General features: G+C 35.6%; 2 protein-coding genes and 1 pseudogene across 2 annotated transcripts in view; 2 read left to right on the top strand and 1 right to left on the bottom strand.

Annotated features, from left to right (window-relative positions):
* The window catches only part of LOC120179930 (heterogeneous nuclear ribonucleoprotein Q-like), a 9,580-nt gene extending 2,428 nt beyond the window's left edge, over window positions 1-7,152 (bottom strand). The window contains exons 1-7 of the mRNA XM_039185383.1: window positions 7,133-7,152; window positions 5,231-5,662; window positions 5,036-5,152; window positions 4,805-4,945; window positions 4,507-4,683; window positions 3,649-3,856; window positions 3,394-3,569 (exon numbers count right to left, since the gene is read on the bottom strand). Of these exons, the coding sequence (XP_039041314.1) occupies window positions 3,394-3,569; window positions 3,649-3,856; window positions 4,507-4,683; window positions 4,805-4,945; window positions 5,036-5,152; window positions 5,231-5,626 (1,215 nt within the window). The 5' untranslated portion in view covers window positions 5,627-5,662; window positions 7,133-7,152. The remainder of the gene's footprint in view (window positions 1-3,393; window positions 3,570-3,648; window positions 3,857-4,506; window positions 4,684-4,804; window positions 4,946-5,035; window positions 5,153-5,230; window positions 5,663-7,132) is intronic.
* Window positions 7,153-43,588: 36,436 nt separating this feature from the next.
* LOC120179920 (rho GTPase-activating protein 1-like) lies at window positions 43,589-45,009 on the top strand. The gene is made up of 5 exons (XM_039185374.1): window positions 43,589-43,764; window positions 43,842-43,962; window positions 44,039-44,158; window positions 44,240-44,470; window positions 44,560-45,009. Exons 1-5 carry the CDS (start codon window positions 43,616-43,618, stop codon window positions 44,992-44,994), a joined length of 1,056 nt encoding a protein of 351 aa, XP_039041305.1. The 5' UTR covers window positions 43,589-43,615; the 3' UTR covers window positions 44,995-45,009.
* A 25,760-nt stretch (window positions 45,010-70,769) lies between these two features.
* LOC120180948 lies at window positions 70,770-72,069 on the top strand (annotated as a pseudogene).
* Window positions 72,070-72,089: the final 20 nt, after the last annotated feature.

Raw genomic sequence — 72,089 nt, 5'->3', positions numbered from 1 at the left:
TTTCAAAAATTTCAGTGGAGCAAAGTAATATTCTGGAAAAAGAATTCACGGAGGAAGAAATATGGGAGACTCTACAATCATGTGATAGCAACAAAGCTCCCGGCCCAGATGGTTTTAATATGGGCTTCTTCAAGAAATTTTGGGTTGTTCTTAAGGTTGATATTCTGAAATTCTTTCATAACTTTTATTTAGGGAAAGATTGGGAACATGGAGTAAATCATACTTTCATTACTCTTATCCCCAAGGTGGCCAATATTGGTGGATTAGATGACTATAGACCTATAAGCCTTGTAGGAGGTTTGTACAAGATCCTCTCAAAATGTCTTTCGAGGAGATTAAGGAATTGCATTTCTGATGTAATAAGCCCTATGCAGTTTGCTTTCATTCCAGGTCGTCAAATTCTGGATTGTTCTCTTATAGCCAATGAGGGGATTGATTTTTGGAGGAAAAAGGGACTCAAAGGATGTGTGTTTAAAGTGGATTTTAGAAGGGCATACGACACTGTGGATTGGTCTATTCTTTTTAAAGTTATGGAGAAAATGGGTTTCGGTTCTAAATGGAGAAGTTGGATAAAACAATGTGTTACTACTGCTTCTATTTCAGTTTTGATAAATGGGGTACCTTCTCAGGAATTTCCTATGGCAAGGGGTCTCCGCCAGGGCTGTTCTCTTTCGCCCTTGCTTTTTAACTTAGTTGGGGAACTCCTAAATGTCTTGCTCTTAAAGGCTATCTCTGATGGATTGTTTTCTGGTCTGCATATTGGGAGGAATGAGACTGCTTTCAACTTATCTCATCTGCAATTTGCAGACGACCTAATTATTTTCTGTGGGGCTTCAAAAATGGAGATTTCAAATGTTAAAAGGGTCTTAAGAGTGTTTGAAGTTATGTCTGGTCTGCAGTTGAATCTTAAGAAAAGCAAGTTATTTGGTGTTAATACGGCTACAGAGGAGGTGTAGGAGTAGGCGTCGTCTATTGGCTGTGCAGTGGGGAAATTTCCTTCTGATTATCTAGGTCTGCCGCTTGGTGCAACACGGAATTCAACCTCTCTTTGGGATCCGGTTGTTTCAAAATTTAACAACAAACTAGCAGGTTGGAAAGCTGCCACCCTTTCCTTGGCAGGGAGATTAGTTTTGATTAAATCGGTTCTCTGTTCTCTTCCTACGTACTACTTGTCTATATTCAAAATTCCATCATCCGTAACTTCTAAACTCAACTCAATCATGTCTAAGTTCTTATGGGGAGGTGGAGCGGAGAAAAATAAGATTCATTGGGTTAGTTGGCTTAACGTGTGCAAGCCAAAGGAGGCTGGTGGTTTAGGAGTGTTAAATATTAGCAATATGAACAGAGCACTATTGGGGAAATGGTCTTGGAGATTTGCTAATGACAAGGATGCTGTTTGGAGGAGAATGATCTGTTCAAAATACAATATTGATCCTTTTTCCTTATTGTTCAATAGCAAAATCCCAGCTCAAGCTTCTTGCATTTGGAGCTCGGTGGTGAATTCTTATTTTAAAGAAGACTCTTTTGGTTGCTATTTCCGCAGCATGTTCAGACTAGGAGTTGGGAATGGTCAATTTATTCAGTTTTGGCAGGACAAATGGGCAATGGACTGCCCTCTTAAGGTTTCTTTTCCGAGGCTGTTCGCAATCTCTACAAACCAGTTTGGAAAACTGATTGAATTTGGCGAGTTCAGTTCTTTGGGATGGATTTGGAATATTCAGTTGAGGAGAAGCTTAGCCGATTGGGAATTTGAACAGTGGGCTAACCTGATGGCTATCATTTCTAATTTTTGTCTGTCTAAAGAGGCAATCGATGGTCTGATTTGGAAAGGAAACGGAACTGGTGTCTATTCTGCTAATTCATGTGTGAAGACTTGTTCTTTGGCTCAGAAGGATGATTATGTTTGGAAGAAATTTGTGTGGAAAGGTCTGGTGCCACCAAGAGTCGAGGTATTCATGTGGCAGGTAGTTCTTCAAAAACTGCCAGTGAGGTCTGAACTGGTTAAGAGAGGGGTTACGGGTATAACAGATCTTTCTTGTCCTCTATGTAATTTGGAGGTTGAATCTTCTTCTCATTTATTTTTCTCGTGTTCAGTTGTGTGGTCTCTTTGGAACAAATTTGTGCAGTTTTGGAGTCTTTCTGTGGTTTTTCATACAAATGCGCAGAAGTTTCTTCAAGCTTGGGAAGATCTAAATCCTAGGTCTGCTATTTGGAAGTTCATTCCTGCCGTTGTTATTTGGACTGTTTGGAAAGTAAGAAATGATATTGTTTTTGATAGAGGGAAGTTTGACCATCTTAATCTATTTTTCCTAGCAAGAGTACGACTTGCATCTTGGTTCTCAGCTAAGTTTGCAGATTCTGTTATTTCAATGGATTCTCTAATCGGGGACCCTTCTCTTGGGGATTCATGCTTTCCTCTCAACAAATCGATTGTTACTACAATTCCTTGGTCCCCCCCTCCTAAGGGCTTTGTAAAATTGAATGTGGATGCAGCTACAAATTCTGATTGGAACAGCAGTGGAGTTGCGGGTATTCTAAGAGATGAGGAAGGTCTTATTCTAGGATCTTTTAAGGAGGCCACGGGTCCAGGTCCACCTATTATGATGGAGCTAAGGGCTATTCAGAAGGGCTTAATTTTCTTTGATTCAGTGAAAGGAGGTATTAATGGTCGTTTGTTGTTAGAATCAGACTGCAAATTGGCAGTGGATTGGGTTAAGAATGGAACTTTCTGCCCTCAGATTTTTGTCATTCTTGTAAGGAACATAACAATTAAGCTAAAAGAAGTTGAGGGTGTTATTAGATGGGTTGCTCGGACAGCCAATATTGAGGCTGATGGGTTGGCTAAATCCGCCATTGGCTAATTCCAGTGTGTCTTAGGGGTATTTTATGTTGGGATTTTCAAATTGTTGTAAGGGGCTTATCTTCTTGTTGTAATCTTATGTATTTTCATTAATGAAGTTTAAGGCACTCTTTTCCTTCTTCCTCTGATGAAGGAACTCATTATAAGTTCCTTATTCAAGAAGGGGGTTTTTAATGAAGCCTACAATTCCTATCAAAAAAAAAAAAGCAAAGACAATCTAAACCAAGACCAATACCTACAAAACATAGAACTTCTTAACTATAAAAGCCAAATATAGGACCACATCCAATGTCTTTCAAAAAACCTACCTCACTGAATTCTTAAGATTGGGTTCAGGCAGAAGCATAGCAACAAAACCATCAGTGAAAAGCCGCATCACCAAGATTGAATATTTAACAATGATATCAGCAACATGCACAGGTCAAATGCAAAGATTGAAAATGAAGACTAACAATCATCAGCAGGGTATTGAGAAAAATTATGAAGATATATAGAAGCAGTCAAACATGCATTGGAAAATACAGAGATCTCACCTGTGCAAGGCCTGCAACACCATATCCTGGACCTACAGCACCATAGGATCCCCCAATGAGACCATAGCCAATGTGAGGTGGATAAGGAAGAAAACCTGATGTCTCAGAACTTGACCCTCGGTGAGTACTCTTTATATCTGTAAGAGGCTTTGCAAGAGAACATTCCACCACTTGACCTGAAAAACAAAATAATGACATTCAGAATAAGATATTAGTAAACAAAAAATGCTAGAAGGATAAAGATTCATTAATCACCATCCAATTCATATTTTTCTGAGCTATTCAGAGCTTTCATAGCACTAGTTCTTTCAGCAAAATGAACAAAAGCAATTCGATTTCTCTCTTGTCCAGTTTTTTCTGGAGGTAGAACCACTTTCGTTATCTTTCCATGATGTTCAAATAGCTTCTTTAATTGATCTTGAGTGATATCCTTTGGCAAATTCTTTACGTAAAGTGCCTTTACCTGCATAATACAGGTTAACTTCAAATTCACAATTCCAAAACATGGTTTGCAAGACACCACAAAATAAATTGCAATCAAGGTGATGACCACCAGGAAGGAAAACTGATTCACTTATGAGGAAATATTTGACTTAGGAAAATAGTAGTCCATGTAACAATTCCATGAAGGAAAAAGAATCATGCAATGATATACAACAGTAGTAAGAAATTTAACAGTTTTCAGAGCTATCAAAAATATGTAAACAGCTTAAACTCACTTGAAAAAGGCTGATTCTATTACTTGAACACATCAACTCCAAGGTCAAAATGAAGCGACCTAACCTGTTGGGCCAATGCCCATCCCCTAACAAAAGATACGGATAAAAAAACTACTTTCCCCATGCCTCCCTAACAGAAACATATTTTCTCCTTACACAGAAAGACACAAGCACTGTTACTCGTTAGGGAGAATCAATAGTTAAGGTGATTGCTTCATATGAGATGAATCTAAGTTATCAATGCACATGAAGATCCACATTGAAATGCATGCAATCACCTTAAAAAAGGGGGATATGGAGGAAGAACATCCCCAGTGAGACATGCCTTAACAGATTAACTGCAAAAAGAAAATAGCAGGAAGCCATGAAGCGAAAGATAGCAATTTAATGATACCTGAGAAGCAACAGAAGAATCAGCAGTTTTGGGCTCGGCCCAGCTCACAGTTGGAGTATTATCACCAAACATGAATTTTTTATTCATCATCTTTTGCCTTGAATATTCAGCACACGCATTGTTATAGTAGTCAACAAAGGCAAAGCCCCTGTTGTTATTACTTAAGTTCTTCGTATCCTGCAAGAACATAATGGACACACCAGACTACATTACCACTACACAACCCTTTCGAATCAACAATCAACAGTAGTCCCCAATACTAGAATTACAACAGAAAGCACTAGTTCATTAAACTAACCTTCACCAATTCCAAACCAGTAACTCCATGCCCAACCTCTAACAAAACCTTCCTTAGTTGTTCCTCTGTCCAGCTTCTAGGAATATTACCAATAAATAATTGATTCTTTGATTGGGATGTAGAACATTTAATTTTTCTACCCTGAGGGACAGAGATTTAGCAATCAAAGAAACATATTTGAAAGTATCAAACCTAAGAATGCTGTTGTTAGAAACAAAGAAGAGTCGTCACCTTAAATTCAGCATTATTTAGCTCATCAATGGCTTTCGAGGCCAATTGTACGCTTCTAAAGGTCACAAATGCAAAACCCTTGTTTTCACATGAATCTTTACCTTTCATAATCCGAACCTGTCATCATAGAGTATGATGCAAGTCTATCTCAAGTAGAAAACAAAAATATTCCTCACAAATGACATAAAAGCACACCTCAGTAACTTCTCCAACAGATTCACAAAGGCCTTTCAAGTCCTCCTGAGAAACATCATGTGGAATGCCTCCAATATAAACTTCAGAACCATGAGGAGGACGAGCAAGAAGTTCAGCATTCTTAGTATTTTCATTCCCATCTTCAACTTCAGTCTCAGAAACATCATCTCCATTAGCATTTTCAACATCCTGATCTTCTTCTTCTTCTTCCACCTCCTCTTCTATTTCCTCTTCTTCTTCTACCTCCACTTCTTCATACTCCACCTCTTCTTCCATGGTCTCCTCAGTATCACTGTCCTCATCAAGATCAACCCTCTCGTCAGACTCAACAAGCTGTTCAGGCTCACTCTTTTCTTCAGATTCCACTGATTCAGCAGCAGTACGTGCCTTTGGCATTTTATGAATATATATAAACAGGCTTGCAAGGCAATTCTGAAGAAGGCAATGAGGCCAAAAGAATTCAAGCAACAAAGTACACACATATTGAGGAAAATGATAGCTACAAGGAGTTTCAGATAATGTATTTCAATTGAACTGGTGTCAATAGATAATACCCAAAGATGGTTGCAACTTGCAAGGTTAAAGATTTCCACCTAAGGAATAATTAAGCAGTATATTTAAAAAGAGAGGCAAAAGAAATTTCTGAATGATAATAAAGAGGCTTACAAAGTGGTACAAATTATCAAAGAATTAACTTGCTCAAATCAGAAAAGAGTTGCAACTCGCAAGACTGCTATCCTGAAAAACTGACATATTTATGTCTAATCCCGCTTCATTGAAAATGTAAAGCGAAATGACAAAAGAAAATTAAAACATATAAGCAGGCGCAATTCTTTCAGATATACAAAATAAATATAAAATTAAAATAAAATAGGATCAATATAGAAAGGGAAAATCAAACAACATTAAGGACCAAAAGTAATAAAAGTTCCAGAACAAAATACACCATTCCTCCACCCCAACTGTAACTTAACATAGAAGGACTGAGATTCTTATGGATATCATAGTCTATTCGAAAGGAACAAATTGAACCACCAAAACAAATGAGTTTTATGAGAGTTTACTTACTCTCTAGAATGGAATTGTTTTCATACAACTAAATAAAACTGGTATCATAATGTTGCATTAAACAATTTGTGAGAGGTTTGTTTTTTGATTTCTTCGCTTTCTTTTTCAAATTGGGTGTTAGAAGACTATAAAAATGTTTTTTGCAACATTATGATACCAGTTTTATTTAGTTGTATGAAAACAATTCCATTCTAGAGAGTAAGTAAACACCAATTCATAAGTCAACCATAATAGAGAGAGCGCCGCATCCAACAAACAAGAGAAACAACAGGTTTTTTTCTCTCCCACTTTTCGTCCTCAATATTACCAGGAAATAGATTAATGGGGCAGGTAACTAGTGCCTATAGGCAATGGTTAAGGATTTTTTTTATTATTTTAGGATTTTTGTTCATTAAAATACTTGATTTTCTGAAGACAATGGAAGAGGTAAAAAAAGAAGAAGAAAACAGCCATTTCTTTCCGGACAACTCGTCATATTTTTCAACAAATCTTTACAGAAAAGAATGTAAACAGATACACAGCCTCAACTAGCAAACATTTTCGCTACTAAAATACCCAGTTCCTTTTTACAACATAACATGCAGATTTCCTCATTTTGAGAGGCTTTTCTACCAACCGAAACATTAAATTAATCCAGTACAAAACTCTATATCCCACTAAATGTTCAAACATACAGTTTAAAATGTTAACAACACCAATGGAGCTCAACAATGTAATCAGCTATGAATTAAACGAAAAAGATCAGCCCACGATGAAAATAGGTATATATATTATTTCTCTCGAGAAGCAAGCAAAAATAGGAAAATTTCAATAAATGGGTTTGGGGGAAATTACCAGCGTTGTAGATGGAGGGAAAAATATCTAAGAAAGAAAACTTAGATAATTGAAAGAGCAGGGGCCTAAGCTTTAGGGTGTAGATTGCGAAGTTTGGAGGCAAGTGAAAAAACGAAAAGGCTTGTTTAACTTCATGAAAAATCAACTGGGCCGATTATTAGAACCGCTGGGTTTTGCATAACCCGTTTCGATAGGATTGAGTTCGAATCGACAAGTCTTTGGATCAGATTGAAGGATCATCTGGCATCTCACACCCATCTTATATATGATAAGTAGTTGGACTGAGAGTTTCAAGTGCAGATGTGGTACGATCCTTACAAGTTTCAACCTGTATAGGTTATTGATTTTACAAGATCAGAATGTAACAATAACAAAATTACATGATTTGATTTATATAAATATGGATACACTGGATTACCCAAAAAAAAAATATGGATACACAGCAATATAAGAAGTGAAAAAATAAAACAATAAAGGTTATCTCATGTACAAACAGATATAACTATAAATTCTATTATTTAAAAGTATTCATTTTAAATTTGTCGTGTGATTTCATTGTTTAAAAAAATATTATTTTTTTTATAGAAATTTCAAATTTAAACAGTTATGTTCGTAGAATATGTACATTATTAATATATAAGAAAAATTCTGAACTACGTTCCTATTAAAAAAACCATTCACGTCCCCTAAATATCCCATTCAGCAAATCAAAACATGCTGCATGTTTTATGAAAGGCAACGGCTGAGGGTACAAGCGAAGGAAACAAGAATTTAAGAACACATACTGTTTAATAGAAAGAGAAGCAAAGGTCAATTTCAACAATCATGGGGAGTGCATCATTGATAACGGAAGGTTCGCTACACGATCTATCGGCAACTTTGGCCAACTTGTCTGCCGCCACGTCGGCTTATCGGAAGACGAGCTTAATCAAAGGCAATTGGTTGAAAAAGCAATTTGGTGATGAGTTGTTTGAGAGATACGTGCGGCTTCATCATCGTCTAGAAGGCCTAAGTTATATGTAGAAAGCGTTGGTAGTTAAGTTATACTACCTAATTAAATATTCATAATGATTTCCTTTTCCCTTTTATGGATCGAATTTATATAATGAAAGAACAAAATATCACCAGTGGATATATAATGATATATTTATTTCAATATATATATATATATATATATATTACCTGGTCAGTGACGATGTCATTGTACAGTCGGCTGGAAATTTGGAGAGCTTTTGAAAATTTGTTGTTATTGTTTAACATCCATTCATATGCATTTGGGCCGGCTTCTTCAACTCCTAACATTATCCGAGACATAGCTAAAAGGGCTGGACCCGAGTATGCACCATTCTCTATACACTCATCAGATGTGGGGACACACCTTCATGTCTCCATCGGCATTCCATTTACTCCACTTTCACGTATTTCTTCCACTGATGGATCACCAAAATTAACCGAAAATTTTATATTTGGAGGAATATTATGATCTCAATTAATTACAACTCATCTTTAATGTAAGTGATGCCGTGGGATCTTCCTTCCTTTATAACCAGATTATCTGCTTCCTCAGTAGCATTTAGGAGATTCTCGTACACAATTCTTTTGTTATCAGCAGGTAGCTCATTCATGGCACTAACATCAAATCTGTATACCATACCCTAACTTTGAAATATTTATATTTCAATTTAGAATTAAAAAGGAGGGGGGGGGGCGCTCGTAGTTTAACCCGCATGCATGGCTCTTGCAATCTATCTTACAAAATAATTATACCTTTTCCGTTTGAAAAAGAAAGCGAAGAAATCAAAAAACAAACCTTTCGATGGCATCTGTGAGATATTGAAGTTGTTCATATAATTCATATGCCTCGTAGGTATCATCTACGGAACCTATCAAACATGTTTGTTTCACTAACATGAAGCGCCCAACTGCATAACGTGGTTCAAATTACATGCCAATAGCATAGAGCAATGCCTCCACTCTGTGTCTTGCATAAGGAAGCTTTGATTTCAGGTCTTGTTCTTTGTACCACCTACAATATTAAGTCAAATATTCTTTAAATGCTGACGTGATAAGGACACGCCAGTTCACTTAGTAATAATTAATTAAGCCACGTTAATTAGCGTTTTAGGTAATGGCATCAAGCATATCACCTCGAGAGGACGGCTAGCTCCTGTTGATACATCAGCTGTAGTCTATTGAATTCATATTTGGCGAAGTTGAGTAATGTATCTTTCCTGGGTTCCTCTTTCTCGTAGAAAGAGATGTAGAGCATTGCTTCGTATCTCTGCATGCTATGGTGGTATGGCCTAAACAAGACATTCTCAATGTACACTCTGAGATGGGGATCATCATTTCAGTCTCGAATCAATGGACAGAATTTGATGATAGAGTAATTAATTACCGAGTTATTGAACTGAAGAGATAAAAAATGATCACCCCATATGTCTTGGGGATAGTTGTCCAAGGGGCGCTTGGCTTCTTCGGTGTGTGCCATTGCAACAACAATAATGTAATCCTTGAGTGTTATTCTCTCAAGAGGTCCCAAACTTAACTGTGTGTATATATTGTAAATGACTAGAAAGATTATTAACATATACTTCCTTAATCACCTTGTACTATAAAAAACAAATAGTTAGATTAAGATAAATTTCAATGTCATCTTATTAATAAATAAAATATAATTTATTGAGCATAAATAATCTTAAATTTATTATATATATATTTACAATTTTTCGATATAGAAAAAAAATATAATCTTGCATATAAGGAAATTTATTGTTTTGCAATCCATCATAACATCAACAATAATAGTATCATGATGACAACTCAAAGTATCTCATAGAATCTAATAAAGTGTACCAAAGAATTGATCCCTTATATTAGTACTATATGAACGTAATGGTTTGTGCTCTACTCGATCTCCATTAGCCATTTCTTTATCATTCTTAAAGCGTAAGCTTAATTTATATTAAATTTCACGAGGAATAAGGTTTATATTAATATTTACAATTTGTTAGTAAATCTTTTTTATAATAATATTTCAAAAAAGAAATACACTTCTGCATGTAGGGATGGGAACGAGCAGGTTAGGGTCTGGTTTTTGGTCAACTCGACTCGATCTGAAAATATGCACCCTCCACTCGAACCTGATTTAATCCGAAAATTTTATATCTTATATCCGACCTGATCCAACCCAAAAAATATATATCCTCCACCCGATTCCGCCTCGACCTGACTCGGTATAAATTAATGATTTAATTAAAAAAATAATATTTTTTAAAGAAAATTACATTATTATCCTCTTGTCGGGTTGGGTCGGAGTTTTTTCACCCTCCACCTGAATTCGATCTCGATCCGACTTTATCCATTAAATATTTGATCCGACCTGACTCGAATTCGAATTTTTTAAAAGAAATCCGAGTTGATCGGTAGCCGTAGGATGCAGGTGAAATTGTCCCTAGATGCATGCATCGCAAAGCCAACACATGTTGAAGATGCTTGATTTTCAAGGGCAAAGACCATAACTTTCTTAGGTTTGGATTTACTTTGGATAAAGCAATAATGGGTAAGCAGGCTATCACGAAATTGTGTTTTTTCCCCATACCTTAGGCTATTTTGGGCCACATTTGTCTTGGAGGTTTAATAGAATAGTGTAGATTACTCTAGAACCTTCAAGGCTTGTACATATGTAGAGTATTCTAGAACATACTTGTACATATTGGAGCATGTAGGAGTATTCTAGAGATTATCTAGAGTATTCCATTGTAGGTAGAGAATTGTGGAGAATTCTAAAGAATCTCTCCCAACCATAAGATCAAGTCAATCACCACCGTCCATTGAGGAGGTAGGATAGTATAAATAGTGTAGGTTCCTCATTTGCAAATCATCCAAGAACTTTGTAAGCTTTCAAGCATAAACAAGTTTTCCCACAAAGTGTCTTTACTTGTCTTCTTCATTTCATTGCGAATCCTTTCACTCACTAACACGAGTTTGAGTGAGGCTGACTTAGCTATCGCGAGGGGCGAAAAGGAGCTAAGGCCGCACGAGGCCTATTGAGAGATTAAGTCCGTGACAGGTGGTATCCGAACCAGTTAAGGCATCAATATCGTGCACGTGTCTTGTAGGTATGACCGGGAACCCGAACGAGTCAACTGTTACTGAGGAACGTGGGAGAGAAGTTGCACCCAATAACACAAGGAAGAAGAGGGACCAGAGTAAGCCCCGCGAGGGAGCTTTCTTAGAACCAGTGGTGGCGGAGTTCGGCGAAAGGCTGGAGAGGGTCCGGCACGACTTCAAGACGCTGGAGGCCCATGATTTGGAGTAGGTTGACATGCTAATTGGGAGTGCCGAAGAGACCAGCAATGAGGTGGAAACTCGGTTCATACGACTAGAGGAGATGATCCAAGCCTTACGTGAAAGCATCGAGGGGATGCGGGAGGACGTGGCACTCTGTAAGAGGGTCGCCGTTAGCGAGGGCGCTAACATCACCGTCTCCACCCCGAGGGTCGAGTGCCCCAAGCCGCAAGGGTTCAACGGAGCAAGGGACGCCAAGGAAGTTGAAAACTACCTATGGCGGATGGAGCAATACTTTGAGGGAATCGACCTTAACGACGAGGCCACCAAGGTAAAAACCGCTGCTTTATATCTTTCAGATACTGCTATGTTATGGTGGCATAGGAAACATACCGACATAGAGCGACGGGCTTGTCGGTTAGATACGTGGGATGAGTTCAAGAAATAACTCAAGAAACACTTCTATCCCGAGAATGTGGTATACGAGGCTCGTAAGAAATTACGGGAGTTGAAGCAGAAGGGTACTATGCGGGACTATGTAAAAGAATTCACAACCCTTATGCTTCAAATCCCTAATATGTCCGAAGACGATCTCTTATTCTATTTCATTGACGAACTACAAGGATGGGCCAAACAGGAGATACATCATCGGGACGTTAGAACGGTCGATGAGGCCATTGCCATCGTCGAGTCAATCGTTGATTTCTAACCCTATTCCCACACCAATGCGTTGAAGAATAAGAATAAGTACCCAGCCAAAGGTGGGGGAGAACGGCGGGAGAATAACCAAGGCAACCGAGACTGAGATCACCGAAAGCCACATGCTAAGGAGGGAGATCGAGATCGACGTCCGGGCCGAAGGGACTACGAAGAGAAGAAAAAGGCCTTCATTCCTAAAGGAGGATACTTCTTGTGTAAAGGGTCGCACCCGATGAGTAGCTGTCCCAAACTTGGCTCATTGTTCGCCATCGTCGATCGTCAAGAAACTGAGTCTCAAGCAGATGAAGAACATGGCGCGATGGGGTCACTCCAAATTCTAAACGCCTTGAAGGCCAAGTCATTGAAACCAACACCGAGTAATGGGCTCATGTATGTGGAAGCGGTAATCAACGAAAAGATGACAAGAGCTATGGTGGACACGGGGGCTACCTATAACTTTATGTTTAAAGACGAAGCCAACAGTTTGGGTCTAAAGTACACTATGAGTACAAGATGGCTCAAGACAGTAAATGCATGAGCGATACCACTTTACGGCGTGACACGAGGGGTCGAGCTACGCTTAGGCACTTGGAAGGGCCAAGTGAACTTCTCAGTAGTTCCCATAGATGACTTTAAGGTCATTTTGGGGTTGGACTTTCTACGACAGGTAACCGCTATCCCTATGCCTTCTTTTAGTTCATTTTGCATCCTAAAGAAAGGGTCTCCCTACATGATCCCCACGGTCGAGGCACCGAAAGAGCAAGGTCGAGACACCAAACAACTCTCGGCCATGCAACTTGGTAAAGGCATCAAGAAAGGGGAAATGACTTATTTGGCTATGCTAAAGGAAGATGACGAGATCGAGAAAACGGATAACCTACCATCGATCATCCGTGAAGTCTTAGAGGAGAACAAGGATGTGATACCGCCCGAGTTACCAAATAAACTTCCACCAAGGCGCGAGGGGGATCACAAGATCGAGTTGGAACCAGGTGCCAAGCTGCCTGCCCTGACACCCTATCGAATGACCCCACCCGAACTTGAGGAACTTCGAAGGCAACTCAAGGAGATAATTGATACGGGAAAGATTCGACCTTCGAAGGCACCGTATGGCGCACCAGTACTCTTCTAGAAGAAACACGATGGGTCGTTGCGTATGTGTGTCGACTACTGGGCACTTAACAAGGTAACAATTAAGAACCGCTACCCGATCCCTTTGATTGTCGATTTATTTGATAGACTTGGAAGAGCCAAAGTGTACACAAAAATGGACTTGCAAAAAGGCTACTACCAAGTTTGAATTGCCGAAAGTGACAAGCCAAAGACCGCATGCATTACCCGATATGAATCGTACGAGTGGTTGGTCATGCCCTTCGGTCTAACCAATGCACTGACGATGTTTTGCACACTCATGAACAAGCTCTTCCAACCGTACTTGGACCGTTTCATGGTAGTGTACCTGGACGATATCGTGGTATACAGTAACTCCATTGAGAAGCATGTAGATCACTTGAGGATTGTGTTCAAGATACTTTGAGAGAACAAGTTGTACATAAAGAAGGAAAAGTGCACGTTTGCCACTGAGGAAGTACACTTCCTTGGACATGTAATCGACCACGGGAAGCTACTAATGAACGAGAGCAAAATCAAGGCTATAATCGAGTGGGAGCCGCCGACCAATGTGAGTGAGCTGAGGTTCTTCCTTGGTCTAGTAAATTATTATTGTCGATTTATACAGGGATACTCGACATGAGCATCACCGTTGACGGATCTACTCAAGAAGGGGAAGAGGTGGGAGTGGTCCGAACAATTTCAGAAGGCCTTTGAGGACCTGAAGGCAGCAGTTAGCCAAGAACCTGTCTTGGCCCTACCTGACTTTACCAAACCGTTCGAGGTACATATCGATGCATCTGACTTCGCTATTGGGGGAGTACTAATGTAAGAGGGATATCCGATAGCATTTGAGAGCCATAAGCTGAACGACACTGAGAGGCAGTATATAGTGCAAGAGAAGGAGATGATGGTTATCATACATTGCTTGTGGGTATGGAGACATTACTTACTCGGCACACACTTTACCATCAAGACCGACAACGTGGCAACGAGTTACTTTTAGACTCAGAAGAAGCTGTCACCGAAACAAGCCAGGTGGCAGGACTTCCTAGCCGAGTTCGACTACACGTTGGAATACAAGCCAAACAAAGCCAACGTCGTAGCCGATACCTTAAGTTGAAAGACAGAGCTCGCTGTGATCTCTCTAGCCGAGGGAACCGTGTTGGAGCGCATCAAGGAGGGCCTTGAACAAGATCCAATGACAAGAGAATTTATAAAGTTGGCTAGAGAAGGTAAAACCCAACGGTTTTGGGTAGAGGACGGTCTACTCTACACCAAGGGACGACGAATCTATGTCCCAAAATGGGACAACTTAAGGCGAGATCTTATTAAAGAGTGCCACCACACCAAGTGGGCCAGCCATCCGGGCCAAAAGCGCACTATGGCATTGCTAGAAACAACATACTTTTGGCCTCAGATGAAGGTTAGTGTGGAGCTTTACGTGAAGACTTGTCTTGTGTACCAACAAGACAAAGTGGAAAATCGACAGCCGTTGGGATTACTCGAACCTTTACCAGTTCCCAAAAGACCTTGGGATTCGATCACATTGGATTTCATTAGTGCATTACCCAAGTCTGAGGGATACGGGTCGATCATGGTAGTCGTGGACCGGTTTACTAAGTATGGGACCTTCATACCATGCCCCAAGGATTGCACTACTGAGGAGGCCGTGCGAGTGTTCTTCAATGTCGTAAAGCATTGGGGCTTACCTAGGAGCATCATCAGTGATCGAGATCCTCGATTCACTGGACGCCTATAGACATAATTGTTCAAGCTCCTTGGCACCGAGTTAAATTTCTCCACAAGCTTTCACTCTCAAACTGATGGGCAGACCGAACGGGTGAACGCCTTGTTGGAGTGTTATTTGCGGAACTTTGTGAGTGACAACCATCGAGATTGGGCAAAGTTGCTAGACATCGCCCAATTCTCATATAACCTGCAGCGGAGTGAAGCCACAGGCTGGAGTCCAATCGAGCTTGTGACCGGACAACAATTACTCATGCCACACACATTGATAACACCACTTGACGGGGGCAAAAGTCACGGAGCCGCCAAGATGGCTAAGTCATGGGAGGAGAATGCCGACATCGCCCGCGCATGTTTGGAGAAAGCTAGGAAAAAGATGAGGAAGTGGGCGGACGAAAAGAGGCGACATCGAGAGTTACCGTTGGAGACTTAGTCCTTGTGAAGCTTTTGCCACAACAGTTTAAAGCTCTCCGAAGCGTTCACAAAGGACTAATACAAAGATACGAGGGACCGTTCCAGGTACTTGCCAAGGTAGGTAAATTGTCTTATCGTTTGGACTTACCAAGTACACTCAAGATTTATCTGGTCTTCCATGTAAGTATGCTCAAGCCATATCACGCCGACACGGAAGACCCAAGCTGAGGGTATTCACATCGAGCACCTCCCGTAGTAACCAAGTCATACGATAAAGAGGTTGAAACGGTGCTCACAAGCAGGATGGTCTACAAGAGAGGAGTCTCGCCGCGTACCGAGTATTTAATCAAGTGGAAATGACTACTGGAGTCCGAGGCAACATGGGAACCATCCGAATACTTATGGCAGTTCGAAGAACATCTCAGAGTGTACGAGGCGACGAGGACGATGCCGAAATAGGTGGGGGAGGTTGTCACGAAATTAGGCTTTTTCCCCACACCTTGGGCTATTTTGGGCCACATTTGTCTTGGAGGTTTACTAGAATAGTGTAGATTACTCTAGAACCTTCAAGGCTTGTACATATGTAGAGTATTCTAGAACATACTTTTACATATTGGAGCATGTAGGAGTATTCTAGAGATTATCTAGAGTATTCCATTGTAGGTAGAGAATTGTGGAGAATTCTAGAGAATCTCTCCCAACAGTAGGATCAAGTCAATCACCACCGTCCATTGAGGAGGTGGGATAGTATAAATAGGTGTAGGTTCCTCATTTACAAATCATCCAAGAACTTTGTAAGCCTTCAAGCATAAACAAGTTTTCCCACAAAGTGTCTTTACTTGTCTTCTTCATTTCCTTGTAAATCCTTTCACTCACTAACACGAGTTTGAGTGATGTTGACTTAGCTATTGCGAGGGGCGAAAAGGAGCTAAGGCCACACGAGGCTTATTGAGAGATTAAGTCTGTGACAAGGCGCCTCCAACTAGATAACAATATCGCCAAACAATGTATGTAATGCACATATATATTTTTATTTTGAATAGGTGTGATTCAATTAATTAACATTCGGTCAAACCCAATATAAATATATGGGTAAAGTATATAAATGGTTCATCAATTATAGACTATTACTTTGTTGAATTTCATGACTATTAAAAGTGATTTAATTAATTATCATTTGGTTGCCATATAGTTTTATAAGAATATGATAGTCGTTTAAGATTCTATGATCATATTTTATCATATCAAAGTCATCAGATTAACATCAAGCTCATATTGTCATCAATTTTTAATAGAAAAGTATTGAGTTAATCGATCGACGAAATAGCCAAGAGGGAGGGTGAATTGGCAATAAATATTTTGGTGGAAGCTTTTGCAGAAAATAGAAAATATTTGCACAGCGATTTAGAGTGGTTCGAATTTCTCAATCAAAGTATACGTCCACTACCTTAGCTATCCACACTAAGGATTTTCCATAAATTCAATAATTTGTCTTTCTTTTAAGGATAAAGAGTAACCTTTCAACTCCCTCAAGAATTATACCCCAAATTCTTGAGAACACTCTCTCCCAAAGAGAAAATTACAAATTTGCAAACTTAACAGAAAAACCTCACAAGGTAGATTGTTTTCACAATTCTAGAACAAAGAAAGAACACTCAAGAATGAATACAATTGAGCACAAAGGGTGTTCTTGAAAGCAAAATGAATATTGAAAGGAATTTGGCTTGAAAATGCTCAAATAATAAGTTTAAGGCTTTCTCTTTGATTCTCTAGTTTCTCTTCTTAAATGTTTTTGATCAATGTCTCCTCAGCTTTATTAAATACACCTTGGATTGATTCTGAGCATTGGGGATCATTGGTGAAGTCAATAGAGTCGTTATGGTGTAATTATCATTTAAAAAATCTGTTGGGAGCGTAGGTGTATCGGTACACTCTCAAGGGTGTATCGGTACACTGTGTGTAAAATTCAAATATTTTGACCGTTATTTGACCTAGTGTATCGGTACACACCAGGTGTATCGGTACACTAATTACATTCGATGTTTCAACAGAGCCAAAACTGTATCGGTACATCAGGAGTATATCGGTTCCCAAATTATACTCGAAGTAGGGGGTGTATCGGTACAAACCAGAGTGTATCGGTACATCACTTTGTAAAAATAATTTTTGGCTCAATTAAGGTTAGAAATACTTTGTAAAAATTGTTTCAAAAATATTTTAAGATTAAAAAACAATTTTACACTTAAGTAAGGATTAAGATTGACCTTTGAAAAACTTGGAGTAATATTTTTTATATTCAAATAATTTAATCGAATATATAATTTTAAATAAAATAAAATCTTAAAATTTAATAGTGCTTTATTTGTTATATCGAAACATCAAAATGTTTTCAACAATCTCCCCCTTTTTGATATAACAAAACATTTGAGTAATTTTAAGATTTTCTTTGAAAATCATTTTTGAAATCAATTTTGAAAATTTCTTCCCCTTACTATATTCTCCCATTTTTGTTAAATCAAAAAGACTCTATAAAACATTTAAACAAGATTTTTAAGAAAATAGTGTTGAAAACATTTTGATATTTTGATATAACAAATTAAGTTAAATGAATTTTAAGATTTTCCATAATGACTTTCTAAAGTATGTTCGATAAATTTATTCGAATATAAAAACATTTCTCCAAATATTTCAAAAATCATTTTTAATCCTTACTTAAGTGTAAAATTAAGTTTTAATCTTAAAACAATTTCAAAATAATCTTTCAAAGTATTTCGAACCATTTCAAACCCAAAATTTCCAGATTGCTCAGAGGGAACCGATTCCCTCCCATAGGGGGTACCGATTCCCCCCTGAATGGTTTGACTCCGAGATTTCCAGAATGCTCGGAGAGAACCGATTCCCCTATAGGGGGTACCGATTCCCCCCTGTTCAACGGTCGAAATATTTGAATTTTACACTTAGGGAACCGATTCCCTATAAGGAGGAACCGATTCCCCCCACGCTCCAAGCTGTTTTATTAATTGTTTTCACACTAAAACGGCTATATTATCTTCATTAATTATCCCCAACGTTCAGAAGTGATTCAATGTGTATTTAAACATGTTCTGAAGCCCTTGATCAGTAAGAAATCATAGAGAAACAAGAGAGAAAGCATCAAACACAAAGTTTGTGCAATTCAAGCCAATTTTCATTCAATATTCATTTTGCTTTCAAAGAACACTTATTGTGCTCATTTGTAATTTTCTTTGAGTGTTCTTTTCTTGTTCTAGAATTGTGCAAACATCTTACCTTGTGAGGTTTTCTTGTAAGTTTGCAAATTTGTAATCTTCTCTTTGGGAAAAAGAGTGTTCTCAAGAGTTGGGGTATACTCTTGAGGGAATTGTAAGGTTATCTCTTTGGCCTCAAAAGAAAGAACAAATTAGTGAATTTGTTGGAAAATCCTTAGTGTGGATAGCTAAGGTAGTGGACGTAGACTTTATTTGAGAAAGTCGAACCACTGTAAATCGCTGTGCAATTACTTTCAATTTTCTGCAAAAGCTTCCACAAAAATTTTAATTGCCAATTCACCCCCTCTTGGCTGATTCTGTCAATCGATTAACTCAACAATTGGCATCAGAGCCTAACTCATTTGAAGGTTTTATCGCCTCTTGAGTCGATTCGGGAAGAGTTATATCGATTATTAAAGTCATCAATGGCCTCCGCTTCAAACTTCGACTCCGGTCTCGATTCGATGCCCGTCAACAAGCCTCCTTTCTTCAATGGAGCAAACTATGCCAATTGGAAGAATAGAATTATGTACTTCATTCAAGCAAGTGAAATGGGAGCATGGAATGCTGTAGAAGAAGGATACATCAAACCTCTCACTCATCCAAGGTTGTGGAGTGAAGGAGAGACAAGAATGTTCCAGCTCAACTCCAAAGCCATCCATATTATTTTTTGTGCTCTTGGACCAGATGAATACAGAAGAGTTTCATCGTGTACAACCGCCAAAGAAATATGGGACAAACTTCAAGTCGCACATGAAGGTACAGATGAGGTAAAGAAATCAAAAATTAGTATTCTAACGCATAGCTATGAAAATTTCAGGATGAAACCAAATGAAGACTTCAAAGCTATGACAGATAGATTTTCAACAATTGTCAATGGTCTCAAATCATATGGAGAGATCATCTCAAATGAAAAGCTTGTGAGGAAGTTAGTCTACTCCCTCCCAAAATCATGGCAATCAAAGAATACGGCAATCATCGAGTCTAAGGACCTATCGTCCTTAACTCTTGAAGAACTTATCGGTTCACTCCTCACTCATGAGATGATGCTCGAAGATGAGGTGGACCTTGATAAAGTTGAAGAGACACCAAAGGAAAAGGAGAAGAAGAAAAATATTGGAGTTGCTCTCAAATCCACAAAAGATGAGAGTGATTCTAATAATGATGATGATGACGAGGAAATGGCATTGTTTGCCAAACGGTTCAGAAAAATGATGAGACCTTACCAAGGAAGAAAATTCAAACGAAACGAAGGCCTCAAAAATGAACCAAAAGAGAAGGACCCAATCATTTGCTATGAATGCAAAAAGCCGGGGCATGTCAAATATGATTGCCCATAATTGAAGAAAAAGGGTCAATCAAAGAATAAGCACAAGGCTCATGTGGCTACATGGAGCGATGAAGAAAGTTCCGATGAAGAGGAACAAGAAGTAGCAAACTTGTGCTTGATGGCATTCGGGGAAGATTCTAAGGTAACCTCTAACTCATCCGATTTTGATGATTTATCTTATGATGAGTTATTTGAGGAGTACAATGGGTTGGCTTCGAATTATGAGAAATTGTTTTTAAAATATAAAAATGATGTTTCAAAATTGAAAAATGAAAACAAACTCATATCCAAAACCAACAACGATCTTGAAAGTAAAATCAAAGATTTGCAAATCAAACTAGAAGAGTTTGAAAAGAAAAATTTAGATTTGCAAAATTTACTTTCAAAGATCAATGATGATCATCAAAAGAAAATTGATGATCTTAAAACTTCTTTTGATAAAGTTGGAACAAAACATTTTGAAAGAGGTGGAAATTCAAAATCCAACTTTGTTAGAAAAAGTTTTAGAAACTACAATCATAGAGGTCCCCAAAGAACCTCTAATGGAAAAATCATTAGAAGTATGTGGGTTCCTAAAGAACTCATTACTACTAAAGATAAAAATATCCTACACAAATGGATACCTAAGGGGACTAGGATTTTGGAAACTAATGAATATGGACCCAAAAGAATTTGGGTACCAAAAATCAAAAATTAATATATGTTTGTAGGGAAAGGAGCATTGCTACAAGGCACGGGAAACAAATTCAAACTCATGGTACCTTGATAGTGGATGCTCAAGACATATGACCGGAGACAAAAGCCGGTTCATTGAGCTTAACGCCAAAAATGGAGGAGAAGTGACTTTTGGAGACAATTCAAAAGGTCACATTGAAGGTATTGGTACAATAGGTAATACCTCTTCCATACAAATTAAGAATGTTTTATATGTGAATGGATTAAAGCATAATCTTTTGAGTATTAGTCAATTATGCGATAAAGGATTCAATGTCTTATTTGAAATTAATGGTTGTAAAGTTATTGACATTGCATCTAATCGGATTATGCTTATTGGTCATAGAATAGGAAACATTTACATGGTGCATTTAGATTCTATTGATATGACTAATTTATGCCTAGTTGCTAAGGATGAGCATGATAGTTGGTTATGGCATAGGAGACTAGGTCATGCTAGTATGAGTGTTTTGCAACGGTTAATTCAAGGAGACTTAGTAAGAGGGTTGCCTAAGCTTAAATTTGATAATGATAAAATCTGTGATGCTTGTGCTAAAGGAAAACAAAAACGAGTTTCTTTTAAATCTATTAATGATGTATCAACTAGTAGAGTATTACAATTGATCCATTTAGATCTTTTTGGGCCAACTAGAACTACTAGCTTGGGAGGAAAACAATATGCTTTTGTCTTGGTAGATGACTATTCTAGATACACTTGGGTTCTATTCTTAAGTACTAAAGATGAAGCATTAGAAAATTTCATCACATTTTCAAAAATAATCCAAAATGAAAAAGGTTACTCTATCACTAGTGTTAGAAGTGATCATGGAACTGAATTTGAAAATCTTGGATTCATTGAGTTTTGTAATTCTAATGGTATTAGCCATAATTTTTCAGCACCTAGAACCCCTCAACAAAATGGAGTTTTTGAGAGGAAAAATCGAACTTTAGAAGAAATGGCTAGAACCATGCTTTGTGAAAATAATTTGCCAAAATATTTTTGGGCGGAAGCCACAAATACCGCTTGTTATGTTGTAAATCGAGTAATGATTAGGCCAATTTTAAAGAAAACTCCATATGAAATTCTCAAAAATAAAAAGCCTAACATTAGCTATTTTCATCCTTTTGGATGTAAATGTTTTGTTTTAAACAACGGTAAAGAAAATCTTGGCAAATTTGATGCTAAAAGTGATGAAGGAATTTTTCTGGGTTATTCCTTAAATTCTAAAGCTTATCGTGTATTTAATAAAAGAACTTTAGTTGTAGAAGAGTCTATACATGTTGTTTTCGATGATAATCCCCTTCCGAGGAAGGATTCTTCTGTTAATGATGATGTAGGTATTGTACAAGCAAATGACGTTAGACATGACGTTGGAGAATCATCATCAAAGGAAGAAACAAAAGATGAGGAAACTCGTGATCCCCTCGAGAATCCAACCATTGAAGAAAGGGAAGTATCTTTTCCAAGAGAGTACAACTATGTCAAGGATGGTGAAATTATAGGTGATCCATCAAAAGGGGTAACTACTCGATCTTCTCTTAGAAATATCTGTAATTATGTTACATTTATTTCATGCATAGAGCCTAAGAACATCAAAGAAGCATTAAAAGATGAACATTGGATTATGGCTATGCAAGAAGAATTAAATCAATTTGAGAGAAGTAAAGTATGGACATTAGTTGAAAGGCCTAGTAATAAATCTACTGTAGGTACTAGATGGGTTTTTAGAAATAAACTTGATGAAAGTGGTATTATAGTGAGGAACAAGGCTAGACTTGTTGCTCAAGGCTATACTCAAGAAGAAGGCATAGACTATGATGAAACATACGCTCCCGTAGCTAGGATGGAAGCAATTAGAATGTTATTAGCATTTGCATATTTCAATGAATTTAAATTATATCAAATGGATGTTAAAAGTGCATTTTTAAATGGTTTTATAAAAGAAGAAGTGTACGTGGAACAACCTCCAGGTTTTGAAGATTCAAATTTTCCGGATCATGTTTTAAAATTGACAAAAGCTCTTTATGGTTTAAAACAAGCTCCTAGAGCTTGGTATGAAAGATTGTCAAATTTTTTAATTGAAAAAGGTTTTTTAAAAGGAAAGGTTGACACTACATTGTTTTTAAAGAGAAAAGGTAAAGATTTATTAGTAGTTCAAATTTATGTTGATGATATAATATTTGGTTCTACTAATGATGTTCTTTGCCAAGAATTTTCTAAGCTAATGCAAAGTGAGTTTGAGATGAGCATGATGGGGGAGCTCTCATTTTTCTTGGGACTCCAAATCAAGCAAAGAAAAGATGGCATCTTCATTAATCAAGCTAAGTATGTCAAAGATATGCTCAAGAAGTTTGGACTGGAAAATGGGAAACCTCATAACACTCCAATGAGCTCTTCAACAAAGCTTAACTTAGATGAAGGAGGTAAATGTGTGGATGTTAAATTATATAGATCCATGATTGGCTCATTGCTTTATCTAACCGCAAGTAGACCGGATATTATGTTTAGTGTTTGCTTGTGTGCTAGGTTTCAATCATGTCCTAAAGAATCACATTTACTAGCTGTTAAGAGAATCTTTAGATACCTTAAGGACACTCCTAGTTTAGGACTTTGGTATCCTAGAGACTCTAGCTTTAGCTTGCATGCCTTTTCTGATGCGGATTATGGAGGATGCAAATTAGATAGGAAAAGCACCTCCGGTACTTGCCAATTCCTTGGAAATATTCTAATTTCTTGGTTTTCAAAGAAACAAAATTGTGTTGCATTATCTACCACTGAAGCGGAATACATTTCAGCCGGTAGTTGTTGTGCACAAGTTTTTTTGGATGAAACAACAACTTTTTGATTATGGAATTGAAGTAGGTACCATTCCTATTAAGTGTGACAATACTAGTGCTATTTGTCTCACTAAAAATCCCATCCAACACTCTAGAACTAAGCACATTGAAATAAGACATCACTTCATTAGAGACCATGTCACTAAGGAAGATATAGTTTTAGAATATGTTGATACTTTGCATCAATTAGAGGATATATTTACAAAACCCTTAGACAAGGAAAGGTTTTGGACACTTAGAAGAGAATTAGGTTTAACTAACCTATCTTCACTTAGTGTTTAAAATAATTTAGCACTTTTAATAAATACTGAAAAATGCTTATAATAATAATTTTTGATTGCATTCTTGCTATTAGTTAGAGGGAGTTTATGATTCTTAATGAAAATTAATTTTATGTTCAAATAATGTTTAAAGATTAATTTAATTGTTTGAACATAATTATTTTTCAATATATGAGTTGCCTATACCACTAGAGAAGATTATTTTAGCATTTTTGTGCAGAGGGAATCGATCCCCCCATGAGGGAACCGATTCCCCCTTTAAAGGGGAACCGATTCCCCCCACAGGGGAATCGATACCCCCCTGGGGTTCTGTTAAATCGGGCAGAACACCCTAAAAACCCCAAAACCCTCATTTTTCTTCTTCTTCCGCCGTTTCTCACCCTCTAAGCACTCAAATCTCCATTCTTGCCTCAAATCATTGATTTTAATCGGAAATCACTTCAAATATCATCTCCTAAACTTGCAATCATCATTAAAATCGTGCAAACAACATCTAAATCCCCTCAATCTTCATCTTTCAAGGTAAATTTTTCTAAACTCTCTATTTCATTGATTTTGAACATAGGATTAGTTTTAATTAGTTCTAGGTTGAAATAGTGATCGGGCATTGATTATTTAGTGATTAGAAACTAGATGTTACAACTAATTTCATCAAAAACACAAGAATTTTCCAAAAATTTTTAATTTTTCGAAATAAAAAAAAATGTTAATTTTCAAATTATTGTGTTTTGATTAAATTATGTTGTTGTTATAAAAACTATACATATATTGTTTCTCAAAACCATATTTTTCAAAAAATTTTCAAAAACTTTGCCCATTAGGATTGATTTAGAGAACCTTGAAATATTGAGGACTCATTTGAGTTTTGGGATTAATTGAATTGTATACATTTGTTTTTAAAATTGCAGGTTATCAATTCTATTCCGATTTCCTAAACCATGTCCAATCCTAAACGTGCTAGGTCTTCATCTAGTCGTTCTAGTCGTCAACCAAATCCTCCTCATATTCCTCAAAATCCTATTCCAAATCTTGATCCTAACTTGACTATCCAAAATTCTTGTTTCAATCAACCGGGTCCTAAAGATTATCGTTATTGGTTTTACCAATATTTTGACTCGTATAAGATTAGGGAAGAACGTATCACATCTCTTCAAACTATGGTTGATATTAACTTTAAATATCTCCCTATCTTGCACGAATGGAAATTTGATAAACTTTTCGAACTTGAACCCATTGTCTATCATCAACTTGTTCGTATCTTCTACTGTAATGCCGTTTGTATAAAAAATCGTGACAAAACCAAAACCATAGGAGTGCGTTCCTACCTCCTAGGTCAATATTTCCATCTTGATCCGGATTACATAGCCAATGCCTTAGGCTTGGACAATGAAGGTTTATCAAACGAAAAACAAGTTTTAGGCACACGATATAAACGGAATGATAGTGCAAGTGTTTTAGATCTCCATGAGCGTTTTCTTCATCTTATGATCACTTGGTGGTTTCGACCATCCGGGGGTCGTTATTCTACTCTTAGAGCTTTAGATCTTTGGTGGTTGCATTGTTTTGAAAACAATATAAAAATAAACCTTTCCGAGATTATCTTTGCTGAGATCGTTGAAACCGTTAACTTAGTGCCAAATAAGAAACTCTGTTCTTCACTAGTTTACGGTTGTATCCTTAGTAATCTCTTTTCTAAAGCCGAACTCCGAGTTGGTCTAGATGCCTCATTTTCTCTTAAGAAACAAATCAATCTTCTTTCTTTAACAAGAGCGGGATGGGTCAAAAATAAGGAAACCGGTGTATGGGTTCGATCTTCTACTCCGGGAGCTAGTTCTTCACAAGCTCCACCCGAAGCTGACGAAGATCCCGAGTTTGAACAATTAATGAGGGATATCGATGAAGCTGAAGAAGAACCTGAACAACCCGTGGAGCACGCACAACAATCGACTCAAATGCCTCCATATTTTCAATCCTTTATGGAGACATTTGATTTCCGTTATGCGACAATGGATTCGCACTTTTCCTCTATAGAGTCTCATTTATCCACAATGGGAGCTCAACAATTAGAGATTCTTCAGGAGATGCGTGCAAACAATGAAGCAACCAATGCTCGTATTAATGAACTAACTCATGAAATGGCTGCTATGCGAGCCCGTTTTCCTCCTACCGATCCGGATGCTTGATTTTGTGTTTAGCTTTAAAACTTTGAACAAAATGAATATTGTTTCAACATTTTGAATTGTTTGATTTTGTGGATTGTTGGATTTTGGATTTATGGATAGTGTGAACTTATATGTTTGGTGTGTTTTATTCGTTATTGCATCATTTACATCATTATTAGCAATATGACCAATTTTGCCATATCACATTATTTATGAATATTGATTACGGAACTAATGGCTAACGTTTCTCTTAATTGTGATCTTAGCAGCTTATGCATACATATACCTAATCAAATGGCTTAATATTTTTCACATTTATTTGAATCTTTTTGATTTAACAAAAAGGGGGAGAAGAAGTGTGTTTAAGTGTGTGTTTTTAAAATGATAAATGGGAGAAGTGTTAAAGTAAGGGGGAGTAATTTCAAAACTTGATTTCAAAATCTTAAAATTACTAAAATGTTTTGTTATATCAAAAAGGGGGAGATTGTTGAAAACATTTTGATATTTCTATATAACAAATTAAGTTAAATGAATTTTAAGATTTTTCATAATGATTTTCTAAAGTATGTTCGATAAATTTATTCGAATATAAAAACATTACTCCAAATATTTCAAAAATCATTTTTAATCCTTACTTAAGTGTAAAATTAAGTTTTAATCTTAAAACAATTTCAAAATAATCTTTCAAAGTATTTCGAACCATTTCAAACCCAAAATTTCCAGATTGCTCAGAGGGAACCGATTCCCTCCCATAGGGGGTACCGATTCCCCCTGAATGGTTTGACTCCGAGATTTCCAGAATGCTCGGAGGGAACCGATTCCCCCATAGGGGGTACCGATTCCCCCCTGTTCAACGGTCGAAATATTTGAATTTTACACTTAGGGAACCGATTCCCTATAAGGAGGAACCGATTCCCCCCACGCTCCAAGCTGTTTTATTAATTGTTTTCACACTAAAACGGCTATATTATCTTCATTAATTATCCCCAACGTTCAGAAGTGATTCAATGTGTATTTAAACATGTTCTGAAGCCCTTGATCAATAAGAAATCATAGAGAAACAAGAGAGAAAGCATCAAACACAAAGTTTGTGCAATTCAAGCCAATTTTCATTCAATTTTCATTTTGCTTTCAAAGAACACTTATTGTGCTCATTTGTAATTTTCTTTGAGTGTTCTTTTCTTGTTCTAGAATTGTGCAAACATCTTACCTTGTGAGGTTTTCTTGTAAGTTTACAAATTTGTAATCTTCTCTTTGGGAAAAAGAGTGTTCTCAAGAGTTGGGGTATACTCTTGAGGGAATTGTAAGGTTATCTCTTTGGCCTCAAAAGAAAGAACAAATTAGTGAATTTGTTGGAAAATCCTTAGTGTGGATAGCTAAGGTAGTGGACGTAGACTTTATTTGAGAAAGTTGAACCACTGTAAATCGCTGTGCAATTACTTTCAATTTTCTGCAAAAGCTTCCACAAAAATTTTAATTGCCAATTCACCCACCTCTTGGCTGATTCCGTCAATCGATTAACTCAACAAATAGGCAATTGATTTAAAAATTTATAGCTTAAGCTGCTAAGATCACAATCAAGAGAAATGTTAGCCATTAGTCCATAATCAATATTCATAAATGTGTAATGGTAATTGGTCATGTTTATCTAAAATGTGAATGATGCAAAATATAAGTTTAACCAAACCAAATTCAAACAAATAAATCCAAATAAAAATTATATAGATATATAAACATCCAAACATCCATAACACACAAATCCAAAACAAATCAAAAGGTTTTAACAATAAGTTCTAAGTCAACCTAAGAAAACTTAAGAAAGAAAAGGTTTATTCATCCATTGGTGGATCAGGAGGTGATAGATGTGCCCATATGTTGGCCACATATCGTGTAAGTGCGTCGACCCTCTCGTCCATAACATCGAATCGATGATTCATTGCTTCGTTGTTAGCGGTTAAATGGGACTCGATGGATGTAAACCTCATGTCAAGAGACTCCATAAACGATCGAAAGTATGGAGGCATCTGACTTTCTTGTTGTACCTGCTCGTCCTCGGGTACGTGATCATCGATATCTAGCATAAGTTCTTCAAGCTATGGATCATCATCCGCTGCTGGTGTCAGTATTGCTCGTGAAGAACTAACACATGGTATTTTCTGGATTGATCGAATCCATTGATCTTTTTTCCCGGACCATCCTGACTTTTTCAAGGTTGTGAGATTTATTGGGTTCTTAAGAGAGATGGCTACGTTAAGCTGGACCCTAAGATTAGATTTGATAAATAAATTACTAAGGAGACAACCATAAACTAAGGTTTCGACATATTTAGAGGGAACATTGTTTACGATTTCTACTAGCTCAGCAAAAATGATTTGTGGCCAAATTATTTTCTTATTATGTTGGATACAATGTATCCAACATAAATCTAAAGCTCTAAGGGTGGAGTATCTACCTCCGCATGATCTAAACCACCAAGAGATCATCAAGTGAAGGAAACGACCGTGATGATCGACTAATGTACTCGCACTATCCTTGGCTCTATATCGGGTAACCACAATCTCTTTTTCGTTATATACACCTTCGTTATCTAGACAAAAATATTAGCGATTGTGTCGGAGTCAATATAAACAAATTGGCCTAAGAGATTAGACCAAATACCTATTGTTTCAGTATGAGACTCATTTTGGACACAAATCGCATTGTAATAGAAAATGCGGACTAGTTGGTGATAAACGATACGTTTGAGCTAAAAGAGTTTATCAAATTTCCAAATTTTAAGGGTAGGAAGATATTTGAATTTCATATCGATCATAGCTTGGATTGAGGGAATACGTTATTCCCAGATTCTATATGACTCGAAAAGATAAGTGAACCTAAGGTAAAGATTTTCTTTACGACCAGACTCATTAAAACAAGAGTTTAGAATAGTCATTTCCAGTTCGTTTGGGTTTGGATTTGGAGGTGAAATAGGAGATCAATTTTGAGGTTGGTATGACCGACTAGACGAAGCCCTAGGGTGTTTGGACTGAGACATGGTTTAAATAGTAATGTATACCTGCAATTGTAAAACATATGTATGCAACAATATCAATTCCAAAACTCAATATGAGTCCTCAATATTCAAGGTTCTCTAAATAATATCCTAATGGGCAAAATTTGAAAACTATTTTGAAAATAATGTTTGAAAAATCATAACATGTATAGTTTTCATGAAAACAACATAATCAAATAAAAAACAACAATTTTAAAAACAAAACATTTGTTTATTTCAAAAAATTATATATATTTTTGAAAAATATTGTGTTTTTGATGAAATCAGTTATGGATTATAGTTCTAAATCATAATATGAACAATGTCCGATATCTAATTCAAACTAGAACTAATCAAAACTAGTCCTAAGTTCAAAAATCAATAAAATAGTGGTTTTAGAAAAATTACCTTGAAATTCGGATTTGAGTGAGAATAGATGTTGGTTGCACGAATTTGTTGAGTGTAGCAGGATTATGAGTTGAAAAACGATTTAATTCCGACTTGTTTTCGTTGATTTGAGCAAGAATAAGAGTTTGGGCGATTTTTGAGAGAGGAACGACGAGAGTGTTATATTTTTGGGGGTTTTGATAGAATGAAGTTTTTAGGGATTTAAACCCAAAACCCGACGAGTGTATTGGTATACTCTTGAGTGTATTGATACACATTCAAGGAATGCATCGGTACACTTTCATAGTGTAACACCTCAACCTATGCTCGACCCGGATACGAGTCTGAGATGTCACATTAACATTTCAAAACCTTTATTCTTGTAAAATAACAAAACATTTGAACTTATATTAAGAAAATATGTTCATATATTGTTCAATTGTGTTTGGTATAAAATTTTGAGATAAAAACATATTTATGAATTGTAAAATATGATATGAACAGTGCCGTGAACAGTAATGAACATTGCTACAGTGCATTGATGCATTGATGCATTGCTATAGTGCATCGATGCATCAAAATTTCGAAGCAAAATTGTGCATCGATGCACTGCTACAGTACATCGATGCACTGCTACAATACATCGATGCACTGCTACAGTAACTTTCATGAAACATTCATAAAACTCATAAAAATTTAACCGTTCATTACTATACATTTACATTTACATAAATACATTTAAAACCTTACAAAACTAATTAAAACATATCGAATTCAAATCTTTATTTACATGACAACCACTATCTTTATTACAAAATACATAATATACATTTCTTTTCTGATCCGATCTTTGGGAGGAGGAACTAACCTGTCTTTCATAACCTTTTATCAATCTTCATCTTCTCGGAACCTACGTGTGAAACAATCACACGCTAAGTCGTTGACTTAGTGAGGCATATAAAACATATAATAAAAATCATAAAATATTTTATATATTAAATTACATACATGCACATATACTATCATATTTCTATTCATATATCAAATCTACATATGTACATATATGATTATCTTCTTTCTTATCATTATCCTATTATTATCATTAATATCGTTTATCATATAATCATATGCTTATCATTTACACACATCATATACTTCATGTAATACAGTTCATATACTGAAACATATATCATTGTAATTTATTCCATATAATAAATCACATATGCATATCACCTTTAGTATATTTGTTTAATACCTTTATTAGCCCATTTACATCAGTGAGAACTTAAGGTATGTGAGTACATTGAGGTTGTGCATTATTATGTCACCACAACTCGTATGGGGTCCCACTAGGGGCTATGAAATTTGTCCCGAATGACCACTCCTTAAGAACCATATACATATTCCAGTAGATCAAATCTGTCTCAAAAGACCCTGTAAATGTTCCAAAGGATACATATATGTCCCAAAGGACCACGTAGAACCCTCGACTCTTGGCATGCCAACTATACCACTAGCTCTCATATCATATAACATGGGCATTATCATTTATACATTTCATATCACTTGTTCTTTCTCTTCTATCACATACCACATGTATGTGTAACCATATATCTCATATCATATCGCAAGTGCATGTATTCATGTAGATCATTTCATATGGCTTTTATCATTTCTCATTTGTTCATGTAAACTTGCATGTCATATCATATAACATATATCACATGTTGCATTTTCACTTAAGCATGTAATCATGTAACATTTACTAACATACATCCATTTCTATGTACTAATGCACAAATCATAATCACATAACATTTTAAAAGTTACTTCTTACCATAGTAATTCCATCACTGGCTCATCGCAAGCCAATGTTTGTTCAATAACCCAAGTACAAATTAAATTGCACTCACCTTAGCCCTACTTTGATTCGATCCTAACTCTTTGCTTATTCCGGAACTTGTTTAGGCTCAATATCTATATAAACATAATTTCCAAAACAATTATCAAAAGCCTACACCTTATAACTTGATACTAATAACTTAGGCTAATTTAATGAACAAAAATTATATTTTTCCTATAGGGGTGTATCGATGCACTATGGGTGCATCGGTACACAAAATAGCTTCGAAATTCCCATTCATCGATGCACCCCTTAATGCATCGATGCATCTTCAAATTTTGTCTTAGTGCATCGGTACACACTCATAGTGCATCGATACACCTGCCCATAATTGCCCGAAATTCATCAATACTTCACCCAAATTTTCATGTATAAAATCCTTATCATGCTACTAAATTTATCTATAACAACTTTAACCAATTCCTATCATTCCAATACCCTATAATCTTCCATATTTCATCCAAATTCTTAACGCTAAGAATCATATCAAATTTCCCATATTATCCATACTTAATTCTAACACTTCTAACTTCTTATTCTCATATATGACAAGTCAAATTCATCCTCCAAATTCATTTAAACCTTCTTATTCAAAATTTCACTTAAAAACCCATTTTCTTTAATCTTTCGTAACTTCTTCATCTTTTGATTTTAAGATAACTTAAGATTTCCTAAAGCTTAGTTATCATCTAATGATCAAAACCCATGCTTAAAATCAACAAACAATCAAGAAATCAGAAAACTCACCTTTGCTCTAGCTTAGGCACGTTGGAGAAGAAGAAGAATGAAAATGAAGAGTGAAGAGATTTATGGAGAAATCTCTCAATCTTATCCCCATATATATCATTATTTTATTCATTTCTAAATCAAATGACCCTTTTACCCTTCACTTCATTTAATAATTACTAACAACTTTCAGGAAATATCTCCACATAAATCATTGAACTATTCAACTATTCTACTTTTAACACCAAATTCTGAAATTTTACAATTTAGTCATTAGTATTGAGGATGTTACACATAGTGTATCGATACATAGAGAGGATGTTACACATAGTGTATCAATACATAGCGAGGATGTATCGATACCTAGGTATCGATACACTGTGCACAAAAATGTCAAAATCTGTATTTAAACACTTAAAATACTAAATTAATTAGCTCTAGTGGTATTGGAAACTCATATCGAAAATTAACAATGTTCAATCAATCAAATCTATCCTTAAATTTTATTTGAACATTATTAATTTTCACTAAAGATCATAAACTCCCCCTAACTATTAGCATAGAATGCATTAAAAAATGTTATTTTTATAAGCATTTTTCATTTTCTAATTAAAAGTGCTAAAATTATTTTAAACACTAAGTCAATGTAGGTTTGTTAAACCTAATTCTCTCATACGTGTCAAAAATCTTTCTTTGTCTAAAGGTTTTTTTAAAAATATCTGCTACTTGATGCAAAGTATTTATAGATTCTAGAACTACATATATTTTATTGACATGATCTCTAATGAAATGATGTCTTATTTCAATATGTTTAGTTCTAGAGTGTTGAATGAGATTTTTAGTGAGACAAATAGCACTAGTATTGTCACACTTGATAGGTATGGTACCAAATTCAATTCCATAATCTAAAAGTTATTTTTCATCCATAAAACTTGTGCGCAATAGCTATCGTATAAAATGTATTATGCTTCAGTGGTAGATAATGCAACACTATTTTGTTTCTTTGAAAACCATGAAATCAACATATTTACTTGGAATTGACAAGTATCGGAGGTGGTTTTCCTATCTATTTTACATCCTCCGTAATCCGCATCAGATAAGGCATGCAAGCTAAAGCTAGAGTCTCTATGATACCAAAGTCCTAAACTAGGAGTTTCCTTAAGGTATCTAAAGATTCTCTTAATGGCTAGTATATGTGATTCCTTAGAGCATGATTGAAATCTAGCACATAAGCAAACACTAAACATAACGTCCGATTTACTTACGGTTAGATAAAGTAAAGAACCAATTATTGACATATACAATTTAACATCTACACATTTACATTCTTCATCTTTGTCAAGCTTTGTAGATGAGCTCATTGGAGTGGTGTAGGGTTTGACATTTTCCAATCCAAACTTTTTGAGCATATCTTTGACGTACTTTGCTTGATTGATGAAGATGTCATCTTTTCTTTGCTTGATTTGGAGCCCCAAGAAAAATGAAAGCTCCCCCATCATTCTCATCTCGAATTCACCTTGCATTAGCTTAGAAAATTCTTGGCAAAGAGCATCATTAGTAGAACCAAATATTATATCATCAACATAAATTTGAACTACTAATAAATCTTTACCTTTTCGCTTTAAAAACAATGTTGTGTCAACCTTCGCTTTTGAAAAACCTTTTTCTATTAAAAATTTTGACAATCTTTCATACCAAGCTCTAGGAGCTTGTTTTAAACCATATAAAGCTTTTGCCAATTTAAAAACATGATTTGGAAAGTTTGAATCTTCAAAACATGGAGGTTGTTCCACATACACTTCTTCTTTTATAAAACCATTTAAAAATGCACTTTTAACATCCATTTAATATAATTTAAATTCATTGAAACATGCAAATGCTAATAACATTCTAATTGCTTCCATTTTAGCTACGGGAGTGTATGTTTTGTCAGAGTCTATACCCTCTTCTTGAGTATACCCTTGAGCAATTACCACTTTCATCGAGTTTATTCCTAAATACCCATGTAGTACCTACAATAGATTTATTAATAGGCCTTTCAACTAATGTTCATACTTTACTTCTCTCAAATTGATTTAACTCTTCTTGCGTAGCCATAATCCAGTTTTCATCTTCTAATGCTTCTTGGATATTCTTAGGCTCTATGATGAGATAAATGCAACATAATTACATATATTTCTAAGAGAAGATCGAGTTGTTACCCTTTTGGATGGATCACCTATAATTTCACCATTCTTGACATAGTTGTACTCTTTTGGGTAAGTGACTTCCCTTTCTTCAATGGTTGGATTCTCAAGAACATCGTGAGTTTCCTCATCTTTCACTTCTTCCTTTGATGATGGTTCTCCAACGCCATGTTTAATGTCATGTGTGTTTACAATACTTACGTCATCATCAACACAAGAATCCTTCATCGGAAAGGGATTATCATCGAAAACAACATGTATAGGTTATTCTACAACTAAAGTTCTTTTATTAAATACTCGATAAGCTTTATAATTTAAGGAATAACCCATAAAAATTCCTTCATCACTTTTAGCATCAAATTTACCAAGATTGTCTTTACCGTTGTTTAAAACAAAACATTTACATCCAAAAGGATGAAAGTAGCTAATGTTAGGCTTTTTATTTTTTGAAAATTTCATATGGAGTTTTCTTTAAAATAGGTCTAATCATTACTCGATTAATAACATAAAAACGGTATTTGTGGCTTCCGCCCAAAAATATTTTGGCAAATTGTTTTCACAAAGCATGGTTCTAACCATTTCTTCTAAAGTTATGTTTTTCCTCTCAACAACTCCATTTTGTTGAGAGGTTCTAGGTGCTAAAAAATTATGGTTAATACCATTAGAATTACAAAACTCAGTAAATCCAAGATTTTCAAATTCAGTACCATGATCACTCTTAACACTAGAAATGGAGTAACCTTTTTCGTTTTGGATTACTTTTGAAAACGTGATGAAATTTTCTAAATCTTTAGTACTTAAGAATAAAACCCGAGTATATCTAGAATAGTCATCTACCAAGACAAATGCATATTGTTTTTCACCCAAGCTAGTAGTCCTAATTGGCCCAAAAAGATCTATATGGATCAATTGTAATACTCTATTAGTTGATACACTATTAATGGATTTAAAGGAGGCTCTTTTGTGTTTTCCTTTAGCACACGCATCACATATTTTATCATTATCAAATTTTAGCTTTGGCAATCCTCTTATTAAATTTTCTTTAATTAATCTTTGTAAAACACTCATATTAGTATGTCCTAGTCTCCTATGCCATAACCAACTACCATGTTCATCCTTAGCAACTAGGCACAAGTTAGTCATATTTATAGAATCTAAATGCACCATGGAAATGTTTCCTATTCTATGACCAACAAGCATAATTTGATTAGATGCAATGTCAATGACTTTACAACCATTAGTTTCAAACAAGACATTGTATCCTTTATCACATAATTGACTAATACTCAATAGATTATGCTTTAACCCATTCACATATAAAACTTTTTATATTAGTATGAAAGAGACATTACTTATAGTACCTATACCTTCAATGTAACCTTTTGAGTTGTCATCAAAGGTTACCTCTCCTCCATTTTTGTCGTTAAGCTCTAGTCTCCGGTCATGTGTCTTGAGCATTCACTATCAAGGAACCACAAATTTGAACTTGTATTTTGTGCCTTATAGCAATGCTCCTCCTACAAACATAGATTAATTTTTTTATTTTTGGCACCCAAATTCTTTTGGGTCCATATTCATTAGTCCCTAAAATTCTAGTCCCCTTGGGTATCCATTTGTGTAGGATATCCTTATCTTTAGTAGTAATGAGTTCTTTAGAAACTCATATACTTCTAACGATTTTTTCATTAGAGGTTCTTTGGGGACCTCTATGATTGTAGTTTTTAAAGCTTTTTCTAATATAGATGGATTTTGAATTTTCTCATTTTTCAAAACATTTTGTTCCAACTTTATCAAAAGAAGCTTTTAGATCATCAATTTCTTTTTGATGATCATCGTTGACCTTTGAAAGTAAATTATGCAAATCATAAATTTTCTTTTCAAAATCATTGATTTTGATTTGCAATTCATTAATTTTACTTTCAAGATCATTGTTGGTCTTGGACATGAGATTATTTTTGTTTTTCAATTTTGAAATATCTTTCTTATATTTCGAAAATAATTTCTCATAATCCAAAGCCAACCCAATATATTCCTCTACTAACTCATCAAAAGAATAATCTTCAAAATCGGATGAGTTAGCGGTTACCTGAGAATTCTCCTCAATGGCCATCAAGCACAAGTTTGCTACTTCTTGTTCTTCTTCATTGGATGATTCATCATCACTCCATGTAACCACGTGTACCTTGTACTTCTTCTTCGATTGACTCTTCTTCAATTGTGGGCAATCGTATTTGACATGCCCCGATTTTTTACATTCGTAGAAAATGATAGGGTCTTTCTCCTTCGGTTCATTCTTGAAGCCTTCATTTCGTTTAAATTTTCTTCCTCGGTTGGGCTTCATCAGTTTTTTGAACCATTTGTGTAATACCCCCAACCCGTATCTGACCCGAATACGAGTCCGAGGTGTCACATTGACTTTTCAAAACATTTTCTTGTATAAAATAATGAGTAATTTAAAACTTTTATAACATATAAATTACTAACTTACATAAAATACATTTACATTATTGCAAAAACCAATTAGAGCATGCATAATTCACTTATTCATCTACATATAACTTATTCAAAACGTTTACAAAACTATTCAGAGCTTATACAATATACTCTTTTGAATACATGCCAACTAGAAATTTATATACAAAAATACATATTATTCACCTCTTTTCTGATATGACATTCGGTAAGGAGAACTGACATGTCTTGCTCCACATTGCTCTTTACTCTTCTCGAAACCTTCGTGTAAATCACTTACACGCTAAGTCTATGACTTAATGAGGCAAATAAACATATAATGTAGACTATAACTTGTAATCATGCTTGAACAATTACTGCTATCATAGCATACTCAAACATATTTCCGTTCATCCATAAAATCCATACATGCATATAATTATCTTCATTCATATCATTATCATTTTATTATCATTCATATTTCTATTCTATTGTTTATATGATTTATTATGTTCATATCATATATCTTATAACATATACAATAATCATTAACACACATTTATCATATCATATAATTCATATCCCAAAACATACATATCCCATATATTGTATTCAATATCATCTCTTATTAGCCCATGTACACATATGAGAACTGTAGATATGTGAGTCTATTGAGGTTGTGCACTATGCTGTCACCACAACTCGTATAATTCCCACTAGGGGCGCGTAGAATTTGTCCCGAAAGACCACATATATGTTCCAAAGGACTTCATATAACACATATGTCCCGAAGGACCACTATGTCCCGAAGAACAGCGTAGACCCTCGAATCTTGGCATGCCAACTATACCTCTAGCTCTCAATACACATAACATGGGCATTTTCACTTATATCATTTCACATATACATTTCATATCACATATTCATATAAGCTCATAGCTTCTTTCACATATACATGTAGACATATAGCTTCTTTTCATGTTATTCATATAACTTTTCATATAATTCACATGTTCACATATCTCTTTTCATATTCTCATAGGATCACATAGATCATATATACATCACATAACACATACTTCTCATAGACATATAAAAACATAGATCCTCATCACATAACTTATATTACATGTTCATATAATCATTTATATCTATACCACATAGCTTATATCACTTTCTCTTGTCATTACATAAGTCATTATTATTTACATAGTTTATGATCATATAACTTATATCATAGAGTCACATCATCACATAAATCATATCACATAGAAAAGAACATAACAATACATATTCACATACTAACGGCTACCAACTATACTTATTTTCATGCATTCATAAAATCAGAACATGGAAATAGACTCATCGCAAGTCTAATTTCCATATAATCATATACTATAATCATATGCACTCACCTTAGCCTTGTTTGCTTTGAATCAATCCTAATCCTTCGATTATTTCGGAACAAGGTTTCCTTCTATATCTACATAGTAATACATTGATACTTATCAGTATACTAATTAACTATCACTTCTTAGGCTAAAAGAAAGGCTAATTTCATCTCTTAATGAAGGTATGTATCGATGCACTACACCATGTATCGATGCATCCCTTGACGGGTGCATCGATGCACTATCTATGCATCTGTGCATAAATCACATTCGATATTTGTATTTTAAGCAGGTGCATCGATGCACTCCTTATGCATCGATGCACTAATTGCATTCGATGTTCATTTATTTGAGAGTGCATCGATACACATTGAATGTGCATCGATGCACACAACCCAGAAATGATACTTTGAGCACGAAAATCCCTTCCTGATCCTCTCAACTCTTCATTTTTTTTCACCCCTTTTTATATTCCCAACTTTCATACACATATTTAAACTCATTCTTACTCAATAATCACTTCTTTAACCTCCAAATCATATCCTTTATATGGCATTCAAGAATCATACGCAAATATCAACATGTTCTAAATCTCATCCTAACACTTGCTATTCCTTATTTAAATTGATGACAAGTCAAATCCACTTCCAATTCTAATTATTAACTCTATAACAAAATTTCATTCAAAAACTTACAATCTTTAATCTCTTCTAATTCCATCATCTTTTGATTTTAAGATAACTTAAGCTTTCCTTAAGCTTAGTTATCATCTAATAATCCTAAACCAATCTTAAATTTAACAAGAAACTAACTAACCAGAAACTCACCTTTGTGTTTTGGGTTCCCACGCATGAAGGAAGAAGAAGAGAAAGAGAACTCTGGAAGCTTGTAGATTTCTCTTCCCTTCCACGTGGTTAATATATAACCTTTCTTTAATTTAATTATTTCCCTTACAAAAGACCCTTTTGCCCTTCACTTCATCTAATAATTACTTACCTTTTTCAGGTAATATTTCCAAATGAATCATTAAACTATTCCATTCTTCTACTTTAGTCACCAAGTTCTGAAATTTTACAATTTAGTCACTAACCCATAGATTGGGATGTTACAGTTTGGCAAATAATATCATTTCCTCGTCATCATCATCCTTATCCGAATCACTCCCATATTTTGTAGATTTAAGAGTAACTCCAATGTTCTTCTTTTTCTCTATTTTCTTCTTTGTCTCGTCCTTCTTCTCGAGGCCTTCCTCATCTTTAATCATCATTTCATGCGTGAGGAGAGAACCAATTAACTCATCAAGAGTTAAAGATTTTATGTTTTTAGCCTCGATGATCGCTGTCTTCTTTGATTGCCAAGCTTTTGGAAGAGAGTACACTATCTTCCTTACAAGCTTCTTGTTTGGAATGACCTCTCCATATGCCTTGAGACCATTGACAATCGTGGAAAATCTATCTGTCATAACTTTGATATCTTCTTCCGGTTTCATCCTGAAATTTTCATAGCTATGAGTTAGAAGACTAATTTTAGATTCTTTTACCTTGTTGGTGCCTTCATGAGTGACTTGTAATTTATCCCATATCTCCTTGGCGGTTGTACAAGATGAAACTCTCTCGTATTCATCCTTTCCAAGAGCACAAAATAGAATATGGATAGCTTTTGAGTTGAGTTGGAACATGCTCGTCTCTTCTTCACTCCACATATTTGGGTCTGTAGAAGGTTTGGAGTATCCGTACGCCACAATTTTCCATGCTCCCATGTAACTTGCTTGAATGAAGTACCTCATCATATTCTTCCAATAAGCATAATTAGCTCCATTGAAGAAAGGAGGCTTGTTGACAGGCTGAGAATCGAGAACGAAGTCGAAGTTTGATGTAGAGGCTATTGATGACTTGAATATAGATATAACTCTTCCCGAATCGACTCAATAGGTGGTTAAACCTTCAAATGAGTGAGGCTATGAGTTAATCGATCGACGAAATAGCCAAGAGGGGTGAATTGACAATAAAAATTTTGGTGGAAGCTTTTTGCAGAAAATAGAAAATATTTGCACAACGATTTAGAGTGGTTCGACTTTCTCAACCAAAGTTTACGTCCACTACTTTAGCTATCCACACTAAGGATTTTCCACAAATTCACTAATTTGTCTTTCTTTTGAGGACAAAGAGTAACCTTACAACTCCCTAAAGAATTATACCCCAAATTCTTAAGAACACTCTCTCCCAAAGAGAAAATTACAAATTCGCAAACTTAACGGAAGAACTTCACAAGGTAGATTGTTTGCACAATTCTAGAACAAAGAAAGAACACTCAAGAATGAATACAATTGAGCACAAAGGGTGTTCTTGAAAGCAAAATGAATATTGAAAGGAATTTGGCTTGAAAATGCTCAAACAATAAGTTAAGGCTTTCTCTTTGATTCTCTAGCTTCTCTTCTTAATTGTTTTTGATCAATGACTCCTCAGCTTGTTTAAATACACCTTGGATTGATTCTGAACGTTGGGGATCATTGGTGAAGTCAATAGAGCCGTTATTGTGTAATTATCATTTAAAAAATATGTTGGGAGCGTAGGTGTATCAGTACACTGTGTGTAAAATTCAAATATTTCGACCGTTATTTGACCTAGTGTATCGGTACACACCAGATGTATCGATACACTAATTACATTCGATGTCTCAACAGAGCCAGGAGTGTATCGGTACATCAGGAGTATATTAGTTCCCAAATTATGCTCGAAGTATGGGTGTATCGGTACATACCAGAGTGTATTGGTACATCCCTTTGTAAAAATAATTTTTGGCTCGATTAAGGTTCGAAATACTTTGTAAAAATTGTTTCAAAAATATTTTAAGATTAAAACACAATTTTACACTTAAGTAAGGATTAAGATTGACCTTTGAAAAACTTGGAGTAATATTTTTTATATTCGAATAATTTAATCGAATATATAATTTTAAATAAAATAAAATCTTAAAATTCAATAGTACTTTATTTGTTATGTCGAAACATCAAAATGTTTTCAACAAAAAGGACGAGTTTAGAATATATAAATAGTCATATTATCATTTTGTAACTTAAATAATCAATACTCAACAAATCAACGTCCTATAATCAGAAGATCATTTTATAAAATTTTAATTATCAAAGGACTCAACAAAATAATACTCTATAATAAGGATCATTTGTGTACGTTTCCTTAGATTTATTATAATTTAATATATCTTATCAAATAAAAAATATAATATATATAAGAAGGGAAAACGTATAAAATAAACTTATTTGAATAGGAATAATCAAGATCAAATGCAATATTACAAACCAAATACTAAAAAAAAGGGTCTTTTCTTCTTCAATTAACGAGACGAATAGCCTATCGAAAAGAGTTGAGGGCAGCAGTCATTTGAAAGTGAAGTAGCTTTCGGATGAGTTGGTGGGTATTAAATTCCTTGTTATTTTCGAAATATATATCGCCTTATACGTTGCTTTGCTTCATTAGAAGGTTAACATTATATGGAAGTAGACTACGAGCCTTCAACTCTTGTTACAAATTAATTAAAGAACAGAATTTTGGTTATTGTCGAGTGTTAACAGTCTCCAAAATGATCATTGGTCCCATTATTAAGCAAGCACTACGATGTGGTTTGCTTCAATCACACCAAATACTTATATCGTATGGTTTAAAAATCTTTTTCTTTTTTACAAAATCGGACTTAATCATTCACTTAAAAGATTGTTAATCAATATTATTTATAATCATTGTTATTCGATTCATTAATCGGTGATTAATTTAAATTAAACATCGTAAAGTTCTAGTTAATTTTTTTATAACTAAATATTTCACTCGCAATTCAATATCATAATATTTAATTTTGTCTTATCTAATTTATACTATAAAAGTTGAAAAACCAACACTAAGCAAAATGTAGGTTTAAAAGCATAGAAGTTAGGTGAGGGTAAATTCATTTCAATCCAAATAACTTTGTTTTATATATCCAAATAGGTGATTAGAGTTTTTTTAAGCAACAATGAAATGTTGATACCACTCAAAATTAATACCAATAAAATTCATCACTATATATGTCTGTATATATCATTGTGGTGGCTACAATGAATGTTTTACAAATTAGATGACTAAAATGCAATTTTTTCTAAAAATGGAGTGACTGCTGATGTAGTTTACCCTTCTATATATTCTGTGTATAAAAACGGATGCATTAGTATAAACTGAAAATTGATTAATTAAATTTCGATAAAATAATAAAAAGAAACCCCGAGTTTTATCATTCTTCATTATGTAAATTATCGTCTAAATTTTTCGTTTTAAAATTTGATAAATGGAGTTATTTTTGAATTAATTTAATTAATATTTTTGTGAATATCAATTGGTAAATGTCAATATCCCATGGGTGGGTAACTTTTTGTTGAAACGTACGCCAGATGAACTAAAATCATAGGAAAAGACCATCAACGTGTCTCGACCGGTAGATAGTTGAAACCGTAAGCCACCATTAAATTAAATTAAATTAAATTAAATATTCTTATTTTACGGTACTATTCTAAAATCACTCTCAACTTATTCCAATAAGCATTTTGAAAACGACAGTCCAACTCGAAATCTTATTTCTGTTATTTTTCAAAATAAAACGTCACTAACTATTTTGCAATATAATTAATTAATCCTTTTATAATTGAGAATTTCGAATACTTTTTTTTCAAATACTTGTAATGTTTACTGTTTAATTTTCGTAGAATTTGTGTCCTTTAAAAGTGAAACGCCACCGTACGTTACAAGATCCACTGTAGAAGTTTTCCGATATTAATCAAAGTACATGAGAAATTATCTCTAAATAAATATGAGCAACTTGACAAATCGCTTAAACGTATGATTAAGTCTAAATAAAGATGTTTTGTTTTAAGTTGTATATCAAATTTGATATTAAGTTTTAAGTGAGATATTAAATTATTAACAATATGATAATGTAGTGTTTTTAATGGAAAAAAAATAATGTTTTTATCATTAATGTTGATTAATTATAATCCGTCAATAATCGTTATTCATAATAAAATCAATAAAAAAATATTTAAAATACTAAAAGTCAGTTATTTAGAATAAAATGAAGACGTATTATTCATTAAAAATGATTCTTCATTTCTACCAAATTTGGCTTCTTCAACGCTCCAAAAGAAAGAGAAAAAAATGTTATATTTGTGGATTTTCAGTTAATGATTCTCACGTTTGAAAACACCCTTTTACTTCAATCCAACTCCACCATCTCTGTCTCTTCCAGATCCTGATTCTCAATAAAACAAAATCTTTCCCCATTTTCCTTATTGTTTTTCTTAAAAAAAATATTGGAAATGAACATAGCGGTGATTGCCAACCATGACTGATGTCCTTCATTTTCCTTCACCACAAAGCACTAACAACACTTGCTCTTCAGGACCTGCGCCCATGATGACAGAAATGACTTCATCAACGTGGTAACCGCCTGTGACCGAGAAGGGAGAAGAAGAGAATAGAGATCAGTTGTAATGACTGCTTGTAAGTAAGAGTATGGATAGAAGGGAGCATTGCGCTATGGAGATCAGTTGGCCGACCAATGTCAGACACGTCGCACATGTTACCTTTGATAGGTTCAATGGCTTCTTGGGTTTGCCTCTTGAGTTTGAGCCTGAAGTTCCCAGAAAAGCTCCTAGCGCAAGGTTTTGCTTTCTCTACCAAACTTGAATTCTTTGTTGCCTTATTTCCATAATTTGGTTCTTTTTCCTTCATTTGGCAGTACTACTGTGTTCGGAGTTTCCACAGAATCCATGCAGTTGTCATATGACTCCAGAGGGAACATTGTGCCAACAATACTCTTGCTAATGCAAAGACGTTTATATGCCCAAGGAGGGTTGCAGGTTTAATTTCCTTCGTCTTCAATCTGCAGGTTTAGTTTCTATGTTTTATGCCACAAGTCTTACTTCACACATGCAGGCAGAAGGGATTTTCCGAATTAATGCCGATAACAGTCAGGAGGAGTATGTTAGAGAACAATTGAACGCCGGAGTGGTTCCGGAAGGGATTGACGTACATTGTCTGGCCGGACTAATCAAGGTATGATAATGCCTTGGCCATATCTTCTTTTAATGCCTTCTTTTTTTTTACATATACCAATTTGCTGTGGGTTATGATTAGGCTTGGTTCAGAGAGCTTCCAAGAGGAGTTTTGGATTGTTTATCTGCCGATCAAGTTCTGCAATGCCAAACTGAAGAGCAGTGTGCTGAGCTTGCAAGAATTATACCCCCAACGGAATTTGCTCTACTTGATTGGGCCGTCAATCTCATGGCTGATGTTGTTCAGCAACAACATCTAAACAAGATGAATGCCCGCAATATCGCTATGGTTTTTGCACCAAACATGACTCGGGTGACTTTCTTATAATCTTTGCACATATGCATATATGTAATATAATGTCCTGATTGTTGGCTTCCATTTATTGCCTATTTTGGTTGCAGATGGCAGATCCTTTGAATGCACTGATGTATGCAGTCCAAGTGATGAATTTCCTCAAGACACTTATCTTGAGGACCCTGCGAGAAAGAGAGGAATCGGTGATCGAGCCAACCGCAGTTGTCCATCTGGAGCTTTTCGATGATAATGGAGATCACAGCCCTTCAATCTCGCGCATTCAAGATACTGAAAAGGAAGATGAAGAGAAAGAGCTGTTCTCTATAGCTGAAGAACCTCCAAGTGAAAGTTTGAGGAATTATAATCTGAACAATGAGATGAAAGATGAAGAACATCACGGTGCAACACCGACTGTCAAAGGGCTAACCACTGATGCAGGTCACTCTGATGAGAGTGAAACCTTCACCGGTGAAAGATATGACATTGTTGCCAACTGCCTGAAGCCTGGTACTCAACATCAGTTGGGGCCTAAGATGCTGTGAAAAATTACTTAGCTATTGTTCAATTTGAAAGTTGTGAAGAAAGACTTTATGTATCTTTTCAGTGTGATGAGTGGTTTGTTTAACCTTTTTAAATATTTTTCCAGTTTAAGTTTGTATCTGATTAGCGTCACACAAGAAAATAATTATAATAAATGAAGATAAAAATGAGATGCAATATGAAGTCATAAAACTACAGCAATTCTCCAATAAAAAAAAAACTACTGCAATTCTATACACTCACATATATGATATATGTATATATCCTCATATTCATACACATGAAAAGAAAATTAAAGATCATCAAATGTCTGTACAATAAAACAGAAAAATAGAAGTAATGAATATCAAAGCCAAGCAACTTGAGCCAATACAGTTAATGGCGCCACTGTTATACCCATGGTGATGATGGCCACGGTTATGATTCATGGCACCTGCAGTATAAACTGGAATCTGTGCTCCTGATCCTCTGCCATTGTCCCCACCACCTCCTCCATTGGCGCGGGCAGCCGCGTCTCCTCCGCCACCTCCACGGGCTCCAGCAGCTGCACCACCACCACGTTTTTTTACAACTCTGATCACGTGCTCAGCTCCTGATTCAGTCGAGATTGAGACTGGCTTTGCCGCCGCCTTTGCTTCCTTATCATTTTGGTCATGGCCTAATACAGAATATTATTTATTTGCTCAGTTTTAATTTTTAATAATTAAAAAGAACATGGTGGAAAGTTGCTTTATATAATCCAAGATAAGAAACAAATTAATTCACAGAAATGGTATCTATATCTATTTAAGAAATTATAAATATATTATCGTTTCACCTAATTAAGCTTTAAAAAAATTAAACTTCGAAAGCTTTAACTTTGAAACAATCAACAGCAAGAAGAAGTGTATATGAAAAAACCAAAGCAACTGGAGAATCAATATGAATATAAATACCTGCAAGTATGGGTCTTGGAGGAAGTGCAATAAGAAGATGAAGGAGAAGGAAGAGCAGCAAAAAGAAGTGTTAGAAAAACAATGGTTAATCCGAGATAAAATAATAATAATAATAATATAAATATTATTATATAATCAAACGAAACAAAATAAATAAAATTTAAAGTAGAGGCAAGAAATTGGTTTACTCATATTTAGACAATGAATCGGATGAGTAGAGTATGATAAACCGAATAAGGATTTTTGTTGAGGCCTGTATGAACAGTTTCCTTAATACAAATTCGTCCTCTCCTCGGTGCTTTGAGTAACGTTGGACGTTAGTCTCCCAGGATACAACAACAAAAGGATCACAACAGTAAGCACAACCGTAGTGATCAGTCGAACACAATCTTGCCTTTCTCTATCACCGGAAAGAACGAATTTAGAAGGAATTTTCTAAGTGTTTTTTCCTATTCCAATGTTTGGAAAATTGTCTATAAGATTGAGCCTTAACTAACCTATTTATAGAGGAGAGGAAACTAATCAAAAGGTTATGACCTTTTGATGAAGAGATTTGTTGAAAATCTAATAGGTATAATTAAATTGATGCAATTTTATACCAAATAATAAGTCTGTTCACCAAGTGACATAACTTATTATTAAAAGACATCAATTTTATTCAATTATTTATTAATTTTTCCAACAATCCCCCACATTAATGAAATTGATGATTTTAAACATTGACTCGATATGGTGATAGATTCTACGTTCGATATTTGCATAGGATAGGTAGGCGTCCCCCTTTGAACCATCCCTTGTGAAAATATGTTTACCTTACTGGCTGTCCAGTAGACGTGATGTCCTTGAACTGTCCTGTCGTTGGTGTAAGCGATGACATACCTCACACAAATATCTCACTGACAAGAATTTGGTTCTCATGGTTATGTCCATATAGCCGTGGACATCTCCTGGTTCTGTAAGAGTTTAGAGAACTATGCCCCAATAGTCTCTTTGAAGTGGCTCCACTTCACTCTCACATAAGTGACTTATGTTGTTAGGCTCACCAAAACACATAGTGGTCATTAAAAGCATTGCTTAACCTTTTCCACATTTTAGTCACTGTTTTCATCATAGGAATGGACTTGGGGATAAGAACCCCCACAGTGTCCTCACAAGGTCTATGCAAGTAGGTTGTCCCATTGAACTTAGATCTTGGGATCTCCAGTCAACTAAGTTGGGTTCTCCTTCACATAGCGCCTTAAATATTAATGGGCTTTAGTCACATTCCTTTCGATGTTTATCAAATTGATCTCGATTCAACTCATTGTTTAGCGGATCCAAAATGTTATCTTTTTATCTTACAAAATCAATATAGATAACTCTAGTTGAGATCAATTTCTTAATGATATTATGTCGACGACATATGTGTCTCGACTTACCATTATACTTATGCAAGGCACCCCCACATTTTCATGTAGCTGTAGAAAATTTTCTACATTTCCATAACTCATATGATGTCTCATCTATTTCCTTGTAAGTTACCTTATTTAAAGGTAATTTGCTAATAAAATAACTTCCTCTATATGTTCTGTAACAACTCAGAATATGGTCAAATGTCATTCATAATTCTTTGGCAATCTTATGGATACTATACACTTCATATGGTGTATTTGACAATCCATTAAAGATGCAATCCGACATAGAAACTTACGTCGCTTATATATTTGACAATCCATTAAAGATGCAATGACAACAATGTCTATCTCATCCTCTCTATGAATAGGAGGATCATCATATATTTGACCATACTCAACAAAGAATTATATCTTGAAATTCTAGTTATGAATTTCACATGCTTCTTGTTGTGGCTCACAACCACTGACATTGTTGAATTTTATTCAAATTGTGAATAAGAATAAACATTTCAAATCACGAGTTAGGTGAATCAGTGGGGTTACCATTGTTTCGTTTTAAACAATTAACAAGAATTTGTAAATATTCCAACAATAAATTGAATTAATTTTCAATTTATTTTACCATTTGTTTCTATTGAACAACAAAATTTAATTAGAAATTAAAATTCTAAAACAAAATTTGTAACAATTTTGTTACCTCCAAACGATTTCTGTTATCAACAGTAAATCAAATAAATTTTGTTAAATAACATGATTAAAATCCTGAAACAGAATTATAGGCCCGAGTTTTGTCCACAAACATATCATAATTCCTTTCGGTACCTTATTTATCGCAACGAATTTTAGTCAAAACTAAAATCCAACAATTGAGTAATTTCTGTTAAACGGCAGGAATTTAGTAAAACTAAAACCCGAGACAAAAATGTACAATCAACACTATTTTGTTGAATTCGTTAAATGTCAGGATTTAAAACTAAAATCCAAACAAAACCGACTTATGTTGGACAACGGGATTAAAACCCAAAACAGAACCAATTACTGTTGAACGACGAGAATTTAATAAATTAAATCTCGAAACAAAACTAACTTATGTTGATCAGTGAGAATTTAATAAAACCCAAAACGAAATAAACTTCTATTGGTCAATGGAATAGAACCAATTTCTGTTTAATGGCGAGACTCGAAACAGAAGTACAAAGTTCAATACAAAATATTATTGAAGATTTACTCTTACCTCTTGAATTCTGAATCGACGTAATGTCTTCCATAATAATAGTAGCCATATCATCATCGACAGGTCCACCACAACCAACAATTCCTATGTTGAAAAAGTTTGCTAATAACATTATGAAATGTTCCTGTATCATTGTGACAACTCTTTTCCATTGCGCATTGTTTAATGATAACTCATTCTCAAATCATTAATAAGAGAAATTTCAATCTCCACAATTATTATAAGAATAAAACATGTGTAAACGAAATGAGAATGAAGGGACCATTGTAAATTTCTATCTCCAATATGCAGAAGTTGGGGGTTTTGGTGTCAACAAGAAATGCTTGCATTTGAACCTGTACTGGAACCTTTTCCATCCATCACGCTTGCCTTAATTCTTTCAACCTTGTTTCAATGATGAGACTCGTATATCGAAAGAAATAACTCCCAAGCATGAAACATCAAAGTTTATTGATCATAACACTTGGTATTTAATATTAGTGCCAAGCATATATATATATTCCCCAAGATTAGCACAAGAGAAAAATAGAATTCTGATCCAAATGGCTCTGCTAAAAAGTTGTACCAAAAAATAACTCACCACGTAGTTTGAATATCTGGATTCGCCCTCTTTCTGGTGTTGTATCCTTGTCATTATAAATTTCACGTAACACAACAAAGGAGTTGTCTTCGAAAGATGAACCCTCACAATTTCATTTATTGAAAGATTTGTTCCCTTGCCACTAGGAAATTCACGCAAGAGAAAGACCCTTTCGGGTGTCGTTCCCCTTAACTTGGTCATCTCGTATGTAAATTAAATTCACCAGATTCCTTTGTTGTTGAAAAGACTCGTAACGCAAGAGCAAAGAAACTAACAACACGTTCGTTTTGCAAAGAACGCCTCACTGTTTGCATTCAAACCTGCAAATAGCCACCAATACTTATTTTGCGCCGGTTTGATACTTCGTTCAAATAATCTCGTTTCGGATTAAAAAAATAAAAGGATTTTGTCTTAAGATTGTTAGAAAAAAAATGGTTAATCCGAGATAAAATAATAATAATAATAAATATTATTATATAATCAAACGAAACAAAAAAATAAAATTTAAAGTAGAGTCAAGAAATTGATTTACTCATATTTAGACAATGAATCGGATGAGTAGAATATGATAAACCGAATAAGGATTTTTGTTGAGGCTTGTATGAACAGTTTCTTTAAGACAAATGTTAAAAGTCCAAAGGTTGACAACCAACTTTGAAAATGGTTTTCAAAGTTTGGTAAATATTTCTTTGAAAATGGTTTTCAAAGTTTGGTAAATGTTTCTTTGAAAAATATTTTTCAAAGTTTGGTAGATGTTTGTTGAAAATAGGAATGAGTAAATTCACTTTAGTCATTGCACTGTAGGGTATTTTCAAAGATTAGTCCCTAAGTTTCAACTATAAATACCCTAGCTCATTTAGCTTCAAAACCATCCCAAAAGTCATTTCTTTCTCCCAATACTAGAGAGCTTTCTTGTGAGTAGTGAGTGTTTTGTAAACACCTGTAAATTTTCTCTCTTAGTAAAAGATCTGCAGCAATCTGGAGATGTAAGCACAATTGGCTGAACTCCGTTATCAATTTCGGGTATTATTTTTCCGCTTTTATTTCGCATTCTCACTAATCTGTTTATAGGAAAATTACTCGTACTCGATTTATTTCCTAACAACTGGCATCAGAGCTTTTGGTTGTGAATTTTGTCAATTTTTTTGCGAGGTTACTATTCATTACTATTCACTTGAATAGTGAATTTCGTGAATAGTCAAAATTTTGTCGGTGATACGAGTTTGTCGACGGAGGTGTTCTAATACATGGTGGTTTGCAAGAATTGTCAGAAACAATCCAAACGAAACCAGATTCGAGTAGGAGCGATGGCTGCTGACGAAGGGAAGGTGAAAATTGAAAAGTTCGATGGTGCAAACTTTGGCTTTTGGAAGATACAGATCGAAGATTTTTTGTACCAGAAAAATCTATATCAACCTCTCTCAGGAAAGCAACAAGAGGGCATGAAGAATGAAGACTGGGCTCTTCTCGACAGACAAGCCCTCGAAGTTATCCGACTGACGTTATCTCGCAATGTTGCTTTCAACATAGCAAAGGAAAAGACCACGGCGGGTCTTATGGTGGCTCTCTCCAGTATGTATGAGAAGCCATCAGCCTCAAACAAAGTGCACTTGATGAGGCGATTATTCAATTTGTGGATGACGGAATGGGTATCGATGACACAACACCTAAATGAACTCAACACAATCACAACCCAGTTGAGTTCAGTGGAAATTGAATTCGATGATGAAGTTCGAGCTTTAATTCTCTTATCATCTCTACCAGACAGTTGGAATGCTACTATTACAGCAGTTAGCAGCTCGTGGGGAAATAGTAAATTGAAATACGACGATGTCCGGGATCTGGTACTGAGCGAAGAAATTCGACGGAGAGAATCGGGTGTAGCATCAACCTCCTCAGCCTTGCACACGGAGTCCAAAGGGAGAACTTCAGAAATAAATTCAAATCGTGGCAGATCGAAATCTAGAAGGGGCAAATCAAGAACATGAAAGAAAGATTTTACCTGTTATAATTGTGGCAAGAAGGGTCACTTTAAAAGAGATTTTCGAGCACTGAAGAAAGATACCGGTGCACAGGAATCTGCCAACATGACAGATGAGATAGGTGATGCCATGATTCTAAGCGTCAACACTCCGATTGAATCATGGATCTTGGATTCAGGGGCATCTTTCCACTCCACCCCATACCGAGAAATCATGGAGAACTATGTCAGTGGTGATTTTGGGAAGGTTCATCTAGCCGATGATGAAACCTTGAAGATCGTCAGAAAAGGAGACGTTCGATTAAAGTTGCCAAACCAGACCACCTGGAAGCTGACAGGAGTAAGACATATTCCTGGCCTCAAAAGGAATTTGATTTCTGTAGGACAGCTTGATGGAGAAGGATATAGTACAACCTTTTCATGCTGTGAATGGAAGATTACCAAAGGAGCACTCATCATTGCTCGTGGTAAGAAAACTGGTACTCTCTATATAACCTCAAATTTAGAGAATATCATTGCACTAGCAGATGTTGATGGAAAATCAAACCTATGACACCAAAGACTTGGCCATATGAGCGAGAAAGGGATGAAGACACTTTTGTCAAAGGGGAAGTTGTCGGATCTAAAGAATGTAGATGTCGGACTATGCGAGGATTGCATCTTTGGCAAATAAAAGAAAGTCAGCTTTGCAAAGATTGGTAAGACACCCAAGGCTGAAAAGTTAGAGTTGGTTCATATTGATGTATGGGGACCATCTCCAGTTCCATCTCTTGCAGGCTCATTATATTATGTCACCTTCATCGATGATTCTACAAGGAATGTGTGGGTTTATTTTCTGAAGAAGAAATCAGAAGTCTTTGATACCTTCAGAAAATGGAAGGCCATGGTGGAAAATGAGACTGGTCTGAAAGTCAAGCAGTTGAGGTCTGATAATGGAGAAGAGTACAGAAATCGTAGATTCAGAGATTTCTGCGAAAATAATGGGATCAAGATGGAGACAATAGTTCCCATGACACCGCGTCAGAATGGCATAGCAGAGCGCATGAATAGAACTCTGAATAAACGTGCCAGAAGCATGAGGATACATGCCAGATTGCCCAAATTTCTATGGGCTGAAGCTATTAACACTGTAGCTTACTTGATAAACCATGGGCCCTCGGTTCCTTTGGATGGAAGAATACCAGAGGAAGTTTGGAGCAAGAAAGAAATAAACCTTTCACAGTTAAGAGTGTTTGGTTGTATTTCTTATGTACATATAAACTCTGCTGAAAGAAGTAAACTTGAAGCCAAGTCCAACAAATGTGTCTTTGTTGGTTATGGTGGTGATGAGTTTGGTTACCGGTTTTGGGACTACGAAAATTGGAAGATTATCAGAAGCAGAGATGTCATTTTCAATGAGAATATGATGTACAAAGACAGATCAACCATAGAATCAATTAGCTCAAACATCAAAGCTGAAACAAAGGAATTTGCTGAGTTTGAGGAGATTTCTGGAAAAGATGTTCAGACCAGTCCTGAAGCAGTTCAAGAAGAACCAGGCACACCGGAACTAAGATGCTCCTCCAGAATTCCTAAACCAACCCAACGTTATTCTCCTAATTTGCAATACTTGTTGCTGACTAACAATGGTGAACCAGAGTGCTATGATGAAGCAATGCAGGTGGAGGATTCAGTCAAGTGGGAGTCTTCCATGAAAGATGAGATGGACTCGCTTATGTCAAATCAGACGTGGGAATTAGTTGAATTACCACCAGGCAAGAAAGCTCTCAACAACAAGTGGATTTACAGGATCAAGGAAGAGCACGATGGGAGCAAACACTATAAAGCAAGATTGGTTTTCAAAGGTTTTTCAGCAAAAGGAAGGTATTGACTACAATGAAATTTTCTCTCCAGTTGTAAAATTGTCTACAATCAGACTGGTGTTGAAAATTGTAGTTGTAGAAAATTTACATCTTGAGCAGTTAGATGTAAAGACAGCTTTCATTTATGGTGATTTGGAGGAAGAAATCTATATAAGGCAGCCAGAAGGCTTCATAGAGGCAGGCAAGAAAAACCTGGTATGTAGGTTGAAGAAGAGCTTGTATGGTTTAAAACAAGCTCCTAGACAGTGGTACAAGAAGTTCGATAGCTTCATGGGTAGTAGTGGTTTTACTAGATGCCAAGCAGATCATTGTTGCTACATCAAGAGGTTTGATAATAGCTTTATTATTTTATTGTTGTACGTTGATGACATGCTCGTTGCAGGCTCAAACATGCAAGGGATTATACACTTGAAGCAAAAATTGTCGAAGCAGTTTGCTATGAAGGATCTGGGTGCTGCAAAGCAAATTCTTGGGATGAGGATCAAGAGAGACACAAAGTCGGGGACTTTGATGTTATCACAGGCTGAGTACATCAACAAAGTACTCTCTAGGTTCAACATGCAAGATGCTAAACCAGTAAGTACACCTTTAGGTGTTCATTTTAGACTCTCCAAAGAACAGTCACCAAAGACGGAGGAAGAACGTGCACACATGGTAAAGGTGTCGTATGCCTCAGCAATTGGAAGTCTGATGTATGCCATGGTATGTACCATACCAGATATTGCTCATGCAGTGGGAGCTGTTAGCAGGTACATGAATAATCCGGCAAGGTACACTGGGAATCAGTCAAATGGATCCTAAGATATCTGTGAGGTACCACAAACAAAGCACTTTGTTTCAAAGGTGGAGATACGATATTGACATGCTATGTAGATGCTTACTTAGCCGGAAATATTGACATCAGAAGGAGCACTACATGGTATGTCTATACTCAAGGAGGAACTGCAGTGAGTTGGGTTTCTCAACTACAGAAGATAGTTGCTCTCTCCACAACTGAAGCAGAATATGTCGTTGTTATGGAAGCTAGCAAGGAGATGGTTTGACTCTAAATTTTCTTGGAAGAGTTAGACAAGAAACAAGAAAACAATGTCTTGTATTGTGACAGTCAAAGTGCTATCCATCTAGCAAAGAATCCGTCTTTTCATTCCAGGACAAAGTACATACAATTGCGATATCATTTTATCCGGTCTCTTCTGGAAGATGAGATTTTGAAACTTGAAAAGATCAGTGGAGCTCAAAATCCGGCAGACATGTTGACAAAGATGGTGACCACAGACAAACTGATGTTGTGTTCAGCTTCAGTTGGTATGCAAAAATAACAAGACTAGAAATGCTGCTGCATCGATCGAGGTGTGAAGATAGATTAAAATCAGTCTTCAAGTGGGAGATTGATAAAAGTCCAAAGGTCGGCAACCAACTTTGAAAATGGTTTTCAAAGTTTGGTAAATGTTTCTTTGAAAAATGTTTTTCAAAGTTTGGTAAAGTTTGGTAGATGTTTGTTGAAAATAGGAATGGGTAAATTTACTTTAGTCATTGCACTGTAGGGTATTTTCAAAGATTAGTCCCTAAGTTTCAACTATAAATACCCTAGCTCATTTAGCTTCAAAACCATCCCAAGAATCATTTCTTTCTCCCAATACTAGAGAGCTTTCTTGTGAGTAGTGAGTGTTTTGTAAACACCTGTAAATTTCATCTCTTAGTAAAAGATCTGCAGCAGTCCGGAGACGTAAGCACAATTGGCTGAACTCCGTTATCAATTTCGGGTATTATTTTTCCGCTTTTATTTCGCATTCTCACTAATAGGGAAATTACTCGTACTCGGTTTATTTCCTAACAACAAATTCGTCATCTCCTCGGTGCTTTGAGTAACGTTAGACGTCAGTCTCCCAGGATACAACAACAAAACGATCACAATAGTAAACACAACCGTAGTGATCAGTCGAACACAATCTTGCCTTTCTCTATCACCAGAAAGAACGAAATTAGAAGGAATTTTCTAAGTGTTTTTCCTATTCCAATGTTTGGAAAATTGTCTCTAAGATTGAACCTTAACTAACCTATTTATAGAGGAGATGAAACTAATCAAAAGGTTATGACCTTTTGATGAAGAGATTTGTTGAAAAACTAATAGGTATAATTGAATTGATGCAATTTTATACCAAATAATAAGTTTGTTCACCAAGTGACATAACTTATTATTAAAAGACATCAATTTTATTCAATTATTTATTAATTTTTCCAACAAGAAGAAGGTCGTTGCTGGGAATCTCAGGCGCTTGATGCTCATATTGAAGCCGGTTCCAGCATAGAGTAGCTTTGCAAATTTATATGTTTCAAAATATATCTTCAGTACTGTCAACTCATATATATTCAGTGTGCGTTACCCAGTAGAATAAATTCGCTTATTTATCCATGTATTACCGTTTAAACATTTATTTTTTGAAAATAATATCTATTTATGATTATTTACAAAAGTGATACTCGAATTTATTATATTGACAGAAAACATATCAAATTATAAATAAAAAATATATATTTTAATCAATGTTTTTTTTCCAATATCTAATACAACATACTTTCTACGTATACAATAGATTTTACTATTATTTTTATAAATAATTATAAATATATGTTATTTTCAAAAATAAAATTTTGGAAAGATAATATTTGAATAAATAAATAGAATAAACCAACCCACTTGTTTCTAGCAGACAACATCGTTTTTCCTTTACAAAAAGTTATTCGCCACATAAAATATTATCCTCTCCCACACTCGTCAGGGCACGCTTGGCCTTACTTCTCCATTTTATCTTCAGCATTTTTAAAAAAAGGAAGGGTTTTTATTTTAATTCTTGCATAAAGAAGAAGATATCATTTTCTTTCTTTATTGATTAATAAAAAAAACATAAAAGATGAGAGCCCCTTGAATTTTTTAATAAAGTTGGCCTTTTTCAGTCCCCTCTTAAGAAATCAAGTTACAACACACTTTTGTTAGTATATATGAACAACATGGAGAATGTTCATAAACGAGTGAAGCTGAAGTTGTGGATTGTATGGGGAATGTTAGTGTATATGAACAACATGAAGAACGTTAGTATGGAGTTGGTTTTAACTAAGTTGTTATGAGTTGGTTAAAGGTTGTTATTAGTTTGTTAAGAGAAGTTTTGTTAATCAGCTGTTATAAATAAGTTGTTAGATTTCATTCTTGTACACAAGTAATTCCATTAATAAGATGCAAAGTATTCTCTCTTCTGTTTTTACTATACTTAGTAGCTGGGTTTATATCATAACATGGTATCAGTCGCTAATTCCTAGTGCTGTTGTGGTATATCTTCTTGTTGTTGGTTATGAAGCTCAGGTGTTGTTCTTGGTTTTCTTTGCACTATCATGCTTTGCTTCTTGAATTAATGTTTCAGCTTTCTTTGATTTCTTGAGTTCAGATATGTGTTTTTGTCTAAGTGTTGTTTAACATGGTTGATCTTATGGTTGATCCAACCCGTGATGAGAATGTTTCGTAGATTAATTCTCCTATGAGTTGCACTATTGCTCGTGTAAGCTCCATTCAACATATACCTAAACATGATACAGTTAAACTCACTGAAAATCCATATTTGTTGTGGAAACATCAAGTGTCTTTAATCATTGATGGTTATGGTTTGTTGAAGTTTATTTCCTCTAATATAGTTGTTCCAAATGAATTTGTAACTAATGATGTTGGTCAACTTGTGGAAAATTCAGAATTTTTGTTATTTAGGAAGCAAGATAAGCTACTTGCCTCATGGTTGCTAACCACTGTGAGTATGGAGATCTTGCCTCATCTTACTGGTCTTACGTCTGCAGTTGCTATTTGGAATGTTATGACTCGTTTGTTTGGTGCACGATCCAATGCAAAACTTCATCACTTCGCCATACTTTGCATTCTCAAAAGAAATCTGGTTTGTCTGTTCATGAATTTTTAGCAAAGGTCAAAGCTGTTTGTGATTTGCTAAATGCTTCTGGAAGTTTTGTAACTGAACAAGAACATGTTAGTGTTATTTTAGCTGGCTTAACTATGGAATTTGAGTATGTAATTGCTATAGCTTCTAGAGAAATATCATTGGACACTCTCACTGAGATGTTACTTGATTGTGAGGCTCGACAGAAGATGTTCTTATGTGAAGGAATTTCGACCAATGTTGTTCAGCTGAAGTCTAATGATGATTTGAGTGTAAAAGGCTCTTTTGCTGATCATTCCTCTCAAGTGCGTGATCAAGAGGGAGGTGGTTATCGAGGTCGAGGTCGTGGGCAGAGTTATAACTCTAATAAGCCACAGTGTCAATTGTGTGGTAAGTTTGGTCATGTTGTTCAGAAATGTTATCATCGTTTTGATCGTGATTATACGGGTGTTGGTGATTCTGGTACTCCAGTTGGAAATTATTCAAAACGATCAAATGGTTCGGATGTATATCAACAACAACCTTCTACAAGAGGGTATAATCATGCAGTAAATATGGTTTCATATCCTGGTTTTGTTTATGCTCCTCCCTCTTACCTGTATCCAACTAATTCGATAGTTCCTGGTGCTTCGTTTTGTTCCTCAACAGCCTTTGGTTATTATCCGTCTTCTGGATTTTCAGTTGGTTCTTCTAATGATGCCTCATGTTATTTTTTAGTTGGTCAGAATCCATTTTTGGCACCCTCGACACTTGCAACTTTTGTTTCCATGCTTCCGCCCTCTGGTGTTCAGTCTTTTTCGAAGCCCACAAGTGATCCTGTTTGGTATCCTGACACTGGTGCTACTCATCATGTGACTAATGATCCTTCTATTTTTCACTCAGGTATAGTGTATACAGGTGATAATGCTTTACACATGGGCAATGGTGATGATGTTAAAATTGCACATGTAGGGCAAAGTACTTTACATTCTAACATGAAGCCTTTATTTTTGCGTAACATGCTACATTTTCCTAACATCAAGAAGAAGTTGATTTCTGTTTCTCAGTTCACTTAAGATAATTGTGTTTTTCTTGAGTTTCACCCGTATGAATGTACTGTGAATGATGCTCAGACACAACAAGTTCTTCTTCGAGGGAGGTTCACGGATGAAGGACTCTATCAGTTACTTCCTTGTGCTGAGGCGTGGTCGGCTGCTCAGATAAACAATGTTTTTATGAATCCATACCCTTTGGACTTGTGGCATCGGCATCTTGGCCATGATTCTGTTGATGTAGTAAAATCTGTTATGAAGTATTGTAATGTCCTTTTTCATAAGAATAGGTTGTCACATGTGTGTGTTGCTTGTATGCAAGGGAAGGCTCACAAACTTCCTTTTTGTTCTTCTTTATCAGAATATAATGAACCATTTTAGTTAGTTGCTTTAGATGTTTGGGGTCCTGCTCCTTGTAATTCTTCATATGGGTTTTCTTTTTATGTTTCTTTTGTTGATGTCTCGAGTAGATGCACCTGGGTTTACTTACTTAAAAGGAAGTCTGAGGTGCTGTCATATTTCCTTAATTTTTACAAGTTAATATAAGTACAATTTGGTTGTAAAATTAAGGTTTTACAAACAGATGGTGGTGGTGAATATCAGTCACTTAAGGGCTGGTTGTAGTAAAATGATGTAGAGCATCGAGTTTCATGTCCAGGCACCTTTGAGAAAAATGGACGAGCTAAGCATAAACATAGGCACATTGTTGAAGTGGGGTTAATCATACTGGCTCAAACATCGTTACCCCTGAAATTTTGGAGTTATACCTTTGTGTCCATCGTTTATCTCATCAATAGACTGCCCACTCATGTTTTGGATGGCAAATATGCATTTAAAGTTTTGTATCGCAGGTTTCCAGAATATGTTTTTCTACGTGTTTTTGGTTGTGCCTGCTTTCCATGCATGAGATATGCTAATCATCACAAATTGGAGTTTAGGTCAAGACGATATGTTTTTCTTGGTTATATTCCGTCTCATAAGGGCTATCGATGTTTGGATGATGATGATAAGGTAATCATTTCTCGACATGTGGTATTTGATGAACATGTCTTTCCTTTTCAACAAAGCTGCAACATTACAACTAATAATCCTTTTCATACATCGATCATTGTCGATTATTACACCTTTAGTACCTGGGCCGAGTGAAATGAATGAGGGTAACACTTCGCATATTATTGTATCTCCATCTGTTGATGGGTTGTTAGTGCATGAGGAGCAGGTTGCTACAGACTCGACAGATGTTCTTATGTATTTTGCATTACTTAGGTTTACTGTTGAGGAGTTGGTTTTAGATTTTAGGGATACTTGTCATGTACAGGATCCTGGTCTTGTAGCATGTACTTTGATTGACACTATGCCACCTATTTGTATTGATCAGATTGCTCCTAGTCAAAGTACTGTGCCAACTGTTTGTGTTGATCAGACTGCCCCTGTCAAAATATTCACCCCATGGTTACACGTGGTAAAAATGGGATATGGAAACCAAAGTGTCTCATTTGATGATAAAGAGCCTACAACTATTAATGAGGCTTTTCTTCATCCTCATTGGAAGGCTGCAGCACATGCAGAATTTAATGCATTGGTTTGTAATAAAACTTGGATGTTGGTCCCTCTTTCTAAAGGTAGGTGAGATGTAAGTTGCAAATGGCTTTTTAAAATTAAGAGAAATGTAGATGGCTCTGTTGCTCGTTACAAAGCTTGTCTCGTGGCCAGGGGTTTCTTTAGTAACTTAGGATTGATTTTAATGAGGTGTTCAGTCCTGTGGTAAAATCAGTCACTGTTCGAGTCATAATCTCCCTTGAGTTAGCAAAAGGTTGGTCCCTCAGACAGGTAGACATTAACAATACCTTCTTAAATGGACATTTATCTGAGTAAGTGTATATGTTTCAGCCTCCAGGTTATGAACAAGGTGGTGGTAATCTAGTGTGCAAACTGAATAAAGCAATATATGGTCTCAAGCAGGCACCTCGTGCATGGTTTGAGAGTCTCAAAGGGTATTTGATCTCAGAAGGATTTGTTTTGTCACAATCAAATGCCTCTTTGTTTGTTTGCAAAATTGATGCTAGTATGCTTTATCTCTTGATCTATGTAGATGATATTATTCTCACAGGAAGTTGCTCGAATGAAGTTCAAGATGTTATAAATAAGTTTCATGCAAAATTTTCTTTGAAAGATCTTGGCCTGCTTAAGTATTTCCTGGGGATTGAAGTCTGTTATGATTCCAATGGTTTAGTGTTGTATCAACAAAAGTATGTTCTTGATTTGATACAAAAGAGTAGGTTTGCAACAGCTAAGGAATTGCCTACTCCCATGGTAACACAATGTAAGCTCTCTGCTGCTAGTGGAACGCCAATTGATGAGGTGGCTCGTTATAGAAGTATTGTTGGTGCTCTCCAAATATGTGGTGATTACTAGGCCAGATATTACCTATGTTGTTAATTGTGTCTGTCAATTTATGCAAGCTCCTAGAGATATACATTTCCAGCCAGTCAAGAGAATTTTGAAGTATTTGCACAACACTTTGGATTATGGTTTACGGTTTTCGTCCTCTTCTCGACTATCCTTGGTGGGCTTTGCTGATGCAAATTGAGGTATTGATATTGACGATAGGCGATCCACGTCAGGGTATTGCATTTATTTTAGTGGCAATCTAGTGTCATGGAGTTCCCGTAAACAGCAGGTGGTTGCTCGATCTACTGCTGAAGCAGAATATCGCAGTGTTGCTTCGGCTGCCTCAAAAATCATATGGCTTGTGTCTTTGCTCAAAGAATTACAGTGTTCATTTCATGGCAAACCAACTCTTTAGTGTGACAATACGAGCATTGTTGATGTGTTCTTCAATCCAGTCTTTCATTCAAAGTTTAAACATGTCGAGTTGGATTTGTTCTTTGTTCGAGAAATAGTAGCAGTTGGTCGGTTGCAGGTTCAGGAGGTTCCAGCATATTAGCAAGTTGTTGATGTTCTTACTAAGCCATTCTCTGCCCTGATGTTTATCCGTCATCAGCAGAAGCTATTGGTCTCTCGTGTTCATAAGGATGGATGTGCTTTGTTGACTAGCCTTTCTCAACGTGTGAATGATGGTGAAGCTGAAGATGTGGATTGCATGGGGAATGTTAGTGTATATGAACAACATGGAGAATGTTCATAAACGTGTGAAGCTGAAGTTGTGGATTGCATGGGGAATGTTAGTGTATATGAACATCATGAAGAACGCTAGTATAGAGTTGGTTTCAACTAAGTTGTTATGAGGTTAAAGGTTGTTATTAGTTAGTTAAGAGAAGTTTTGTTAATCAACTGTTATAAATAATTGTTAGATTTCATTCTTGTACGCAAGTAATTCCATTAATAAGATGCAAAGTATTCTTTTACTTTCTCTTCAGTTTTTACTATACTTAGCAACTGGGTTTATATCATAATGAAAACCGACCCTTGTGTTAGGTTTGTAGTGTAATATACAACAGTCCCTTGATAAGGAGGAGAAGTTATGGGCTCAAAGATTGAGAATATAATGGTTGGCTCATGATGATCGTAATTCTGATTTTTTTAATGCTCATTTTAGCCGATTAAAGAAAAAGAATAGGAAAAAAGCAATGATAAGCGATGGATTGAGAACAACATGACATAGAGGCCATAATTGTGGATTATTTTTGTGAATTGTTCACCTCTTCTAAGCCTAGAATTACATCTAGCATTCTGGAGGCTATGGAGGAAGTGGTGTCATCAGACATGAATATGAAATTATGTAAACCTTTCTCTATAGAGGAGGTTTTGGTTATCTTTCATGGCATTCATCATAATAAGGCTCCCGGATATGATGGGTTTTCTGTAAACTTCTATCGTTCTCATTGGGATATTTTCGGGGATGATATGGTTAATCTATGTTTACAATCGTTAAATGATCAAGTGGATATGGCTAAAGTTAATAGGACTATTATGATATTAATACCCAAAATGAAAGATTCTAAATATATGAAGTAGATTAGACCTATAAGCTTATGCACAATGGTTTACAAAGTCGTGTCAAAGGTACTTGTGAACCGTTTAAAACCTATCATGAATGTATGCGTAAAAGATAATCAAACGGCCTTTCTACCATATAGATAAATTTCAGACAATATTCTTGTAGCGCTTAAGTTGGATATTGAGAAGGTTTATGTTAGGATATAATGGAGCTTCTTGGAGAGTGTCATGTTGAAACTTTGGATAAATGTTGAGTTTGTAAGTCTTCTTATGAGATGCATAACTTCAATTACATTCACTACTAGGGTTAATGGTTCCCTTACTATCGAGTTCGCTTCAAGTCATGGGTTAAGATAGGGTGATCCCTTATCTCTCTTCTTATTCTTTTTCGTTACGCAAGGGCTATGTCTTATTTCACAAGGTTTAACAGGTAGATGATATTAAGGGTAGTCAGGCATGTCAGGTTGGACCATGTGTATCCCATTTATTGTTTGCAAATAACAATATAGTTTTCTTAAAAAATTCAGTTTATGAATCTAATAGCATCAAGAAGATCCAGCCAGTCTATGTGTCGTCTTCTGGGCAAAGAGTTAACTTAGACAAATCAATTATATATTTTAGTCCCAATACTCTCACGGAGCATCGACATCATATGAAAAATATATTTGGTATTCAAGACGATGAACCCATGGGACACTATCATGGTCTACCACTCCACATAGGTAAAAATAAAACTAACATCTTTGGTTATCTACGCGACATTCATAGCTAGGGTAATTGGATGGACCAAAAGGTTATTTTCGTATGAAGGTAGAGATGTATTTCTCAAATCAGTGGCACAAGCGTTACCTCAATACACAATGTCCTGCTACCTACTGCCTGAGCATCTTCTTAATGAGATAACTAATATAACGCGTAGATACTGGTGGACGGGAAAGATTTCTAAACGAGTATGACCTCTAGTAGCTTGGTCAACAACCTATAAACCTAGTGTCGTGGAGGATTAAGATTTCGTGATCTTCGCTCTTTTAATATGGTTCTAATTTAGAAATATGTATGGAGGTTGATTACACAACCAAATTGTTTGCTATCCTCTGTGCTTAGAATGGCATATTTTTCAATTGGAGATCTTTTAAATGCTCCCATTAGAGACAAAATCACTTATGAATGGAAAGGAATCCATAAGGCAATTCAAACCTTTGATGGAGGATTTTATTGGAGAATAAGGACGGATAGTAAACTCAATCTTATGACAGATAAATGGGGTGGATCTATGATGGTTAACCTAACCGACGATTATACCACTTCTAATAGACGTGGTTTTTAATTCATGCATGCAGTATGACCTATGTGGGATGTGACGAAGGTGTATTCGACCTTTACAATCTTGGACGTTGAGATTATTGTATCAACTGCATAGCTTCTTGCTCGGAGGATAACATTGTTGAAAGTAAACAAAACATGGGCGGTTAAATGGTCATATTTAGGTAGCCAACTTTTGTGTAATTTTTTGATGGTAAAACTATGCAATTAGTCATTATAATTTAGGGTATTTATAAGATTAGTCCTTAAAGCTTCTACTATAAATACCCTAGCTCATTTAGCTTCAAAACTATCCCAAAGCATTCTAGCTTTCTTCCAATACTAGAGAGAATTTAGAGAATTTCTTGAGAGTTGTTTTCTCATTTTTTATCAAGAGAGAATTATCATTGTTTTCTCCTTGGTAGATCGAGAGAAGTTGTAATTCCTATTTTCTCATAGTGAAATTCTTCTACCATTGCCTGTGGTTTTTACCCTATTTTATTTAGGGGTTTTCCACGTAAATTTTGTGTCTTCTTTATATTCATTTTTATTTTCTCAAATTATCAGTTGCGATTTTGCTCTATCCGATAGTCGTCTTCCGCAACAATTGGTATCCGAACTAGATTAGAGTGTGTAATATCTGCTTATTGTCTTTGTGGTTGCCACCAAATGGTGGATCCTCCAACATAAGAAAATAAGAAGTTATTACACATTCTTTGAAGGTTCCAGAGAACTATTCACGATAGTGAAATAGTGGGAGCTATTCGTAAAAGAAGCTATGGCAACGAAATTTGATATTGAAAAATTCAATGGGAGAAATTTCTCATTGTGAAAATTGAAGATGAAAGTCATCCTAAGGAAAGACGGGTGTCTAGCGACTATCAATGAAAGGCCGATGGATTTCGCAGATGACATCAAATGGGAGAAGAAGATGAAGTATTGTCAAGCATCGAGGAGAAGAAGACAGCTAAGGAAGACAGACAAGTAAATCTGCAACAAGCAGAAGCGTTGACAACGATGAGAGGGAGATCAACAGAACGTGGCCAAAGCAGCAGTCACAAACATGGTAGATCGAAGTCAAGAAGAAAAAAGAATTTAAAGTGCTACCATTGTGGAAAGAAGGGTCACTTGAAGAAGGATTGTTGGAGTCTAAATAAAAACTCCAATCTACAAGACAATACCACAAACACTTCAGATGATGGAGATGCTCTATGCTATGAAGCATCAACCACCGTGGAATGTAGAAAACGATTTGCAGATATATGACTCATTGATTCAGGAGCAACATATCACATGACCTCAAGAAGAGAATGGTTCCATCAGTATGAACCTGTCTCAGGAGGATCTGTGTATAGTTGCAATGAACATGCCTTAGAAATCGTTGGTGTGGGAACCATCAAATTGAAGATGTATGATGGAACAATCAAAGTTGTTCGAGATGTGCGGCACGTGAAGGGCCTGAAGAAAAATTAATTATCCTACGGATTGTTGAATAATAATGCAAGCAAGATTGAAACACGGAAAGGAATCATGAAGGTGTTCCGTGGAGCGCTTGTGGTGTTGAAAGGCGAAAAGATAGCTGCAAACTTGCACATGCTGAAGGGATAGACTTTGCTAGAAGCAGAAGCCTATGTTGCCTCATGCAGTTCAGATTCTTCAATGCTATGGCATCAGAAACTTGGACACATGTCAGAACAAGGAATGAAAGTCCTTGTGGAGCAAAAGCTACTTCCAGGCTTAACGAATGTATCACTTACTTTGTGTGAGCATTGCCTAACAAGTAAGCAGCACCGGTTGAAATTCAACACATCAAATTTTAGAGTCAAAAGTGTCCTAGAATTGGTTCACTCTGACGTATGGCAAGCACCAGTTACATCCCTAGGCGGAGCAAAATACTTTGTCTCATTTATTGATGACTACTCCAGGAGATGTTGGGTGTATCCTATTAAGAAGAAGTCAGACGTGTTTTCAACTTTCAAAAACTTCAAGGCGCGGGTGGAACTTGATTCTTGAAATAAGATCAAGTGTTTCAGAACAGATAATGGAGGAGAATACACAAGCGAAGAATTTGATGACTTTTGCAGGAAAGAAGGCATCAAAAGACAGTTCACAGTGGCGAACACTCCTCAACAAAATAGAGTGGTAGAGTGGATGAACATAACCTTGTTAAAAAGAATAAGAGCAATGTTGAGGGATGCAGGCCTAAAAATTCATTCTGGGCAGAAGCAGTCAATACCGCCTGTTATTTGGTGAATCGAGCTCCATCAACTGCAATAGAGCTGAAGACACCAATGGAGATGTGGACTGGTAAACCAGTTGATTATTCAAACCTCCATATATTTGGAAGTATTGTGTACGTGATGTACAACGCCCAAGAAATTTCAAAGCTGGATCCAAAATCTAGGAAATGCAAATTCTTCCCACTACACATAAAGTGATCATCAGCAGGGATGTTATCTTTGTAGAGGATAAACTACAAAGAAAAGAAGACGATGATAGTGCTAAAAAGTCAGAGACTACACAGATACATGTGGAAAAGAAGGGTGAAGAAGGAGATTCTTATGAAGTAGAACCAACACATGATGAACAAGAACCAGAGAGTTCTGAAGCTCCAACAACTCGTCAATCAGATCGTGTGAGAAGACGTCCCAATTGGCACTCAGATCATGTTATAGAAGGTAATATTGCATACTGCCTTTTAACAGAGGACGGTGAGCCATCAACATACCAGGAGGCAATAAATAACTCAGATGCTTCACTGTGGATTATGGCGATGCAAGAAGAAATTGAAGCCCTTCATAAAAATAATACATGGGACCTTGTGCCACTACCACAAGGAAGGAAGCCAATTGGTAACAAATGGGTCTTCAAAATCAAGTGAAATGGTGACGATCAAGTTGAGAGGTATCGTGCAAGACTGGTGGTCAAAGGATATGCTCAAAATGAAGGTATTGATTTCAATGAAATATTTTCTCCTGTGGTTCGACTAACAACAATTCGAGTAGTTTTGGCAATGTGTGCTACATTGGACTTACATCTAGAGCAGCTAGATGTTAAAACAACTTTTCTTCATGGAAATCTTGAAGAAGAAATTTATATGCTCCAGCCTGAAGGTTTTGAAGAAAAAGAAAAGAAGAACTTGGTTTGCAGGTTGAACAAATCTCTTTACGGTCTAAATCAGGCGCCGAGGTGTTGGTACAAGAGATTTGATTCTTTCATTAAGTGCCTTGGATACAACAGACTTAATGCAGACCCTTGTGCTTATTTCAAGAGGTCTGGTGATAACGATTTTGTTATTTTGCTGTTGTATGTGGATGACATGTTGGTTGCAGGACCCAACAAAGATCATATTGAAGAATTGAAGGCACAACTGGCTTGGGAATTTGAAATGAAGGACTTGGGATCAGCAAACAAGATTCTAGGGATGTAAATTCACCGAGACAGAAGTAATAGGAAGATTTGGCTTTCACAAAAGAATTACTTGAAGAAAATCTTGTCACGATTTAGCATGCAAGATTGTAAGCCAATTTCTACCCATCTTCCTATTAACTTCAAATTATCCTCCAATATGAGTCCTGGCAGTGAAGAAGAGAGGATGGAGATGTCTTGAGTACCGTATGCATCAGCAGTGGGAAGTTTAATGTTCGCTATGATATGCACAAGACCAGACATTGCACAAGCAGTGGGAGTGATTAGTCGGTACATGGCGAATCCAGGCAAAGAGCATTGGAATACAGTGAAGAGGATCCTGAGATACATCAAAGGAACCTCAAATGTTGCATTATGTTACGGAGGATCAAACTTACTAATAAATGGTTATGTAGATTCTGACTATGCAGGGGATTTGGATAAAAGCAAATCTACTACAGGATATGTGTTCAAAGTTGCTGGTGGAGCTATAAGTTGGGTTTCAAAATTGCAGTCAATTGTGGCTACATCCACAACAGAGGCAGAATATGTAGCAGCTACACAAGCCAATAAAGAAGCAATTTGGTTGAAGATGCTATTGGATGAGCTTGGGCACAATCAAGAGTATGTCTCTTTGTTTTGTGACAGTCAAAGCGCCTTGCATATAGCAAGGAATCCAACATTTCATTTAAGGACAAAGCACATACGAGTTCAGTACCACTTTATTCGTGAAAAGGTGGAAGAATGGACGGTAGATATACAGAAAATTCATACCAAAGACAACATAGCAGATTTCATGACTAAGGCGATCAACGCGGATAAATTTACCTGGTGTCAATCCTCTTGTGGTCTGTCAGAGACGTAAGCAACATGATGGTACAAGATAGAAAGAATGGTGTGAAGATATGATTGTTCCAATCAAATCTTCAAGTGGGAGATTGTTGAAAGTAAACAAAACATGGGCGGCTAAATGGTCATATTTAGGTAGCCAACTTTTGTTGAATTTTTGGATGGTAAAACTATGCAATTAGTCATTGTAATTTAGGGTATTTATAAGATTAGTCCTTAAAGCTTCTACTATAAATACCCTAGCTCATTTAGCTTCAAAACTATCCCAAAGCATTCTAGCTTTCTTCCAGTACTAGAGAGAATTTAGAGAATTTCTTGAGAGTTGTTTTCTCCTTTTTTATCAAGAGAGAATTATCATTGTTTTCTCCTTAGTAGATCGAGAGAAGTTGTAATTCCTATTTTCTCATAGTGAAATTCTTCTACCGTTGCTCGTGGTTTTTACCCTATTTTATTTAGGGGTTTTCCACGTAAATTTTGTGTCTTCTTTATCTTCATTTTTATTTTCTCAAATTATCAGTTGCGATTTTGCTCTATCCGATAGCCGTCTTCCGCAACAAACATTACCTGGGGCAATTGTGATTTTGGGATTTATTTGGTCCGATCCAAATATTGGTGGCTCCAACGGCTTACACATACAACGGAGGCAAATTCGAAGCTATGGAAGGTCATAGCCAAGCTTCGAACGCTTTTTAAGGTTAGGTTATTTGCTTGGAGAATGGCACATGGGGGCACCCGATTGGTTTGCGTCTTCTGGCTACAGGTATAGGTATATGTTTATGTCCTATGTGTAACATAGGTATGGAAATACTGGTGTACATTCTTTGTGATTGCTCATACGGCCAATAAGCCTTCTCAACAGTTGGGTTGATAGGTTTTTTTCTATCTAGTTAATTAATATCTCCCTTAAACTGTCTTGAGACCGTCTTTGTTGCGCTTGATCTTGAAAGTTTTGTAGGGTTTATAATGCTTCTTTGGAACATTTGGAATGGACGTAATGTAATGGTACATGATAGTGAACTCCAACCTCCTTGCGTTATTGTGGCAAATGCGAAAACTCTTCAGGCAGATTTTGTCCAGGCTCAGAGTTTTTAAATGGCTGCTCACTCTGTTCTGATCGTTCGGGATGTGGTTGACTTTGGATCCAACTTGAAACACTGGAGTCTGGAAGCCTCCTCCATAGGGTGCAGTGAAGATTAGTGTTGATGATTCTTTTGATCCACGGGCGCGACTGGTAGCTATAAGAGTCATTGCCCGGGACTCACATGGTAAAGTCTTAGGTGGAATGGCCTCGACTTCTCCCATTTATGTGGAAGAGGGGTTAGATGAGACGCATGCAATTATCACATGTATTCATTTGGCTAGGGATTGTAGAAGGCAACGAGTGATGACTGAGTTTGATTCCCAGCTACTTGTCAATAAACTTCATCGCTAGACTAATGACATATCAGCAATCGAGATCCATTTATCTGAGGCACGACTGTTTTTGTCTAGTTTTAATGAGTTTAGGGTTCATTACATTGTGTGTGATTGTAATATGATTGCTCATAATCTAGCAACATGGGCTATTCGCACTGGTAATACTATGTATTTTGACTCGATTTGTCAAAAATTATTCAAAATGATGTATTGAACGAGTATTCTAATTAGTAATGAAGTTCTTGTGGGTACTCTTTTCCCCTTGTAGGCTTAGAAGGGACTTTTAAAGAGACTATTTTTTCAAAAAAAGAAAGAAAAAAATGTAATATACCTTGTCAAAAAGAAAGAAGTGTAAAATATATTTATTTAAATTTTAAAATTTTAATAAATTTTATGACAATAGAGTTTATGAGTTATTATGGTTAGAAATGTTAAGAATACATAGTTAATTTCACATGAGAAAGGAAAAGAAAATAATGATAATTTATAGTCTCGTTTTTTTTTCTTTTTTGTTGAGTACTAGTGGATATCTCTCTCGTATATACACATTGACACAACTCAACACAAAATAAAACTTATATATATATATTGATTAAATTATTTTAACGCTTTTATTAATATACATTATATATCAAAATATTATATTAATAATTTTTTATAAATTTTAAAATTTATTTGTTCACATAAAAATTAAAGAAACAAAATTCATCTAATCTTTTTTTTGTCCATGATTTTACACAACTTATAACATATACCCACAAAAAATTATTAATTTAATTTCATAATAATTTCACATAATATACAAATTTAATAAATTTTAAATTTATATTTATATAATCAAGATATTTAGAGATATTTTATATATATATATATATATATATATATATATATATATATATATATATATATATATATTTGTGTCTAATTTTTTTTATTTTAGAGATGAAAATTCATCCACCTACATAATAAATGTATATATTTAAAATAAAATTAAAAATATCAATTAAATTGAAAATATTTTTAAAAATTACATTAAATTAATATGAAGTACTTGATAACTTTATTGAAATCCTAAATTCAAAGACGTTGTAAAACTAAATATAAAAAATCAAAGAATTTTTTAGGCTTAAGGGTCACCTTTGCCCCTGTAGTAGATTTAATTTATCACTTTCACCTCTATCATATTTTCACATCAATTTAGCGCTCCAAGTTGTTTAATTGCATCATTTTATACCTTACTCCTAACTTAAAACCCTAAATTATAACTCTTAAATTAGAGTTTAGGGTTTAAAATATAGAAGTTGTGAGGTTATGGCTCAAGGTTTCTAATTTAGGGTTTTAAGTTAGAAGTAGGGTATGTAATGATGCAATTAAGCAACTTGGAGGGTTAAATCGATGCGAAAATACGATATGAGTAAAAGTGATAAATGGTCTACTAAAGGGGCAAAAGTTATATTTTTTTCCAATTTTTTATATCTTAAAATAGAAACTAACAAAGAAAAATAAATTTTTATTCATTTAAAAATAAAATAATAAAAAAATATTAACTTTTTAGTAAATGATATTTAGGTAGTTTCTAAAATTTTAAAATATCATATATATATATATATTGAAACAACCAAATTTCATAATATTATATATATTTTTATAAAATTAATTTAATAATTATATATATAAATATATTATTTTTTAATTTTAGGGGGTCATGGCCCATTAGCCCTATGGAGATTCTGTCTCTGCACACATCTGTGTCACCGTCAGTTAATTAGTGACCGTAATCGTGATAATTATATGTCACTGATACATTTCGTGAGTATAATATTTTAGAGATGGATCTTCTCTATAGTTTTCATCTCATCTCCATTTGGAAGTTCCCAGAAGAAGAAGAACAACAAAAATGAAGATATCAAGGATAGTAGCAGCATCTGCGTTTTATGTAGCATTTGGTGTCATCCTTGTGAATTTCACAGGCCAGTGCGACGCTGCTCTCCAGGTAGGATTTTACAAGGGTTAATGTAACTCACGTAACGTTGAGGGCATTGTGTTCTCGGTTGTCGAACGAAGATTCAACGAGGCAAAAGGAATCGCACCTGCTCTCATTCGTTTACATTTCCATGATTGCTTCGTCAAAGTAAGCAACTGCATGAATTTTCCTCCTTTTTTGTTAGTTTGTTTTGAAAATGGGTTTTAAAGAGTTGTATTTCACATGTTCAAAGGGATGTGATGCATCGATTCTGCTAGACGGCAACTCCAGTGAGAAAAACGCGACTGCGAATCAAAATGTTAGTGGATATGATGTAATTGATGAAGCAAAGGAATTGCTTGAAGCAACCTGTGAAGGAGTTGTTTCTTGTGCTGATATAATCGCGATGGCTGCTAGGGATGCTGTACAATTGGTAATATCTTATTTACTTCCTAAAAGATGTAAAATTTCCGAAACTAAATTAGCTCCAGCGCTTGATATAGTTTGAAGATAAGCTTTGTTTGTTTTGGTGCAGAGCGGAGGAGCGCGATACGAGGTTCAGACCGGAAGAAGAGATGGTACCGAGTCTTTGGCATCCAACGTGGATCTCCGTTCACCAAGATTCTCAGTTTCTCAATCGGCTGATGCATTTAAAAATAAAGGAATTGGTCTTGAAGACATGGTTTTACTCCTAGGTATGTTCTCTTTCTTTCAGTTAATTAGGAGTACTTTTCATATACTTGAAAGATCATAATTTGTATATATATATATGCGTGTATAGGTGGTCACACAATAGGGTTCACACATTGCTCTTTCATTAAAGAGCGGCTTTACAACTTCGGGGACAGCAGGAAAGCAGACCCGACAATGGATCCATCATTAGCTGAGCAGCTGAGATCAATCTGTCCGGAAAACTCAGAAGCCGACGCAGCTGTGAGTCTTGACCAGAATCTCACCAGTACATTTGTTTTCGACAACTCCTCCTACAATCAAACAAAGAACCACAGAGGAATTCTTGGCATTGATCAAGCGTTAGCCTTGGACCCCTTGACCAGTAACATCGTGGCCTATTTAACCACCGGCAATGACTTCACTGCTAGGTTTGAACAGGCAATGGTAAAGTTGGGAGCTGTTGAAGTTCTTACTGATTCACAAGGGGAGATTAGGAAATCATGCCGTCTTGTTAAAAACAAACCCCGCTCCTCCTCCTTCGGCCTTTTGGGTTGATTTCTTTTTCTCTACATCCA

The sequence above is a fragment of the Hibiscus syriacus genome, unplaced genomic scaffold, assembly GCF_006381635.1.
Source record: "Hibiscus syriacus cultivar Baekdansim isolate YM2019G1 unplaced genomic scaffold, ASM638163v2 tig00003715_pilon, whole genome shotgun sequence".
NCBI lineage: Eukaryota > Viridiplantae > Streptophyta > Magnoliopsida > Malvales > Malvaceae > Hibiscus > Hibiscus syriacus.
Note: the sequence above shows the minus strand (reverse complement) of the source record. Positions and strands in the feature narration are given on the sequence as shown.

Bases quoted from the DNA above. Each gene is read 5' to 3' on its own strand.
- LOC120179920 (XM_039185374.1), top strand. From the start codon at position 43,616: ATGGATAGAAGGGAGCATTGCGCTATGGAGATCAGTTGGCCGACCAAT. The intron at 44,159-44,239 runs GTATGATAATGC...GGTTATGATTAG, and splicing joins GTCTGGCCGGACTAATCAAG to GCTTGGTTCAGAGAGCTTCC. The intron at 44,471-44,559 runs GTGACTTTCTTA...TTTTGGTTGCAG, and splicing joins TTGCACCAAACATGACTCGG to ATGGCAGATCCTTTGAATGC.